Source organism: Lactuca serriola, chromosome 9, assembly GCF_051521515.1.
Source record: "Lactuca serriola cultivar US96UC23 chromosome 9, Lser_US96UC23_V15, whole genome shotgun sequence".
In the NCBI taxonomy this organism is placed as follows: domain Eukaryota; kingdom Viridiplantae; phylum Streptophyta; class Magnoliopsida; order Asterales; family Asteraceae; genus Lactuca; species Lactuca serriola.
The window spans coordinates 164,515,852-164,587,940 of record NC_136416.1 but is presented as its reverse complement, the minus strand read 5'-3'; the positions used below and the strand labels follow the sequence as shown (position 1 = coordinate 164,587,940).

The window sequence follows — 72,089 nt, the reverse complement described above, 5'->3', positions numbered from 1 at the left end:
TATGATTATATGTGTTAGTGGTAGGGGTGAAATAGACCCGATACCGATTGAAAGATATTGAATGGGTGAAATAGACCCGATACTTGTTGAAAGATACCGAAGGGGGTGAAATAGACCCAGTACCGACTGAAAGATACCGAAGGGGATGATATAGACCGAGTACCGATTGAAAGATATCGAAGGGGGTGAAATAGACCCAATATGTTTTTGATTGTTTATATGTATGGTATGGGGTATTTTGAGGGAACTCACTAAGATTTGTGCTTAAGGTTTTCAGTTTATGTTTCAGGTATTTCCAGTTCGAATGGGAAAGGCCCAACTTGATCACACTGCATCCACATATGATTTTCCGCATCACGTGATTTTGAGATTTTGTACTCTGATAATATGTTACTATAATATATTCTCGACTGTTTTGATATGATTATCATATGATTTAAATAAATTTAAAAATGAAATTTTTATCTGAATTTTTAGGACGTTACATGTTGGTATCAGAGCCTTAGTTTGAAGGATTTAGGCATACTCTCGGTTGTGCCTGAACTCAAATCAAGGAATTGATAGATTTTTCATAACAAGAAACATTTTAACTAAGGAAAATTTTATAAAGGAAAAATGGGTGTGATGCGTGCAGTCAACCGAGCTCAAATAAATCTTCCCAAAATATACATACATGTAATATATTATACGTTATGATATGAGAATTTCATCCTATATTAAGGATAAGAATCTGTTCAGGATTGCATGATAAAATGCTAGGAGAGATGCCTTTATGTGCCTATTGTATGAGCTTATAGATTCGCATGCTAGTATGAGATCAATTATTTGATAGGATGACATGTATAGGTTATGCTCTGACTTGAATTGCTTGATGCTCGAATTTTACGTGCTTTTTGCTTTTTAGGAAATTTTATTAGTACCAACTAACTAGTGGATGAATGTGTTGGGTTACATATTATTGAGATTAGATAATTTTAGAAGGATATCTCTAACTCTATTGTGCAACTCTTGTTTGAGTCCAATCGCTGTAGTGTGGGACCTTTCAGTAAGAGAATTATCTAGTACCGATAGTATGTAATTGTATTCATGTGGTAGTTAGATGGTATTAGTGGGGGTTCCTCCTGCAGCTGATAGTAGAAAGTGGTAAGGAAAGGAACCCCAAGAAGTCCCTAAGATATGTATGTTGGATTAGATATCTAAGCCCATAACTATTATTGGTATGTACTCGACCCGAGAGTAGCATGAATCATTTGGGTTGCATATCATCAGGACAATTTGTTAGGATGGATTCTTGAGAGAAGGTTATATATATGATTTATTAATATATTATAAGTTATACTACCTCCGTCCCAAATTGATAGTCCACTTTTGACTTTTGAAGTTTTTTTTCTTCAATTTTGACCTTAAATATTTTTGTTTTTGATAGATAATATTTGTTGCGAAATATATGAATGAATTATATTTTAAATGTTTTTTCATTGTTATAAGTTTTATCAAATAATATATAACACAAATAAAAATATTTAAGGTCAAAGTTGAAGAAAAAAGACTTCAAAAGTCAAAAGTGGACTATCAATTTGGGACAGATGGAGTAATATATTAATAGGAAATCATATGTTTTAATTAGTATTGATCAATAATTAATTTGGAATTAGAGTAAATTACACGAATGGTCCCTATTGTTTGGGGTAATTTGCGTGTTTGGTCCCTAACTTATTTTTTTAACTCGAAAAGTCCCTATTATTTGTTTTTGTTACACCATTGGTCCCTACTATTTGCTTTTGTTACGCTCTTGGTCCCTATCTTACCTAAAAATACTACTATTTAAATAGAGAAAAATGGTGGGGTAGGTAAGGTAAGGTGAGGGGATGAGGTTGGTAGTGTGTTTATTTAAATAAATTAAAAAATCAAGGGAAAATAGGGTTTTTAGGTAAAACAGGGACCAAGCGCGTAACAAAAACAAACAGTAGGGACCTTCCGAGTTAAAAAAATAAGTTAGGGACCAAACGCGCAAATTACCCTAAACCATAGGGACCATTCGTGTAATTTACTCTTGGAATTATTTTAGTGATCAAAAGAGTCTAATTACATCTATGGGGACTAATTATGGTAATTGGTTATATGTGTTGGGCTTATGATCCGTGTTGGACCAAGTTTATGTATGGATACATAAAGAGTTGAGCCACATGAACCATGGATCATAACACCCATGGATATGGATTTAGGGTATACCCATGACCCTTGGAATCCTACATATAAATATGTCCATTCATAGCCAAAACTCTTAGACTTGTACTTGGAGTTCATGAAGGTGTCTTTGGTGTGGAAGGAATTCTCTCTCAAGTTCCACCTTTGTTCATGATGTGTTGTGATTTCATTTGAGGCTTCCACACTATTGGGGATAAGCTCTTAAGGTTAAATACTTCAAGAATTCAAGCTACATAAAAGGTATGTTACCCTAACTAGTATCTTATATGGTTTATGTCAAATGCATGCTAGTTTTAGGTTTGATGCCTTGGAAACATCATTGCATGTATAATTTGTGAAAACATAAATCCAAGGTATCCAAGGTTGTATGTGCACCATATGATGCTGTAGTATACAAAACCCATCAATGTATCGGCACGTAGGACACCATATAGTATGATGAGAGTATTAGATGTGGATGAGTGACTTGTAGGGGTCGGGTAGTCCCTACGGAGGGTATAAATAAGTATGGAAGATAGTATTGAGCCCGTACTACTGGAAACACATGATTTATACCCGAGACCATGAAGAACACGATGAATCTAGAAGCTCAAGAGTGTGAACCTTCTCGTGTGTTTACTAATTGTTATGTGCTTATGTTTCAGTATGGTGGTGACATGAAATGGAGTGGGGGGGGGGGGGGTTAGGATCTAGATCTGGTTCGGGCATGGGCATCAAACCAATTGATGAGGGATTATGCGAGTTCATCACGTCAAATGTTACTAGAGGCATCCTTGATGCGACCCCGGTGATGTTTGGGTCGATCAAGGAGGGTATCATTGAGCTGATGGAGGATCGCCTTTGGACTTTCATGGCCAATATGGCTGTTAGCCAGTCTAGGGCCCACACTATCTCCTTCAAGGACTCCAATGGATGTGGGGCACCATAATTATTTCGGGTGAAGGGCCCCATTGACGCCAGGCGTTGGCTAGCAATCATTGAGTGTGCCCATATGACGAGCTTCTGCCTATCGGGGTCGAAGGTGAGGTTCGCTACAAGATGTCTGAAGGAGAGAGCTCGGATTGGTGGGAGGAGGTTGGTTATACTTTTGGGAGCCCCGACCATTGAGGCCATGACATGTCCAGATTTCGTGACCCGGTTCTAAGCGGAGTTTGCACCAGTTGTTGAGGTGCAACAGTTAGCTAGGGAGTTTCTGGATATGAGATAGACAACTGAGATCGTGGCGGAGATCACCACCATGTTCAGAGAGAGATTCTTATTGGTATCCTAGTATGCCACGGACAAGGAGATGCGGAAGACTAGGTACCATGACATGCTGAGACCTAATATCAGTGAGTTTGTTAGTTTTCCTGCCTACCCGGCTCTAGACGACATGGTATCTAGGGTCTGGGAATGAAACCGCTCGGGACCCATCCTCTAATGGGGCTCTTCTCTCAATTGTCGATCCTAACAGGGAGCTACATTTCTTTTTTTATTATTATTATTTAGCGTAAGTAGAATTAACATAAGTAGTTTAAGTAGTAGCGCGTTACCACCCTGAAAATAAAACCCTAGGGGGGAATCCTTTATTCTCAATCTAGATGCCTCAACTGGGGAAATTCACTTCGAAATTGATGTCGGAGGGTTTTTCCTCTTCTCTTAAGAATTTATCTAATAGGAACAGGCTAAACAAAAAGAAAAGGGGCTGTTTTTCGTCGGAATAGGGGGCTGTTGACATAATCCCATTTCTTTCTCCCTATTTTTCCCATGTATTTCTTGGAAAAACCAAGGCAATTGAATTGAATTAGAAAGTCTCCAGACTGATTTGTTGGAGTAGGAGAAGTCACATCACTGAATCCAGATGCCACTAACTTTATTCCTTATGCTTTTTCTGATGTTCGGGTCGGCTTTCTTTGTCGGACGTTTTATAGGAACGGACAGTTGCCCTATAATTTCCACTGTCATCGCTTTATTATTAATTTTGGTCACTTTAATACTGGTTTATATAATTTGAGTTTCCAAAGGGAAGAAGAGTTCTTTTCTTTTCTTCGTCGTTCTCATTCTAATTTACGTATTTTGTACTTTTGCTAGATATTTGTGTTTTTCTCTGCTGGCAGGAATGACAAGCGCTTGCATTTGGCAAGTAGCTACCAAAAGTGGAAATGAAAGTAGTCTTCCAACTTTGGAGTCTTCCTCGAGCAGTGAATCATTGGCTACGTTTAGAGCCGAAATAGCGGCCGATAACGAAGCTGAGATTTATGCTCGCATATAGAGTCTCCAGAGCCGTGATTACTACAACCTTCCTCCCCAAAATAATCCCGGGGAGTATGAGGAGCTTGTTCACTATAACTTCGAGCAAGCTATTGATGTGCAAGCAGACCTTCAAATGACTTCGGCTAACCTGTGAATGAAAGCGAGAGGCACAGGCAGAAGTCAAGACCTCGGTCTTTCGCAAACCTATCCTATTCGCATTCCCTTCCCAGTCCACTTCATTCAAGAAAGTGGATTTTTACCTAATACCTTCAATCCTGCCAAATTCGACACTTTCAAAAGTCAAAGTCCATTCTGTAAACACTTATAAGATAGGCATGAGACTTTAAGTCCAACTAGATTTTGGAAATCAATTTACTAATCGTAGTTTCAATTGACAAGATGCTTTTGCTCACTCTCAGTCAAACTGAATTCAGTCAATCTCACTACGAATCTACAGAATTCAGGCAGTTGGTTGCCTTCGACCATACCGATTGAATTCCCCACTTTCTAATGCAATAGAATTGAGAACTTAAAGTACATTCCTATCCCTTAAGTTCCCTATTGAGTACCGATACCGCAGGAAATCCTTATTTTGAAACCATCCCGCTATTCAATCCTGCCATATTGTATTTGTACAATACCATATACGATTGAATTCCTTATCTCACTACGGAATATAGTCAATTGAGTACCAAAGGAGAAAGCTAGCCTTAAAGGCATTCCTAAAGTGAAAGTTGGGAGATAGCCCGTTGCCTTGAAGCGGTTTGCGTTCATTCCCTACACAAATAATTAGAAATTGACTTTGACCATACCATATAGCAAATACCCCACATCGAAACCTATCCTCATTGATTAGGGTGCCCAACGAGTGGCCTATCCTTTTTCAATGAAAGTCTTGGCTATCCTTGGAAAGACTTCTTTACCGACAACAACTTTTTGTAACTCGGGGAGGACCTTGCAATTGAGAACTCATTGTAAACATGATTTCTTTCAATACTTGTACCTTCTAAAAACTATTTCATTAATATCCAAATAGCCCACTTCAACAATACGATTCCGCACTTTCAATACCAGGATTGAATTCCCTAACTCTCCAACTTGAAATACACTACTTCGAATGAAATACCATTAATGGCTTCACTGCCTTATCTCTCTAAAAGTCTCATTTTACACAATTCCTGCATCAAGATGGCCCTATATCCGCATCGACTTAAGAATTCTCACAGTCCTTTACTTCACTAGGATTCGAATAGTCCTCTTAGCCAAGATTGAAAGGATGTCAATCTCCCACTCTCAGTCTGGTATTCGAGAAGGAGCACTACCTGACTGAAGTATCTCACTACGAAACTTCAATATAGAACTTCTAAACCAACAGACCCCTGCTGCACATCCGGATGGAGAGGATGGCTATTATAGCCTTTCCTGTAAAGTTCTCCTTGCTTAGCAAAGTAGCGAAATGCCATTTTCTTTATTCCAACTACATATTTTGTTTCAGGAGGGAGGATTTTTTTATCATGAAAAGAAATACAATTAATATAGGGCTTTCTCCAGTCTTCATAATATAATGCTCTAAGGCACATTCTGCTGGACATGGGTAGAATTGACATTGGAAGCAAGTTTTCTTCAATTTGTTGGCTTCCTCCAATACTGCAGCTGAGAGTTCTGCTCTGATGGAGGTGCATATTCATATTCTCCACTCAGGAAGAAGCACTGAAGGCTCTAGTCAGGGGGTTTCTTCTTCTTCGATTCAAGCAAGTCGACCATAAGGTGAATCGATGACCTGAATGAAGCCATTCCTAGCCACCATTACTTTCGAAAGAGTTTGTCTTTACTTTACCAGATTCTCTAAGATATCAATCACTAAACTAAACAAAGTAGCAAAAATCATAAGAGAAGAAAAGTTCACAGAAAGTTGAGAAGTAGTACGCCCGCTTCACCAGGTTCTAGCAACCATTCTAGAAGTGATAGCTTCCCGCCTCCTTCATTCCTATTGCATCCTTTGGTGAGAAGTTCCCTTCCTTTTTAGAAAAAAATGTTTGATTAGTCTGCTCAGCAAACGTACAAAGTGGACCGCTGCTTGGCTGACCCCCTTCTTCCCAATTGGGTTGGGTTGACCCATAAGTACAGTAACAAGGAATGGAACCGCTTGAGATTCGTTGAATTGATCCGAGCCAAGTAGTGTGGCCAAGCCGGAAAGAAATAGTTAGATCCTCTTTGACATGAGATGCGGTAATGTCCTAATCAAACCATGCGCAAGGGCCATGTCACTCTTTTCAATGGCAAGGACAACTTTCGTCATTTTTTCATGGGCAGACGACTAGGGTTTCGGCGAAGAAACCTAAGGGCTTCGATTATAGATCGAAGGGCCAACAGGTTTGGATCCGTTGTGGCAAGTGTGGAAGGGCACATGATGGAGTCTGCTGTAACGCTCGTAGATCCGGGCTAGTCAATTTAGAGATAATAGGGGTCGAAAATGACTTTTCGACAAAATATTATTTAGAATAAATAATCTTAAACAAGATGTAGAATGCGTATCAAGGGTTCCGTACATATAAAGAACACCAAAATCCGAGTTATAACGAAGAAATTATGGCCCGTCGAAGTTTTACGGCAAAACCAGCACGACACCAGGAGACGTAAATAGTGAATTTTTGATAAAGTACTTTTTAGCGTTAGTGATATAAACAAAAGTTGTAGTGTACGTTAAACCGAGAACATACAAAAAAAGAACGCCCAAATCTGACTTCGTATGAGGAAATTATGAATTTTCTAAGATTTCGCCTAGCAGTGCACAACCCGAAACTCGAATTTTAGATCGAGCGGTTTTTGGCCTACACGACCTAAATGAGAATTGAAGATGTGAAAGTTACGGATTTTATAAGTCGGAAGTGTGCTGTGTGAAAATGGGTGACGTGACATAATCTTGGCCATTGCTTTCTCCCCAAGTCTTGCCACCAGATGGTGACATGTGGCTCCAAGTTCAGCCATATTTCACCCTATAAATAGAACCTCTCCCACCCTCATTTTTCTTCACACATTTCCCATTCTTTCTTCTCTTTACTCTCTCTCTAGAACCTCTCTCTAGCCCTGAAACCCCCCGAAAAGCCTAGGGAACCTCCCTATCACGATGCGGAAGCCCCAGGGTGCTCTACAGCTCCGATAAGAAGAGATTTTCGGCTCGGGAATGCTGCTCCAAGCAAAGCCCGGTTTTCTATGAAACCCGTTGTAAGTGAGCTACACCTACGCTATTTTTAATATAGCTTTTATTTAATTATAGTAATGTTATTAGGAACTTATAATTAGTACTTGGCTATTATTATGGGTTATATAAGTATTGTTTAACGCTTATATAATAGTAATAATAGCTAGACTATTAATTAGTCTCGGCGAATAATAGACTAAACTCTAGTGGTAATAATACTAGGTTTCATCGAAGGAAATTATTTTTAAAAAGCGAAGCGCTGTCTGAGTTCGGAATCACCACCTTTTCAAGTGAGTGCATGGTCCCTTTCATCTTCCACATAGATATGAAGTATTTTATATAAACTATGTGTTATGTGTGCATGTTATCTGTATACTTGCTATCCGTGCTGGATGAACAATTTTATACAAGTTTTATATGATATAAATTGTATATGTATTTATATTTACGTAATATGTTGGGTAAAACATGGGTAGATGAAATATGGGTTGGATGATGAGTTGAGAGGTGATATAGACCATGAGGTAAGGGTGAGAGGTGGACGATGTGAGAAGCCTTGTTCCCAAATGTTGGCCCCGTCATCTAGAAGAGTATGGATGACAACCACAGACTATTCTAGACAGTCCAGTGGAACACTAGCAGGCTCGCAACCTGTAGGTGTTGTGAACGATGTGTTCACCGGGGTACTCTAAAAACCCATTGACATGTATTGCGAGTGGACTCTCGAAAATGATATTTTCAATAAACGAGATAACCCTAGCAACTGTGCTTGAAGGACAATACTGGCAGCTGCGCCTCACATAGAATGTCAAAATTCTGGCAGCTGCGCCTAAGTGATAGAACTAGCAGCTGTGCTTGACAGCTGTGTCATTGACAACGATGGAATTCGTACCTATTCCTTAGGATAATCCTTAGGAATGAATGAATGAGAAATAGTTGATTCTTAGGGTAGATCCTTAAGAGTAAAGAAGGTAATGGGGATGGGTAATTGGGTTAACTGTTTGATGATTAAACATAATAATTATATTATTGTGGGTTGAAAACCCTATGTACTCACCAGGTTTCCCAACCTGACCCACTCGGTTTTTTTATATCACATGTGTTGATATGAAGTCACATTACACTGAGAGATTAAGGAGATATAAATCACTAGTGATAATGAATGTAAGTTTTGTTTATGTTTATGTTTATGTTTATGTTTCTGTAATGACGATGACATCCCACATGTTTTAAAATGATTAAAAATACTTTTCTTCGAAAATGCCTTGATAACTCATTTATTGTGTTTTACTGGGAACAAATTCCGCAACACTTTTATAAAAAATATTACACTGATTTTCAAACAAGCATAAACAAAATCGGTCTTTTCTGGCCGTGAAAATGGGGATGTCACATCTACAAATCGGGTGGTTCAGGTTGCTACAAGTGCAACAAGACAGGGCATTTCAGCAGGGACTGCATTGCTACTACCACCACCACCCTACATCAGATCTAATTTGCTTCCATTACAATCACAGGGGCCACAGAAGGCCAACTACCCGACTTTTAGCATTAGGAGGACCAGTAGCAACACTTGCTCCAGCGACTTTGAGGATCACTGATGGACGCTAGGGCAGGGCGGAGGCGCCAGTTGTTCGGATCAGGGCATTTCAGATGAAAGTCAAGGAGGCTCGTGTAGCACCTGATGTCGTCACTGGTATGTATCTTCTCCTTACCTTATTAATTATATTATTTGTTATTCTTATATGTTTGTATTGCTGTTTTGGATTGTTTCTTGTGAACGGTATTCCCACATTGGTATCATTTGATTCGGGGTCTACCCAATCTTTTGTATCTCTTACGCTTAGCAAGAGGTTTGGCGATGCTCCAGGAGAGTTGGATTATCCACTAGAGGTTGAGATTGCCGATGAACCGAAATTAATTGTCCATTTCCAATTGATACATTAATCATAATATATAACAAGTCATTTGTTACAATTTATTATTCATATAATGAACTAATATATATATATATATATATATATATATATACTCTCTCTCGCGTGCACGCTCTAAATGTCATTCTAACTAAGTTCTAGTTATGAGGGCAACCTAAAAAGGACTTTGCTTTTAACTACAAGAATATACCAATTTAGTTATTGGTTTGGACACCTTAATCTAAGCCCAAAAGATGTAAAGCCCAATAATGGCCCAAAAACCTAAGGCCCAACAATGACCCAAAAACCTAAGGCCTAATAGTGACCCAAAAGACTTAAAGCCTAAAAAGGGTCAGGTAAGTATGCTAAGCATACCACCTGAGTACACCTGATGTACAACTTCATTTCCAAATGGAAACGATGACTTAGACGCTTACGCTCAATGTACACTTGTGTACGCACGACGTACGCTCCAACTTGCCAAAAAGTCATTAAGCACTTAATGCTTTAAGCCCAAACATCCATTTTGCAGATCTAGCTCTTCGGTAATGTCTTAAACGACAAAGTCACCAACTTAATGCCTTTGCCTGGCTCAAAGAGACTCAAACCTTAGATTTAGCATTCTACTTCCATCAAATGATCATTAACTCATGCATGGTTGATCTACAACTATGAAGATGCAAACTTTATGAACAAGGAACCTTAGAAACATTAAAAAGAACACCTCAAAACTTTTGGAGTAAAGAACTCATTCATGGGATCAAAATATGCTCAAATCTCAAGTAGTTATAGATCTAAGCATATAATAACCAAGGTCAAGACTTTATACCTCTAGGAAGTTGAGAAAGATGAATAAACTCTGGATCTACAAGCTCCAAATTGATCAATGCGCCTTCACTAAGCTTCTTCTTCTTCAAGATGTACCAAACACACGCCAAAACACACACAACGATCAATTATATCTAAAAATCGGTTAGGGTTTGAGATAATACTTTTAGGGACAATGGAGGTTGGTAATGAGAGAACCTTAAGGTATAAGGTTCCTTAAATACGGTCCAAACCATAAATTTAGGGTTTGCATCAGGCTCGGGTACGCCCAACGTACAAGGGGGAAAACCTTGTGTCCAAATGAAACGACCCAAAATACGACCCAAAATTTTTTGTTTTAATATAACTAAAAACCCAATCCTTGAATATCATATATAATAAAATCATGGCATGAGTAATTCAAATGCCATAGTACTGTGTCAAAACAAAACTATATCAATCATAACAATGTCCGAAATAAACTCCCACGATAAACTGAAGTTGTGGTGTGTGCAATGCCATCAACCCGAGCTCTTCCCTTTGCTTGCGGAAGTACCTGAAACCAAAACTGAAACTGTAAGCACAAAGCTTAGTGAGCTCCCCCAAACTACCACGTACCAAACAATAAAATATAAAACACATACTGGGTCTTGCCCACTTCATCAGACCTAAGTACGGAAACTAACCAGGGCCTTGCCCTCTGCATCGGAACGAAGTCCGGAAACTGCATCAGACCGAAGTCCGAAAACTAACCAGGGCCTTGCCCTATGCATCGGACCGAAGTCCGGAAACTACATCGGACCGAAGTCCGAAACTAATTGGGACCTTGTCCCCTGCATCGGACCGAAGTCCGGAACTAACTCCATTGGACCGAACTCCGGAACTGACTGCACATATCATAACATATCAACTAGCATGAACACAAATACTACATACTACATCAGAATAGGGTCCGGAACACGTAACACAAACATGCTTGTATCACAAAGACATCAAGCACACTACCACTGCATCGGACTAAAGTCTGGAAATACTACTAACTAAATGGGTCGATATTTTGGCTGTAGACCTGTTCCTACTGGAAGGAAACTCACCTCGTAATGCTGGCTGCTGAGATGCTAGCTCTAAAAGTGGTTGGCTGCTGCTCCGTAACTGTCTGGCTACAAATCCCAAAAACACTAGATTAGTTACTCGCAAATACCCTCAGGGTAAGATGACTATTTTACCCCTGGTCAAGTCAACTTCCAGTTGACCGGACTCGCCGAGTCAGAGCGCAGACTCGGCGAGTCCCTTCTTTACTAACACTGACCTTAACTCACCGAGTCCCTTTCCCACTCACTGACTCACCCTGAACTCACAAGCCGAAGAAAAACGGGGACTCGCGACTCGACCCGTCGAGTCCGAAGAACAACTCGTCGAGTCCGAAGAACAACTCGCCGAGTCCTGTCGTGTAGATTCAATACAGTTGAATTCTAAACCATTTCAGGGCATCTAACTTGTAGATATGAGCCCCTGGAGCCATCTGAACACGTAAAGTTGCTAACTTAATGTGCAACAAGAAGGAATGAAGCTATTTCACTCAAACACCACCTTTCTCGGGAAAACTCATCCGACTCGCTGAGTTGTATGAACAACTCGTCGAGTCTAAGGCAATCTTCATCGGACTCGTCGAGTTGCTCATCCAACTCGTCGAGTCCACGACTATCTTCATATGACTTGCCGAGTCAAGCTTGCGACTCGCCGAGTCCATTCAGTCCCTTTTCCATACAGACCTGATTTGAGCCATGCAGCGGCACCAAATCACAGATCCAAGCTTCTAGGGCATGCTTATCACGTAAAGTTGCAAAATTTACATGCATGCATGGCTTTAAAGGCTTAAAATGTCAAAACTAAGCTCTTAATGGGGTTCTAAGCTTAAGAGGGACCTCAATCACTATCATGGCTGAAACTTTACACTTCTAGAATGCAATGAGGGTCCAGATCTGAAGTTTCCATCCAAGGAGAGTCCATGTCTCAAGTTTTGAATCATAAAAGGCTCCAAAGAAGGCATAACAAGCATAAAGGAGGTTGTAATGGAGGACTACACAAGGTCATAACTTCATTACCTGAATGAAAACAGATGCAGGCTAACTCCTGGATCTTCCTTCTCTTCTATGGACCTTCTCTCCTTCTCAAAGCTTCCAAGCTATCACAAGCACACTCGAGCTCAACAATGGGGCTAGGGTTTACAGGGGAAATGTTCTGAGAGTAATAGAGGCGAGGTTGGGGGCGTATAAGTGTGTTTAAATAGGGTGCAAACCCTTAAAATTAGGGCTTCATCCAGACATGCGGACTCGCCGAGTCCAGCGTATGGACTCGTCGAGTAGCCAGCTCAAAACGCGTGATCGTCCCATCTCTACTCGACGAGTCGGGCTACAGACTCGTCGAGTACCCCTTCAGAAATGAAAACACTTATTTAAATCTCATACCAGAAATGGGGCGTTACAACTCTCTCCCACTTATCTTAGACTTCGTCCTCGAAGTCTGCTGCTGCTACTGGATCTGAAAATAACTCTGGATAATTCTCCCTCATTTCCCCCTCAGATTTCCATGTCCACTCTGAACCCTTTCGGTGCTGCCACTGCACCTTCACTGAACCACCTTGTTCCTCAAGGTCTCCGTCTTCCGATCTAAGATCGCAACTGGTCTCTCGATATAATTCAGGTTGTTATCAACCTGAATATCCTCCAAGGGTACAACTGCTGACTCGTCCACTAAACACTTTCACAACTGAGAAACATGGAAAGTGTTGTGGATCTGGCTAAGCTCTGCCGGAAGATCCAACCGATAAGCAACCCGACCCACCCGGGCCAGAACCCTAAAAGGACCAATGAACCTGTGACCCAGCTTGCCCCTCTTCTGAAACCTAATAACACCCTTCCAGGGCGATACCTTCAGGAGGACCATATCGCCTACCTGAAACTCCAATTCCGAACGCCTCCTGTCGGCGTAACTCTTCTATCGACTCTGCGTAGTCTGCAACCTGCTACAGACCTGATGGATCAAATCTGTGGTCTTGAGCACCACCTCGGTGCTCCCGATGACTCGCTGACTGACCTCGCCCCAACAAATCGGGGTCTTACACTTCCTCCCGTAGAGCATCTCGAAAGGAGGGCGGTCAATACTAGCATGGTAACTGTTGTTATATGAAATTTCCGCTAGAGGAAGATACGTATCCCAACTACCACCAAAGTCTAGGACACATGCCCAATGCATGTCCTCGAGAGTCTGAATCGTCCTCTCGCTCTGCCCGTCCGTCTGAGGGTGGAAAGCGGTGCTAAAATGAAGACGAGTCCCCATCTCGTCATGAAACCGCTTCCAAAATCTGGAAGTAAAACGGACGTATCGGTCTGACACTACCGAAACAGGCACACCGTGCCGTGCTACTACCTCACGCACATAGATGTCGGCTAGCTTCTCAGCCGATATGCTCTCTTGGATCGGTATAAAATGTGCGCTCTTTGTCAGCTGATCCACTATGACCCAAATCGAATCCACTCCCCGTGCGGTCCTGGGAAGCTTATTGACAAAGTCCATGGTAATGTCCTCCCATTTCCATATGGGAATGTCTAACGGTTGAAACTTTTTGTGGGGTCTCTGGTGCTCTGCCTTGACCTTCCTGCAGGTCAGGCATCTCTCCACATACCAGGTGACATCCCGCTTCATGCAGGGCCACCAATAGTCGGGTCGAAGATCTTTGTACATCTTCGTCGCCCCTGGGTGGATGGAAAATCGAGACTTATGAGCCTCGTCCATCAGTACCTGTCGTACTCCGCCCCAGTATGGTACCCAAACCCTCCCATGAAGGGTCAATAATCCCCGACTGTCATAATCAAAGGAAGCTACTCGGCCCACGATCCTCTCACACTTCTGCCTCTCCTCCTTGAGGCCCGTGACCTGAGCCTCCCTAATCTGCTCCAACAATGGAGTAATCACTGTCATCCTTAGGCATATATCCCTAATCGGGGCCGTTGCCGCCTTGCGGCTCAGGGCGTCGGCCACTACGTTGGCCTTCCCTAGGTGATAAAGGATCTCACAATCGTAATCCTTCACCACATCTAACCACCGACGCTGACTCATGCTAAGATTCGGTTGGTCTATGAGGTACCTCAGACTCTTGTGATCCGTCTAGATGGTACAACGGACCCCATAGAGGTAGTGTCTCCAAATCTTGAGGGTGAACACCACTGCCCCCAACTCCAAATCATGTGTCGGATAGTTAGCCTCATGAGGCTTCAACTTTCTGGAGGCGTAAGCTATCACATGCCCCCGCTGCATCAACACTGCTCACAAACCTGTGATCGAGGCATCACAGTAGACTACAAAACCATCCATTCCCTCTGGCAGGGTCAGAATCGGTGCCTTGCACAATCGCTGTCGGAGAGTCTCGAAAGCCGCATGCTGCTCAGGCCCCCAACGGAACACCACCGACTTCTTGGTTAGTCGGGTGAGTGGAACTGCTATCTTGGAGAAATCTTGAATGAATCTCCTGTAGTACCCTGCCAAGCCTAGGAAGCTACGAATATCTGATGGAGACTTCGGGACCTCCCACCGCATCACGACCTCTATCTTGGCCGAATCAACCAATATACCCTTCTGGTTGACGAGGTTCCCAAGGAACTGCACCTCGCGCAACCAGAACTTGCACTTGGAGAACTTTGTGAAAAGTCTCTCCCTCCTCAAGACTTCTAGCACCTCCCTCAGGTTCTCCTCGTGCTGCTCTTGAGTCTTGGAATAAACCAAGATGTCATTGATGAATACAATCACAAATTGATCCAACATCGGCCTGCACATGCAGTTCATGAGGTCCATGAACGCAGATGGAGCGTTGGTGAGCCCAAACAGCATCACCAAAAACTCATAATGACCATAACGGGTCCTAAAAGCTGTCTTTTGAACATCCTCACCCTGACCTGCATCTGATGATAACCGGAGCGCAGATCAATCTTGGAAAACCAAGATGCTCCCTGAAGCTGATCGAACAAGTCATCTATCCTCGGGAGTGGGTAACGGTTCTTCACCGTTACCTTGTTCAACTCCTGGTAGTCTATGCACATACGGTGCGGCCCATCCTTCTTCTTCACAAACAAGATTGGGGCTCCCCATGGCGAACTACTCGGTCTGATGAAACCCTTGTCTAGCAACTCTTGCAGCTGCGTAGACAACTCCTGCATCTTTGGAGGAGCCAACCAATACGGTGCCTTGGCTATCGGAGCCGCACTAGGAACCAGGTCAATCCTGAACTCAACCTGTCTCTCCGGAGGTATCCCAGGCAATTCCTCTGGGAATACGTCCGGGTACTCTCGCACCACTGCTACATCATATACTGTCATCGTACCCTTATCCCGGGTATCCATCACATATGCGACATAACCTGCGCAACCCTGCTGGAAGTAGCGCCTTGCTCTCGCGGCTGAACAAAGAATCGGTCCGCGCTGTGGCCTCTCGCCCTGAATCACTAACTCTCCCCCACCAAGGGTGCGGACCCTCACTAACTGTAGCTCACAATAAATCACTGCCCTATTGGGGCTCAACCAATCCATACCCACTATAACCTTATTCCCTCATAGGGGAATAGGAACCAAATCCACTGAAAACTACTCATCAAATAACTGAAGTGAACACCCCTTATGCACTCTCGCGACCCTGACGGTCCTGTCATCAGCTATCTCAACCTCAAGTGGACAATCCAGCTCCCCCCGAAGCTCTACTAAACCTCTTGCTAAGCGCAAGTGAAACAAACGATCGGGTAGCCCCCGAATCAAACAAGATTGTAGCTAATATGTCGTTCACTAAGAACGGCCCTATACAAAAACATATAACTATAAGAAACAATCAACATTAATAAAGAGATGAAGGGAAAATACATACCCGTCACCACGTCAGGAGTCGCTCGCACCTCCTCTGTTGTCATCTGAAAAGCTCTACTCTTGGCCATTGGCGCCTCGGCTCGGCCCTGACGACCGTCTGTAATCCTCAATGTAGTAGGGGCCGGTGCCGACACCTTCCCTGCTGCTGCTAAGCTCGGGCACTGGGAGTTTTTATGTCCCATCTGATTGCAATGGAAGCAAATCAGATATGATGTTGCGGTGGCGGTGGTAGAAACTGTTCAATCTCTGCTCATATGCCCAGTCCGACCGCACTTGTAGCAGCCAGAACTCCCTGCCTTGCACGCCCCATCGTGCAATCTCCCACACTTGCCACACCGACTGTTCCTTTGCTAACCTCTGGACTATGATCCGAAACCTTGGGCTTCTTGCCCGAACTCCCTGTACCCGAAGCCGCCTCCGGCTTCCTCTTCTTCTCCATCTCAAGATCAATCTCTCTCTCTCGAGCCCTCGCAATCATATCATCCAACATCTTACAATTGGATCGGCTCACAAACTGGCGGATATCACTCCGCAACATCTCATGATAACGAGCCTTCTTCATTTCCTCGTCAGCTGCGTACTAAGGAACAAGAAGACCCCTCTCCCTAAACTTGGCGGTAATCTCCGCCACTGTCTCTATAGTCTGAGTAAGGTCCTGAAACTCTCTGGCTAACTGTTGCACCTCAATAACCGGTGCGAACTCGGCTTTGAACCTGGTGGTAAAATCAGCCCAAGTCATAGTATCAAGTGTTGTGTCATCCCCGATACCATGCCCAACCTCCTCCCACCAGTCCTGTGCCCTGTCCTTCAGAAGACAGGATGCTAATCTGACCTTGTTCCCCTCGGGACATCTGCTAGTGCGGAACGCGTTGGCAACATCTGCCAACCACCTAGTACTCGCAATGGGGTCCCGCGCCCCATGGTAGTCTGGAGCTCCACAAGCCCGAAACTCCCTGAAGATAAGTGTGCGCGACCCCATCATGGCCGCTATCTCAGCACGAAATGTGCTCAACTTCTCATCCATCAACTCCAAGATACCCTCCTTGATCGAACCGAATATCACAGGAGTCTGCTCAAGTATGATACGGGTAACCTCTGAAGTTAAAAACTCCCTAGTCTGCTCATCCAACTGCTCGGCCCCCAAGCCTGATCCTGATCCCTCCCGGCACCTGAGCTGCCGACTACTGGCCTAGGGCGTAAAACCACCATTCTGAAACACATAACGACAATGTTAGAAATACTGATATATCTCGAGGGATCACTATTACTACAAGTTCCCTGGTTTCTCCTTGGCCTTCATTGATTCAAGTACAATCCTCTGCTTTCAGTACTATGGGCCCCTACTACCTTCCACATCTATCTGTACCTTCCCCAAGAACTGCCTCGACTGCACCAAGTCCCTTCTACTACTACTGCTGATCTCATGCTAATCTCATCCTAGGCTAGCCCTAGGGTGGTCACCAACCCACTCTCCGCTATCAACTGCATAAGAAGTCCCCACTTTCTTTCCCTAACTAGCTCGCGAATACTATTACATATCACTCAGACTAGATAATTTTTCGAATGAGGGATTCTAACCTATAACGGTTGGACTCAAACAAGAGCTGCGAAATAGAGCTAGACCTAACCTTCTGAAATTATTTAGTCCTTGCAATATGTAACTTAACATATTCGTTTACTAGTTAGTGAAAGACAACTAGAACTCCTAAAAGCACAAAGCAAGCAGCATTCGGGCATTGAGTACATAATTTAGCATATACCACTCTGGCTATCATTCTTACTAATCTGTACTAGCATACAATGCCAATCTCATACTATCAGGCATAACCTAACCAGGCTATCCTACTGTTGTCTACTCAATACTAGCATGCAATTCTCATAAAGTTGAAACACATATAACAGGCACATAAGGCATCCTCCTATGTAACATCCCCCTCTGGCACGTATCACAATATTGTCCGCTTTAGGCCACTCGGCACGAGGACTTCCCAGGGGGTCACCCATCCTGGTACTACTCCCGCCCGAGCACGCTTAACTGCAGAGTTCTTATGGGATCTGCTGCCCTCACGGTTTTAAAACGCGTTGTGATAGGGAAGGTATCCACACCCCTTATAAGGAATGCTTAGTTCTCCTTCCCAGCCGATGTGGGATCAGATCTAACCGATGTCGTCGAACACATCAACCCGTGCCCTGGCTCTGATACCATTTGTAACATCCCCCTCTGGCACGTATCACAATATTGTCCGCTTTGGGCCACTCGACTCAACTTGCCGAGTCTCAAGAACAACTCGGCGAGTTCTAGCTCGACTCAGTCCACCTGTCAACCCTAGGAAACTCCTGATCTCGGAGGGTGACCTCGGCACCTCCCAACTCATCACCGCCTCAACCTTGGCCGGATCGACCAATATCCCTTCCTGGTTAACGAGATGTCCTAAGAACTGTACCTCCTGCAACCAGAAATCACACTTGGAGAATTTGGCATAAAGCCTCTCCGATCTCAGAACTCCGAGAACCTCTCTCAAGTGCTCCTCATGCTGCTATCTAGATCTCGAATATACCAGAATGTCGTCGATAAATACAATCACCGACCGATCCAGCATTGGCCTACACACTCGGTTCATGAGATCCATGAACACTGCTGGGGCATTGGTGAGCCCGAAAGGCATCACCACAAACTCATAATGCCCATAACGCGTCCTGAACGCTGTCTTCTGGACGTCCTCATCTCGCACCCTCACCTGATGATATCCAGACCTCAAGTCGATCTTGGAGAACCAAGATGCTCCCTGCAACTGATCAAACAAATCGTCGATCCTCGACAACGGGTAACGATTCTTGACCGTCAGCTTGTTCAACTCCTGGTAATCAATGCACATCCGGTGTGAACCATCCTTCTTCTTGACAAACAGGATCGGCGCTCCCCACGGCGAGCTGCTCGGCCGAATAAACTCCTTTCCCAGCAGCTCCTGAAGCTGCGAGGATAACTCTTGCATCTCTGGAGGTGCAAGACGATAGGGCACCTTAGCGATAAGCGCGGCCCCCGGAACCAAATCGATACTGAAATCCACTTGCCTCACAGGAGGCACACCCGGCAACTCCTTGGGAAATACATCCGGGAACTCACGCACCAACGGAACCTCCTCAACTGAACCCGGCCTCTCGGAATCCACCCGTGTATCCATCACATACGCCACAAAACCCTTACAGCCCTGCTGTAGACACTGCCTTGCCCTAGCGGCCGAACAAAACGCTGATCCTGAACATTTACCCTCGCCGTACACCGAAAGAACTCCCCCACTAGGGTCTCGTATGGTCACCAGCTGTCGCTCGCAGTCGATAACCGCACCGAATCGGCTCAACCAGTCCATGCCCACAATGACACAGACATCACCCATTGCAATAGGAACTAGATCAATCGGGAACTCAACACCGAAAATCTCGACTACGCACCCTCGGAGAACCTCCGTGGCATATATCACCCTCTCATCAGCTATGGACACTCTCAGAGGCCGACTCAACGCCTCATGACTAACACTGATATGCTGACTAAAGGCCAAAGATACAAAAGACCGACTCGCACCCGAGTCAAATAACACCAATGCAGGTACAGAATTCACAAGAAAAGTACCTACGCACAACATAATATAAGCATAATATCTCAACATCAAAATAAATATACGAAAGAATACATACCAGCCACGCCATCGGGTGCTGCGCGGACCTCCTCCGCGGTCAGCTGAAAAGCTCTCCCTCGTGCCCTCGGCGCCTCGGCCTTCACTGGCTGACTCTCTGTACTCGACCGCTCAGAGCCGACAGAAGAGTTACGCAGATAGACGCCGGTCCGAGCTTGAGTTCCAGGTCGGCGACCTTGTACTCCTGAAGGTCTCTCCTTGGAAAGGAGTGATTCGATTCAGGAAGAGGGGCAAGTTGGGGCCCCGATATATTGGTCCTTTCCGTGTGATCGCGAGGGTAGGCCAGGTAGCCTATCGTTTGGATTTGCCAGTAGAGTTGGGGCAGATTCACGACACATTTCATGTGTCGCAGCTGAGGAAGTGTATAGCCGACGAGTCGGCGATGGTTCCATTAGAGGATATTCAGGTGGATGCGAGCCTGAATTATGCTGAGAGACCAGTGGCCATCAGAGATCGGAAATTCAAGGTTCTGAGGAACAAGGAGGTACCCCTGGTGTTGGTTCAGTGGCAGCATCGGAAGGGGTCAGAGATGACCTGGGAGCCGGAGCATGAGATGCGTGAGCAGCGTCCGGAGCTATTTGCAGAGCGAGACTTCGAGGGCGAAGTCTGATTCTAGTGGGGGAGAATTGTAACAGCCCGAATTTCCAGGTATCTTTTATTCATATATTTTTGGTATTTTGTGAGGAGACTCGTCGAGTTGGAGCTCAGACTCGCCGAGTAGGATCACGGTTCTGGACGCAGGTTCGCGCCTGGACTCGACGAGTACAAGGAATGGACCCGGCGAGTCCGCGCTGTTTAATGAAACCCTAATTTCCCGGTCCTAAGCCCTATTTAAAGGACCTTATGGCCCTTCATTGCGGCTACCTTGTCCTTGAGAGCACCTAAACAGCTGAGAGTTCTTGTGAGTGAGATAAGAGGCCATTATTCACCAAATTTGTGTGTATTTGCAAGAAAGGAAGGGGGAAATCAAGCTAGGAGAGTTGGGGAGCTTGGATCTACTTCCATTTCATCAGAGGAAGCTTATTGAGGTATCATTCAGAGCTTATTCTCGTATTTTTGTTGATATGGTCAAATCTAGGGTTTCTTCATGCCTTGTTTGCCTTGTATTTGGAGTGTGAGAGGTCCCATGGGGATATAGTACCTAGATCTGGACCTTAGCAGGTCTAGAGAGTCCCAAATGCCATGCTTTATGTCCTCCTTTTGGGTTTGGAGACTAGGGTTGCCATCTTAGAGGTCATCTCTCCAAAAAGAGCCTTGTAGGTGTTGCATGGTAGCCAGACTGTGACTTTACATGATGAATGAGCTTAGGAGGGCCAGATCTATGGGTTGATGGAGCGGATCTGACCTCAGAAGCGAGATTGAGTTGATGCATGGCGTGGACTCGCCGAGTCCGAAGAACAGACTCGGCGAGTAGCATGAAGATTGTCCTTAACCACTCAGCGAGTGGTCTTGCCGAGTTAAGGGTTGACTCAGTGAGTCAGGGAGAGTTAGAGAGGGTTGACAGGTGGACTGAGTCGAGCTGGAACTCGCCGAGTTGAGTCGAGTGGCCCAAAGCGGACAATATTGTGATACGTGCCAGAGGGGGATGTTACAAATGGTATCAGAGCCAGGGCACGGGTTGATGTGTTCGACGGGGACGTCGAACCCTATAATGGGGGGGGGGGGGGTGAAAGTGGGTTAGATCTGATCCCACATCGGCTGGGAAGGAGAACTAAGCATTCCTTATAAGGGGTGTGGATACCTTCCCTATCACAACGCGTTTTAAATCCGTGAGGGCAGCAGATCCCATAAGAACTCTACAGTTAAGCGTGATCGGGCGAGAGTAGTACCAGGATGGGTGACCCCCTGGGAAGTACTCGTGCCGAGTGGCCCAAAGCGGACAATATTGTGATATGTGCCAGAGGGGGATGTTACAAATGGTATCAGAGCTAGGGCACGGGTCGATGTGTTCGACGGGGACATCGAACCCTATAATGGGGGGTGAAAGTGGGTTAGATCTGATCCCACATCGGCTGGGAAGGAGAACTAAGCATTCCTTATAAGGGGTGTGGATACCTTCCCTATCATAACGCGTTTTAAAACCGTGAAGGCAGCAGATCCCATAAGAACTCTGCAGTTAAGCGTGCTCGGGCGGGAGTAGTACCAGGATGGGTGAGCTCGGGCGGGAGTAGTACCAGGATGGGTGACCCCCTGGGAAGTCCTCGTGCCGAGTGGCCTAAAGCGGACAATATTGTGATACGTGCCAGAGGGGGATGTTACAAATGATATCAAAGCCAGGGCACGGGTCGATGTGTTCGACGGGGACGTCGAACCCTATAATGGGGGGTGAAAGTGGGTTAGATTTGATCCCACATCGGTTGGGAAGGAGAACTAAGCATTCCTTATAAGGGGTGTGGATACCTTCCTATCAAAACGCGTTTTAAAACCGTGAGGGTAGCAGATCTCATAAGAACTCTGCAGTTAAGCGTGCTCGGGCAGGAGTAGTACCAGGATGGGTGACCCCCTGGGAAGTCCTCGTGCCGAGTGGCCTAAAGCGGACAATATTGTGATACGTGCCAGAGGGGGATGTTATATCCTAGATCCTCAGTCCTATTCTAGCATGCTGTTCTAATGAAACTGAAATTGATATCATAACATAAGCTTGTATGGGTAGTTTGGGAGTACTTACTTGAGCTCGGCTGATCGCATGCACCACACCCCTCTTTAAGAAAACTCTTTTTCTTTCTAAGTTCCTTTCAAATTTTCCTTTCGAAAATGTTTCTCTTTTAAAAATCTTTCACCATTTCCTTAGTTTGAGTTCAGACGCACTCGGAAGTATGCCTGAATCCCTCAAACCAAGGCTCTGATACCAACTTGAAACGACCCAAAATACAACCCAAAATTTTTTGTTTTAATATAACTAAAAACCCAATCCTCGAATATCATATATAATAAAATCATGGCATGAGTAACTCAAATGTCATAGTACCGTGTCAAAACAAAACTATATCAATCATAACAATGTCCGAAATAAACTCCCAGGATAAACTGAAGCTATGGTGTGTGCAATTCCATTAACCCGAGCTCTTCCCTTTTCTTGCGGAAGTACCTGAAACCAAAATTGAAACTGTAAGCACAAAGCTTAGTGATCTCCCCAAACTACAACATACCAACCAATAACATATAAAACACATACTGGGCCTTGCCCACTGCATCAAACCTAAGTCCGGAAACTAACCAGGGCCTTGCCCTCTGCATCGGACCGAAGTCCGGAAACTAACCAGGGCCTTGCCCTCTGCATCGGACCGAAGTCCAGAAACTGCATCGGACCAAAGTTCGGAACTAACTGGCACCTTGTCCCTTGCATCGGACCGAAGTCCGAAACTAAATGCATCAGACCGAATTCCGGAACTGACTGCACATATCATAACATATCAACTAGCATGAACACAAATACTACATACTACATCGGAACAGGGTCCGGAACACGTAACATAAACATGCTTGTATCACAAAGACATCAAGCACACTACCACTGCATCGGACTAAAGTCCGGAACTACTACTAACTAAACGGGTCGGCATTGTGGCCGTAGACCCGTTCCTACTGGAAGGAAACTCACCTCGTAATACTGGCTGCTGAGATGCAAGCTCTAAACGTGGCTGGCTGCAGCTCCGGAACTGTCCGGCTACAAATCCCAAAAACACTAGATTAGTTACTCGCAAATACCCTCAGGGTAAGATGACTATTTTACCTCTGGTCAAGTTAACTTCCAGTTGACCGGACTCGCCGAGTCAGAGCGCAGACTCGTCGAGTCCCTTCTTTACTAACACTGACTTTAACTCACCGAGTCCCTTTCCCATTCACTGACTCACCCTGAACTCACAAGCCGAAGAAAAACGGGGACTCGCGACTCGACTCGTCGAGTCCGAAGAACAACTCGTCGAGTCCGAAGAACAACTTGCCGAGTCCTGTTGTGCAGATTCCATACAGTTGAATTCTAAACCATTTCAGGGCATCTAACTTGTAGATCTGAGCCCCTGGAACCATATGAACACGTAAAGTTGCTAACTTAACGTGCAACAAGAAGGAATGAAGCTATTTCACTCAAACACTACTTTTATCGGGAAAACTCATCTGACTCGCCGAGTTGTATGAACAACTCGTCGAGTCTAAGGCAATCTTCATCGGACTCGTCGAGTTACTCATCCAACTCGTCGAGTCCACGGCTATCTTCATATGAATCGCCGAGTCAAGCTTGCGACTCACCGAGTCCATTCATTCCCTTTTCCATACAGACCTGATTTGAGCCATGCAGCGGCTCCAAATCATAGATCCAAGCTTCTAGGGCATGCTTATCACGTAAAGTTGCAAACTTTACGTGCATGCATGGCTTTAAAGGCTTCAAATGTCAAAACTAAGCTCTTAATGGGGTTCTAAGCTCAAGAGGGACCTCAATCACTAACATGACTGAAACTTTACACTTCTAGAATGCAATGAGGGTCCAGATCTGAAGTTTCCATCCAAGGAGAGTCCATATCTCAAGTTTTGAATCATAAAAGGCTCCAAAGAAGGCATAACAAGCATAAAGGAGGTTGTAATGGAGGACTACACAAGGTCATAACTTCATTACTTGAATGAAAACAGATGCAAGCTAACTCCTGGATCTTTCTTCTCTTCTATGGACCTTCTCTCCTTCTCAAAGCTTCCAAGCTGTCACAAGCACACTCAAGCTCAACAATGGGGCTAGTGTTTACAGGGGAAATGTTCTGAGAGTAATAGAGGCGAGGTTGGGGGCGTATAAGTGTGTTTAAATTGGGTGCAAACCCTTAAAATTAGGGCTTCATCCAGACAGGCGGACTCGCCGAGTCCAGCGTATGGACTCGTCGAGTAGCCAGCTCAAAACGCGTGATCTTCCCGTCTTTACTCGACGAGTCGGGCTACAGACTCGTCGAGTACCCCTTCATGAATGAAAACACTTATTTAAATCTTATACCAGAAATGGGGCGTTACACCAAAGCTCGCCATGGTACACCAAACATACCATGATTACGCCCAACGTACTAGGCCAACTCACAAACTCAACAATACTTATATCTTTATAATTTTACCTGGGGATCGGGCGTTACATATCACATGTAGATTTGGAATGTAAAGTTTCACATACTATAATCCAGATTAGAATGTTATAGAAAATTTGATGATTTGGTGATCACTTCTACATTCTTGTCACGATTGAGGTCTTAATTCGCTATTCACTCTTTTGGAATTAGAAGTTGAGTTATCCATTCCAATATTTAAGGGGGAGAATGTTGTGGTTCAAAGCTCTCCTGTGGTGATGACTTGAAGGCTTCACCCCTTTTATGACATGTGTGGGAATTCAAGCCTTGTGACTTATAGGTTGAGCTTCCCTATATATAGTAGTTCAATATTTTTGTAGGTTTAGAGAGCTCCCATTTTATATAGATTAGTAGACTAGTTTGAGAGAGTATTGTAGGAGCAAGCACATGTTACTACAAATTTTGCTCTATTCCATTTTATCTATACAATTATGCTTAAACGTTAATTCGTTTCTTTCGATTATGCACTTCTACATTTTGCAACGTCAAATCAAGTTTCATGTCCTAACAGTCTTGTAATTAGTTAAATTGAGGGACAATATGACATCTAAATAATATGTGTTATATATCTACACAAATTTAGGAGAATAATATATCACATGGTAAAATTTCAGGTCGTGGAGCATATTTGTTCGCCGCCACGGTAAAGGGTAGTCTAATGGACTTTTGTCAGTCAACTTTGGTCAAAGCCTTCATGCGGCTTGTGTGAATTTGGGCTTGAATCTTGTGCAAACCGTTTGATGTCTGTACTTGGCATTTGCTCAGTCCTATAGTCTAAGCCACATTAGCAACACGATCTACATGGCCTTTTTCCACACTTAAACGATTTTACCCATTTCCCTTATTTCTTTATAACCCCCCATCTCGTAATAGCCATAACTTCTTCATACGATATAGGATTTTAATGAATCTTAAATCCTTGGAAAGATAGTAATAAGTAATACCATTTCTATATAGACGTATTTGAATAAATGTATGTAACACCCAAAATCAGAAAGGTTTAGAAAGGGAAAGAAAACCCTAAGTCAAAAGAGTTGACTCGTCGAGTCCAGGGAGGAACTCGACGAGTTGGAGCGGGATCTGTGGGATCGAGTAAGTGACCAACTCGGCGAGTCGGCTCATGGACTCAGCGAGTTGGGTCTGAAGAGGAAAACCCTAAATCCGGGACTTTGGACTCTATTTAAGCACCTTATTCTCTCCATTAGGGTTCCTTAGAGTCTCTCTCATCCATAACATAAAACCCTAAGCCTCCATTGTTGCTCATTCAAGCTTTCTTGCCATTTTGGGTGATTTGAAGGAAGAAGGAAGAAGGGAATCATTGGGACTTCAAGGATTGGCTTTAGATCCAGAGTTTGTGGAGATTTCCAGAGCATTTGAAGGTAATGAATCGTTACCTTCCGTCTTTCGCATATAGATCAACCTTGGTTACGAGACTTGGGGCTTTTATGCCATGTTTATGAACCAATTCGAGTTAGAAGCCCAGATCTGAAGTTGCTACTTCAGATCTAAGCATATCTTGGCCTAGAGAAGCATAAAGTAACTGTCCTTGGGTTTATTGTAGAGCCTCTTGATATGGGCATATTTAGTTATAAAATTCATGCATTATCTTAATACTTTGTGTTGGTTTTATCTCATTTAATGAACAAAATAAGCTTAATTATCTTAAATATTTCATTTTCAGCAATAAAGACATGCTCAGAAGGAAAAGGAAGCGAAATTGGCGATTGGAAGCTTGGATCTTGGATTTTGAAGAAAGAAGGATGTTGCTAGACAGCTTGACCCCTCGTCAGTGTTTTGGCCATATCTCATGAACCGTAACTCCGATTGAAGAGATTCAAAATGTTCTGAAAACTAGACACAATTCCGGACGACTTTCGTGTTTTGAGAAAATGTTGATTCCAAAACAACTCAACGAGTTGGGACTAAACTCGACGAGTTGTTTAGAATGTTCCCGGTTCGAGGATGCCTTGCCGTACACGATGGCCACGCGAATTACTAAAGAAACTCGTCGAGTTATTCTAAAAAACTCGACGAGTTGGGCCGATTTTTGGAAACTATAAATAGATAACTTATAGGCCCGAAAACCTAACTTTTACTGGAGGCTAGCTATGACTTTTGAAGATCAGAAGGGTTCTTGGAGCTGCTATTTTTGAGATTTCAACATAAGAGACAATTTCAAAGAGAATCAAAGGCAAATAATCATTATTCTTTTCTTAATCTTTGTTTTGAACCATGTTTGAATCATTAGATTTTGATTTTAGGTTATTACTTGCTTTAGATATGAGCTAAAAGCTTTTTACTTCTGTTTGGATGAGATAATCTTATGAACATGGTTTGATTGAGTTGTTGAATTGATATTAATTTGGTTATTCATTTTGTTAAGATTATTAAAGATCCTTATGTATTGATGATAAATATTTTTAGTTAACAAATAAGCAATTGAGTTGCATGAATATCTTCTTGATTACTTGATTCATATAGTTTTATGAATATAAGATTGTATGCCTAGAAATAGTGAATATGAAACTAGGGTTAACTATAAAATGTGTAAATCAATGTGTGAGCATGTGTGATGAACAACCATACATGAGTTGATTGAATTGAACAAATTTAATTAATTATTGTTATAAGTCTTGCTTGATATGAACTGAACACTAGGAAACTTGTTAATTTAATCACTTGATCGCTGTTTGAATTAACTTGTCTACTAAAGGATTGGTAATAATGAACATGAACCCAATCACATTAGGAATCGGTAACCATTGACATATTAATTCATTGCACTTGCCACGAAATCAACCATAGGAATAAGTGAATCGAATCTAAACATAATTCTCTTTTATCATTGAATCTAGTTGTCCTTTCTTATTCTTCTTAGTTGTTAATTGTCGTTGTTTGAGTTTTAAAGTGCTTGATTAAGTTTCTAGTCTTGAAAAACTAGAGAAAACCCCCCTTTTTATTTAATTGTTTTTAATTAGATAATACTAGTACTTAATTTGATTGTTACCGTTCCCTGTGTTCGATACCCTACCTGCTTAAACTAAACTACTATCGATAGGTACACTGCCTGCGTGTGTTTGTTTTCATTTGAGTTTGTTAGGATTAAAACTAGTTTGTTTTAAACACATCACCTCTTTGTCTTAAACCCTAGTTTATAGTAATTTAAGCCTAGATCTCCTTATCTACACGTAAAGTTTACCACTTGACGTAAGGAATAGGTCTTTGAAGAGTGGATCTACAGTTTGGAGTCCAAGCATGACTCAAATAGCCTCTGCATGTATGAAGGACTGAATAGACTCGGCGAGTTGTATGGAGATGGGTAGGAACTCGACGAGTTGGATGAACAACTCGATGAGTCTGTTGAAGATTGCTTAGGACTCGGCGAGTCTGGTCGCAGAACCCCAAACCCTTCTAGTTAAGACTCGGACCAGTGAGTTGAGTGGAGACTCAGTGAGTTGGACAAGACATAACTCGGAAATCAGTAGACTCGGCGAGTCATGGGCTGACTCGGCGAGTCGAGTCGCGAAGGAGAGGGTTTTTGAGCTTATGAACTCGGCGAGTCAGTAGGCTGACTCGGCGAGTAGGGTCAACCTGGAAGGTTGACTTTGACAGGACTTTGACTTTGACCAGAGTTGACTTAGTTTGACTGTTGAAGGACAGTTTGGGACTAAGTGTTATATTTGGTATTAGTAGATCGGGGAGTCTTTAGAGTAGCAGTGCGGGAGTTGTCAGATAGCAGTCAGCAGGGTATCAGCAAGAACTCCAGCAGTGCAGGTGAGTTTCTTTCCAGTAGGAACGAGTCTAAGGCCACAATGCCGACCCGTTTAGTTAGCAATAGTTTCTGGACTTCGGTCCGATGCAGTAGTTAGTATGTTTGATGCCTTCGTGGCTCAGACAGGATTTATGTGTTATGTGATCCGGGCTACGGCCCGATGCAGTATGCAGTATGTGTGTTCATGCTAGTTGATATGTTTATGCTATGCTATGTTCAGTCAGTTTCCGGATTTTGGTCCGATGCAGGGGGCAATGCCCCAGTTAGTCCGGACTTCGGTCCGATGCAGGGGACAAGGTCCGAGTCAGTTTCCGGACTTCGGTCCGATGCAGGGGGCAAGGCCCCAGTTAGTCCGGACTTCGGTCCGATGCAGGGGACAAGGTCTTAGTCAATTTCCGGACTTCGGTCCGATGCAGGGGGAAATGCCCCAGTTAGGCCGGACCTCGGTTCGATGCAATGGGCAAGGCCCAGTATGTGCTTTATATGTTTGTATGGTATGTGGTAGTTTGGGGGAGCTCACTAAGTTTCGTGCTTACGGTTTCAGTTTTTTTTGGTTTCAGGTACTCAGTTTTCAAAAGAGGAGCTCAGAGCGGTTGCATTGCACACACCATAGTCAGTTAGCCTGGGATGTTTTACTCTGAAAATCAGTTATGTTTCGAATTAATACTATGAAAGTATGTTAGGACTTATGATACGGTTGTTATAAATATGGTTTTAGTAATGTTTTAAAAGAAATTTTTAGTCGTGATTTTTGGGTCGCTACAATGTATATAGATCTAGAGTTATTAACTCGTAAACATAGGTTTGTACTCATTTTTCACTTTCAACCCTTTTTAGAAGTCATTTTCTAATGACCACAACTGCTTCATTCCAAACCCAAATGGTGTGAATTTTGGTGATGGTCTGTTAAACCCAACCATCACCGAGAGCCTTTGTCATTCCATATCGACGTTGTTTCTTTCATTCTTTCTCTATCTCTATCCCTTTTTTTGTCAACTCGAACATACCATATCTTTCTAACCTTAGACCTATATCCATCATCTAATTCTAACACTATATTATCAACCCCGCTTTCCTTATTGAGTCTAAATGCAACCATCTTCAACTCCGACACCATCAAGAAAACCATTTTCAACCCCGACATCAAAAGTGGTCAGATCAACAATGAACAACACCAACCACAATTGAAAAAGATTTCTAGATTTATGGGTTTGATTTAGAGTTTTCAAGACCGATTTCAAGTTTGTTTAAGGTTCAAATTAGGATTTCAGGAAAATTTTCAAGTTTGTTTCAGGTTTGATGCTAGGATCTCAAGACTGATTTTTATTTCAGATTACTTTCACGTTTTACTTTTCGTTTTGGTTTGATCAAGTTTGACTTTGACTTCATGAATGATTTTGATTTCGAATTTGTTTAAGGTTTTGCTTTTTGTTGTTCGTTTGATCATGTTTGATTTTGTATTGTTTGATTATCAGTTTAAATTTGGTTTGATTACCGGTGACATGATTGATCTTGACTTGTGGTGGTTGTCGTAGGTGACTGGTTGTAGTGGTCGGAGGAGAATTGATTGGTGATGGTCATTAGATCTAATAATATGGAAGAAAGAATAATAAAATTAAAAATAATAATCAACAAGAACAACATATTTATTTCATATCTAACAATGATGAAACATGCAATGTTAAAACTTATTAGAGAGACCCGAAAAAAAATGAAACTAATAGATTGGGCCAAACCACATGGACAATTCGAATAATCAACGCTATATCTTTTATATCAAACAAAACATTTTTGTTCTGTTTTTTATCCTTTTAACAATAGATAGTCAATATTTATGCATTTTAAAGCTAGGAATATAATTATGATAATTTCTTTTAAGAATATATATTTAATATTAATCTTATTTTGATTCTATCGCAGAGATCATGATAGATCGTGATGTAATTTATTTTATTTATTAGTATTCATTTCTAAAAGTTTTAGTTAAGATATGTAGTTTGAGACTTTGAGCAGTGCAAAAACTAAAAAATATAATGCAAGAAAAGAGTGAAATGAAAATATCTGTAAAAAAAGTGACTGCCTTCTCAAACATATTTAAATGCATACAAGCTTTTATACTTTTCCTATTGGATGCAGCTCAATCGGTAAATCATGCACGAGACTTGTTTTGAAAATAGATAAGGCTATCCGGTATGGGGGCTGCGTCTTGGGCTGAGGTGACACCCTCTCCCACGCGTGAACACCGCCCCCAAGTCCGGTGGGCTGCGTGTGGCGTGAAGCGGAAGACGGATGAAGACGGACTATTTGATTGACCAATAAAATTCCGAACGTTACAGTCGACCGTTATATCCATTAACAAAAAAAAAACTTTTTTTTTTCAAATTTTCTATATATACATCCACTTTATTCACAATTTCTACTAAACCACACCCACATTTTTTCAAAACAAAAACACACATCAAACCAAAAAATGGATAATTTTCCACCTCCAATTATTTCGTCTTCCGATGATAACGATTCCAATGACGATTTTATTTTGTATACGGTGTTATCCGCGGCACGAGACGTGGTACGTGAAAGGGGCGAAAGTTCAAACGTCGACAAGAAGCATAGAAAATGGATCAACCGGGATCGAGAGGCGGCACATGAACTTTTGGTACGTGATTATTTTGTCGTTGATAGTTTATATATGATTTATCTAAATTCGAAGAACGTTTTCGTATTAGTAGAACTTTATTTTCACGTATAGCTAGAGATTTGGCATGTAATTATGAATTTTTTCAATTACGATGGGATGCTAGAGGTAAATGCGGTTTTACTACAATACAAACATGTACGACCACTTTTAGACAGTTGGGATATGATATAACCGCAGACGTATCAGATGAGTATCTGAAAATGTCTGAGAGGACGGGTGGAGAGTGTACATATTTATTTTGTGAGTATGTCATAGAGTTTTACCATGACATATACTTGCGACATCCGACTAAAAGCGATGTTGAACAGTTGTATGCCGCACATCAAGCGAAACATGGTTTTCCAGGGATGCTTGGTAGCATTGATTGTACACATTGGGAGTGGGAAAATTGTCCCAACGCGTGGCGTGGCCAGTTCACGCGAGGTGATCATGGGGTGTCGGTTGTTATTTTGGAGGCGGTGGTTTCAAATGACCTATGGTTTTGGCATGCATTATTTGGTATGGCCGGGTCAAACAATGACTTGAATGTGCTCCAATCGTCTTCGATATTTAACGATATTTTACAGGGCAAAGCACCCGAAATGCCATATGTTGTCAATGGAAATGAATACAAATATGAGTATTACCTAGGTGATGGGATATATCCAGTATACGCTACATTTGTCAAGTCATATACATTTCCGGCCGACGATAAACGGAAAATGTTCAAGTTAGCACAAGAATCTGTAAGGAAGAATGTAGAACGAGCGTTTGGAGTCCTCAAACAAAAGTGACACATAATCAAACATCTGGCACGAACATGGGACAGAGAAAAATTGAGGACGGTGTTGACTGCTTGTGTTATTTTACATAACATGATAATAGAAGAAGATGGTAGAGCTATTTGCTCATATACCACAAACGATATACTTAACCCACCCGCAGTAATACAAGTTCGCAGTCCGACATACTTCTCAAGGGTTTTGGAAATACAAAACCGTGAAACACATCACAATCTACGACATGATTTGACCGAATACATATGGGAACGACAATTTCAAGGGCAAAATGATTGTGAAGACGACGATGATGACGATGGTGACGATGGTGGCGATGAGGAGGATAACGATGGTGGCGACGAGGCGGATGATATCGGTGACGACAACGACGACGATTAGAATTTTTCTATGTTTTTTATGTTTTTTAATTTTTATTTTATTTAGACAATGTAATGTTATTTCTCTATGTTTTTTTTTATGTTTTTTAATTTTTATTTTATTTAGACAATGTAGTGTTTAATTTTACTAATTTAAGTTTTAAATTTCTATGTTTTAATTAATGAAATGTGCTCTTATTTTTTTATGCTTTAAAAAATTAATGTATATTATAAATTATGCTTTTTAATTAATATAATATTCAAAAAAATAAATAAAAATAAAAAATAAAAAAAAGAATTTGTGGAGTTGTAACCATTTCCAGTCTTTAGTGGGTTGGGTGTGAAACTAACATGGCGCATATGTAACAACATTTTTCTGGTGGGATGGGTGTAACTATTCCCCATAGTCTAAATCGTGACTCGTGAGTGATCTCGTCATCAAGTACTTTTAGAGGCGAGGGTGGTTCCATGGAGTGGTTAGGGTTGTCTTGAATCAAGCTTTTGCCTTGATAAACTTTATATTTTTTTTTCTTGAATGGCTAAGTTTTATATTATTAGTTATCCATAACCAAAATGTTTACAAATATAACAACAACAACAAAAAAAAAAAAGTTGAAAATTATATGTACAGTTTAATTTAATTTAGAAAAACTAAAAAAAAAAAAAAGAAAAAAAAAACCTCACGTAATTGGGTAAACCCACTACGGGGTATACGTCGACAGTTTACTCCGGAATGCTCTGTAGAGCAGGCCTCCACGGCCGTTGATTCGATTCAAATCCATCACTGACGTTCATCAACTTAGCAAGAATCTGCTCCACCGTTAGCCCCTGCACATCCGTCCTACCCAATAACTCCTCCAGTTGCTTCTTCGATATCTTAATCTTCACCTCCGTCGTCGCCGTTTTATCACCAAAGCTACCGCCGGAATAACTCTCTCCCTTCCGACTGTCACCACGGTCGCTGCCGGATAAATACATTGTTCCCGGTGCCGCCGCCGCGGTTGATCCCCAGACGCCGCCGTCGCGTTGAATGGCTGTCTGCTTTTTTATACAATTTCCCATTTAATTGGATATAGCAAAACAGGAGTTGTGTGCTGAATTTATAGGAGTGCGCAGAATGGCAAGTGGGATGAACGGTTGTCCTACGTGGCATACGAAGCTGCATGGATGGCAAGTGAGATAAAGACGTTGTTTCCACGTCAGCTCCACAGTGCTCCAGTTCCGTACCGGTTTAAGCGATTCGGCAGCCGGTTTGAGTTTCATCCGGTCGAAATCATACAGAACCCGAGTTTTTGGGTTATAAGTTCAACCGGTCCAGTCTTTTTCAAGAATGTGATGGCGGTTCAACGCCAGCGGAATTTGACTAGCATGCTGAGTACGAACCGTTGGAACTTGGAAAGTAAGAGCATATGGGACCGGTTTATTTTGTTTAAAAGTTTAGGCGGCTGAAAAGTGTTCACAGTATATGTGGATAACAATGATAACAATATGATAACATATAGAAAATAATACACATGGGTAAAACTTGTGAAAGATGTCAAAACGTCAAAAAAAGTGTAAAATTTCAGTGTTCAGAAATTATAAGAAACAAAACTTTGTGAAAAGAGATAAAAAAAATGTCACATCAAAAATAAGAGTTGTTTGATAACCTCTAAATAATATCATTTAGGATTTTTTTATAAATCGGTCAGTTCAACGGGTTTGATACAACAACTGAACGAATCAAAACTCTTTGAACTACCTTCCAAATGGTTAATGAACCTCTCATTATCTTAACCATTAAGAGGTTAGAATCATTAAAAACATTATACAGTTCAGTTTTATTCATATGTTATGTGTTAATAAACTTGTCCTTAATTTGGTTGCATTTATTTAACTTGAATACGTCGAATAATATATAAAATTACACTATGCATGATTTCTATTGGAAATTACCTTTTTCCTGTTTGGCCGTTTTATTTACGTGAGCAAAATAGTAACCAAATTTAACGAAAAGTAAAGTCAAAGTTTTACAATCATATTTTATTATACCTTTTCCACGATTCAATATTTCTCAGGCTAATGTGGTGCATGGAAACTAAAATATGTTATATGACGCATGCCATATTCATATTTCAATTATTATACTCTATAGTCTATATATAAATCATTTTTTATAATAGATTATAGTTTTTTAAGATACTTTGCACGACGTGTGTGTGAACGAGAATTGTGTATATACATTGATTGATTGTAGTTTTGAAGGTCTTGATCAAAATATTCCTGCCCAATAATTAACATATAATGAGATTTGTTTCCCTTTATCACTTTAAACATGGTGAAATTAATAATCATAGTTATGTTATAATACATCCATAATTTGGCATGGGATTATGGGAATATACGTTGGCATTTGTTTATCTATTTATGAGCATGCATAAATTGACTCAAGTATACAAAATCCGTTATCCATAGAACAATGATAGTGAAGTGTGAACAAAAGACGTATAAGACGTTTATAGATAGAAAACCGGCTTAGGACAATTGGGAATAATTTACAACATCAAGATGTGAGGCCTAAAAAAAAAATGAAATCAACAATTAATATTCCAAAACCTTCTTCAATCTCTAATGTATTTTTTTTCTTAATGGAGCATCAACATATTTAATCTCCAAGAGTGCACGGGATCATATATAAAATGGGCATAGATGGGGCGTCATATGCTTCATACATTGTACATTAAGAGTGGGTGTGATAGATCATTATTTATGTTGTGTTCTCTTTCTCCTATTTGTACCATATGCTTCATACATTGTACATTAAGAGTGGGTGGAATAGATAATTATTTATGTTGTGGACTATAAAGGATGGAAATGAAAGGAAATAAAAAAAATTGATATGACGCATAAGTGACAAGAGGGTTGGAAGATTTGAGGAAGATGGACCCCTTCCACCTCAATGTTTAGTTAATATTTATTATGTTCAAATCTCATAACATGACACCATAAGAGTATCTTTGTGTTATTGGGTTTGGTTTTAGGTAGGGGTGTTCAAAAATATCCGTATCCGAAATTCCGATCCGAAATTCTGAAATTCCGAATCCGAATTATCCGAAAAATCGGATATCCGAAATTTCGGATATCCAATTTTTCGGAATCGGAATTGGATAATGCTTTTAAGATTTTTCGGATAATTCGGATATCCGATATCCGAAAATTTTGGTTTTATTTTATACATTATTTGTTATTTTAGTCGCATATGTCTTATGATATGAATTTTAGTAACTAAAACATATTGATAACACCCTTAATTAAATACCTATATTACTTCATATGCCTTTCTAATTTAAAAATATGTATTTTTAACTTAAAAACTTCATATGTTTTTCAAATTTTAACAAAATTTCAATTTTTCGGATATCCGATTTGGTATCCGATTCCGTATCCGAAATTTCGGATATCCGAAATTTCGGATACGGAATCGGATACCAAAAATCAACTATCCGAAATTTCGGATATCGGAATTTTCGGATATCCGGTTATGAACACCCCTAGTTTTAGGTGGGGAAATGTAAGCCACATTTTATTGTTTTAACCTTATATCCTCTCATGACTAACTTTTAATTGAAACCATTATGACTCAAGCACTTGATCTCCCGTATGAAGAGGCTAATGTATTACCTAGTAGGCCACTAGGTACTTGGTTAATAAATAGCTTACAATGAGATTGTTTAACTTTGAATATCCGAATACTAAAAATTACAAATCAAAACAATGTGACAATGTCAAATGCCTAAAATTTATACACATGCATTTTCACACAAGCATAAATATTTGTATTAATTTTCTTGTGAGTATTTTTTTTATGGAGTAAATATGTAAAAATGTATTAGTTTTATAATTATTGCATTAAACTATAAATTAATGAATTAATAAATTTATTAAACTGTGAATATAATATTTCAGCTGACAATGCATGATTTTATATACATATTTGGTTTGAAATAAACGATGGTCCCAATGTTGACATAAATAATTGGTACTGACGTGTGGTAGTTGGTGCTGGTGGTAGAGTTTGGGTTTGACTCCCCTAAGTTAGTGAATTAGTGATATTATGATTGTATTAAATTGTGAATTTATGTACTAAACTATGAATTGTCTGTATTAAATTTTGTATTGTATAATTTTTATGTTAAAATATGAATCAATATATGAATGAAAATATTAGACTGTAAAAATTACAATTTTACCAACAAAAATCAGAATTTTAACATGTTTAACCCACTTTTGGGATAGTCCCAATATTTTGGTACCAACGTTCGTACCAAGATATGAAAGAATTGCTTGGCTGAAAATTATCGGTGTTCCATTTGAGTTTTGGGATGAAGAGAATTTCTCACTTATTGCAAGCAGGTTCGGCAAGGTTATAAATCCATTTGATTCAATCTCAAGTAGAAGGGACTATTCCATGGGGAAGGTTGGGATCCTTACAACAAGAAAAACATGGATCAATGAAGATGTTACGATCGAAGTCAGTAACACGAAATACAAAGTAGGTGTGGTTGAATACACGGATGATTGGTCACCATTCAAACCCGTCCCTTTTGATAAGGTAGAGGAATCAAATGATGAGGAAGAAGATTACGATGAGATTTCATAAACATCCATAGATGAAGAAGAAAACGAACGGGAAGAAGGTGAATTCCAACCTGAACAAACTCAGGCGTTCATGTCAAAGGAACCAACGATGGAAGCTCAGACCAATTTCGGCAAATCGGAACCGGCGCCGGTAAGCGACTGTCACGCTGATGAACCATCGGGCGCTACTATCGATCCTACAGTTAAAGTCGACGGTTCTCCCAAAGCATCGGAGTCGGTTGAAATCCCCGAGTTCATAGCCCCTGCATCACAGTCAACTACAGCTCCCATCGTTTCCTTCATGGAACCTAATTTATCTTTTGGGCCTGAGAAAAATCCTTTCTTTGGGTCAATTGAAAACTTGGTCCCTCTTGGATGTTTTGGGCCATTCCCAACAAATAACGACACTCCTACATACTCGTTTACGTCTCAATAGGCTAATAAGGATGAATTCACATTTGATTGTGATCCAATTGGTGGTAGTCCTAAGTCTAAAAAACGTAAGTGGGATAATGTGTGCATATGCACAAATCAAACCCCCTCGTTCCATTTTAATATGGGTTGCACACAAACAAACGTTGAACCCACTTTTGGGTCTCGGTTAAATCTAGACAATCTCACATCAGCTAGCATTGACTTGAATTTGAACATGAATTCAACCAATTTGAAACTAATGGACGTGCCTGAAACTAGTACATCGGGCTCCCACTCAAATGAAATCGAGCAAACAGTAGAGATTGGGGCCGCAAATCGGATTCCAAATTGATGTGAGCAATAGTATTCTTGCTGAGACGCTTGGAGTTACCGGTGAGCAACAAGGTATCCAATGAATTGCTTGTCCCTGAATGTAAAAGGCATTGGGGTGGATGTGAAAGTAAACTGGGTGAGGAAGCTAAGAAATTTTCACAAATCTAACTTCATAGGGCTTCAAGAAACACAATTGACTCATCATGAAAACTTAGACATAGCTGCTTTGTTGGGGAGATCAAGATTTTGATTATGAAGGTGTTGACTCAGACGAGAGATCTGGTGGGTTAGTCTTAATATGGAACATTAACTGCTTTCAGAAAAAAGAAGTAATAAAATCTAATCAGTTTATCATTATTGTTGGAACTTGGATTGGTATCCATGGTGATAGAATCCTTGCTAGTATTTATGGGCCACATGACATTGGTGATCAAAAAATCTTATGGAGGAAGCTGATCTCTATTAAAAGATCAAAACCAGGCAATTGGGTTTTATTTGGTGACTTCAATGCAGTTAGGAGGATGGATGAAAGATTCAACTCTATATTTTGCCCGGCGAGCGCATCCGCCTTTAACAAATTCATTCTAGACGCGGAGCTTAGAGACTTTAGCATGGGTGGTGAGAAATTCACATTTATGGCTCGAGTAGGTGCTAAACTTAGTAAACTGGACAGGTTCCTCGCGTGTGCAGACTTTCTTAATGCCTTTCCATCAACTGCCCGTGAACTGTTAGACCACAGCCCGATAACCTTGATATCCCATCACATAGACTTTGGACCACCTCCGTTTAAACTATTCAACTCGTGGATACTGAAGACTGGATTTGATAACACAGTTCATATGGCATGGGAAAGCTGCCAAACTCAGGTATCTAAAATGGGAGATAAAAAAATGGAAGAAGCAATCAGATAAGGCAGAAAATCAAGAAATACTACGAATCAAAGATCATGTTACACAACTCGAAATGTTGGCGGAATCTAGACAACTATCTGAGACTGAGCCGGCGTCACGTAGTCAAGGACTTCAAAGAATCCTAGAATTAGAAAAATTAGCGATACTTGACCTGAAACAGAAATCTCGAGTCAAATGGGCTGTGGAGGGAGACGAAAACACTAAGTTCTTTCATGGCTACATAAATGGAAAAAGCAGAAGGAACAAGATCAATGGGTTGATGGTAAATGGAAGATGGGCTACTTTTGTGGCCGAAGTCAAGGGTGAAGCTCTACGATTCTTCAAATATAAATTCACTGAGACTCACGTTTCAAGACCCAAGTTCACTAGTTCGTTCCTGAAATCAATCTCCATGATGGATGCTATTAAGTTAGAAGCACCATTTAGTCTTGATGAAGTAAAAGCTGAAGTATGGGTAGGGGTGGCAAATCGGGCAGTCGTTCCGTGTTTTTATCTAACACGACACGACATGAATTATTTTCCCTCAACCCGAACACGACATGAAACGATGTCGTGTTTGTTTTCGTTAACACGAACACGAAAAAAAAAATAAAAAAACACGAAAAAACCGATAACACGAAATAATTTACCAAAAAAAAATTCCATAATGTCATTCATAGTTCCTGCAAAAATTTTAAATTAAACATAATAAATACGCATTTAGTGACAGAAAATAACATAAAACGTCATAAAATATTGCTAAATGTCTTCAAGCTTGTGACTCCATTTCTTCATGTGTACCATTGGCATGGCTATCCAACTTCATAACATCTTTTGTAAGATATTGTAAACATAATTCTTCATCACCTACAAACAATATTAAAAACATTTTAAAAAATATTAAACACTTTATACAAATGTTTCAAGAAGAATACAAATTACCTTTAATCCCAAACAACCAATCTTTTGCACAAATTAGAGCTTCAACATTTTCATGTTTCAACGAACTCCGATATTGATCAAGAACACGACCACCATTACTAAATGCTGATTCAGATGCAACCGTGGAGACGGGGATGCTCAAAATATCTCGAGCCATGGAAGCAAGTTCCGGATAACGATATTGATGAGCTTTCCAAAAAGAAAGTACATTTATATCTTCAGTTACTTCACTTCTTGGTTCATCTAGATACATCTCTAATTGTGATTTTTGAGACAAAGCAAACTCCTTAGTTTCATACACTGTGAACTCCTATAAAAACAGAAAATTAATTAGTATAAATTAAAAAACTTATGAAATAAACTAATTAGAAAAAACAATTAATTACTAAAAGCAACTTCTTACTTGTAGCATTTCTCTCGTGCTTTTACTAAGTGTCTTGTCATCTTTCTTTTTGTAAACACTATTACTTGAATCACTTGTTGAAACGGTTGATGCTCTATAAGACATGGGTAATTCAATAACGTATTCACCAAATAGATCATGTAACTTCTCCCGAATACAATCATTATGCTCACGAAAACTGCTTCCATAGAGTTTTTTGTAAGTAAACTCAACATATTGCATTTTATAACGTTGATCCAAAACTGCAGCCATGGCCAAAATTGGACTATACTCGGACCAATATTTAGAGAACTTCTCATACATTTTGCAAGCCATTATCTTCATAAACGTATCCGAACTTTCTATTTCTTCTTTTAAAGTTCTTTCAACTGTGGATACCAAAGGAAAATATAAGTTTGTTGTGCAATACTTATTTCCAGAAAAAATGCATGTAACTTCATAAAATACTTCCAAAAATTTGAAAATCTTTTCTAATTTACCCCATTCTTCATTACTTGGACAATCTAAGTAATTAGAATCACTTAGTGCTAAACGGAAAAAAGCACGACGATAAAAAAGAGCACTTTCAATCATAAGAAAATTAGCATTCCATCTAGTTGGAACATCTTGTCGCAAGCCTTTTTTGGATTCAAATTAACCTGTTTCACACAATTCAGAAAGTTTCTTTTCCTTATTGAGGATCCCTTCACGTACTTGATAGATTCTCTAATTTTGACAATCCCTTCATCAATAGCCTTCAAGCCATCTTGCACAACTAAATTCAACACATGAGCACAACATTGAACATGAAAATAATCCCCATTACTACGAAGTGCACCTTCATTACATAATTGACCTTTTAGGAGATTGACAAAAGTATCATTACTTGCAGCATTATCTAATGTGATTGTAAACAACTTTTTATCAATCCCCCAATTTGTCAATAAAGTAGATATTGTTTCAGTTAAAGTGTTAAACACTAGCCGTTTATCCGCGCAAAGCGGCGGACGACAAATAGTTTGTTTTGACAATTAATTTATTTTCGATGCAGAATGATTATTTTCAATTTATTCATTAGTTTGTTTTAGTAAACATGTCATATTAAAAATAAAGAAAATTCATGAAATGACCAAATTATAGGGTGTTGAGTATTTATTTGGATGAAAAAAGATCTAGTTAAAATCTTGGAATAGAAGATTTATAGGAGTTTGTTTAAATTTTAATATTATTTTATTAGTGATTAGTTGTACAATTAGCTTAATGATTTGGACGTCTTAAAAAATATTATTATTTTATTCAATCTATTTTTAGAAATAGTGGGATTTGTTTTATAAGATAGTAAAGATACGCCATTATGTGGAGGTGGCATATATTGAAAGTTCAAAATTCTTTTTTGCAACTTCCACTCCTCATCAATAAAGTGAGAAGTAACACACAAGAAACCGTCTGTGTTAATAGAAGACCACAAATCAACAGTTAATGAAATCCGACGAGGAAGTAACTCAAACAATTTCTTGAATTTTCCTTTTTCTCTTTTAAACAAATTCAACACATCTTCTTTAGCAGTGTTTCTAGTAATTCTGGTAACTTTTTCATTTAAGTAACTAAAGATTTCTCTAATTCCCGTGTACTCTACAAACTTAAAGGGAAGGTCGTGCTTGACAATAGCTTCACTAATAAGTTCACGAAATCTTTCGGGTTTAAAAACTGTGGAATTTATTGAAATGGAACCACCTGATTTTGCAAAAATGAATTGTGTTATGTCACTGTTGTCCCTTCTTGGACACTTTGGAATGTGATTTCTTAAGCTACCTGTCCCATTTTTTGTTTCATAAATGTATCTTTTTTTGCACCTATCGCATTCAGCCCTTTCCCTACCATCTGTACCAATTGGAAGTCTGGTATAATACTTCCATACCTCGGACCACCTTTCCCTTTCCATTTTTACATGATCTTCTTCACCCTCTACTTTAACATCTACCTCCATAACATCAATGTGACAACCGTCAAATTCTGGTCAAGTCAAAGTCAAATAAAGTCAACAAGTCAAACCGGTCACCTCAGTTAACCCTTGTATACTAGGGTTTACGTTATGTAATTACTAAACAACTCGCTATTCTAATGAGAGATCATAGATGGAAAAAGTTCGTACATCTAGATTTCCTTAACCAAAAACTGCGGTAAGTAACGAACCAAACCGATAAAACAATGTTGCATACTCATTGGGAGTGTGTAAGATCCTTAAACATGGCTTAATGGGGCTTACAGACCTTGCATTGCGAAGCCGGACACTCATAAATGTCACACACGAAACCTCTCTCAATCGTTTTCACTCTATCTCTCTTTATCGAGAATCTCTCCCAAATCTCTCCAAGAATGAGGAATCTCTCCCAAATCTCTCCAAGAATGAGGAATCTCTCCCAAATCTCTCTTTGTATGAGAAATCTCTCCAAGAATGTGAAATCTCTCCCAAATCTCTCTTTGTATGAGAAATCTCTCCAAGAATGTGAAATCTCTCCCAAATCTCTCTTTGTATGAGAAATCTCTCCAAGAATGTGAAATCTCTCCTAAATCTCTCTTTGTATGAGATATCTCTCCAAGAATGTGAAATCTCTCCCAAATCTCTCTTTGTATGAGAAATCTCTCCAAGAATGTGAAATCTCTCCCAAATCTCTCTCTGTATGAGAAATCTCTCCAAGATTGTAAAATCTCTCCTAAAAATCTCTCTCAAAACCCCCTTTCGATTTATTTTGATCATTTGAGGGCATCCCGGTACTTGGCTTGATAAGGAATCACTCAAGGAAGGGAAAAACCTTGGAAAATAACCCTTTAGGACCGAAGCCTCCTCATAAGAGTCAAGTCCTCTTGGATCCGAGGCCACTTGAGCTGAGTCCGGACCCTCTTGGGTAGCCGCAACCATCCAGCCGCAGCCACCGAGCCGAAGCCCAGAGTCGCAGCCGTCAAGACCGCAGCCACGAAGCCGGAGCCACCGGACCCGGAACCAACCCCCCGCAGCGAGTTTGACTTCGGACCGCAGTTTCCTCACTTCGGATCCTCCTCAGCAACCGAGCCGCTCCGGTTCCAAGGCTGCTGATGACCGCAAACCCCCTCCTGACTTCGGATTTGCCAATTTTCTACCCGGGTTTCAACATTTTTAACGTTTTAAGCCCGTTTTTAATTATTTTAACGTGGAATTTTCTCAAAAAATCATATTTGAACATATAAGACCCTAAATATTCATAATTTAAACATATTTTTATAGAAATATTTATTTAAGAATAAAATCTAGTGGGTGAATAATTGAGGTGGAGTGTTGACTTTAGCTTAGTGTTAGACACAAGCAACCACCCCCATACCCACTCCATGGCTAACCCACACCTCTCCCCACCATACCTGGTCATTCAAGGGTACTTTCCCTATCAATTGACCAGCCATACTCTTAGTCAAAGGCTGAAAACCCACCCTCTCTCCTCACTCTCACTCATTTCTTTCATTTCCATCAAAGATCAAACACATCTTTTCTCTCAAATTCCCTCATACAATTTCGAGATTTCCATGTCATTTTTCAAGCTTTCCATTTTCATTTAGTAAGTATCATCACTCTCTTTATGGTTATTACATTCATTTTATTCAAATCATTGATTCCTTACACAAACTCTATCATTATTGTGTTAGATTTTTGGATCTTCAAAGCAATTCTTCAAGTGTTCTTGAGTTGAACACTTCACTTCTTCAACATTCACTCACTGAAATCATATAAGGTGAGTTCATACCTCTACATTTTCATGTTCTCTTAAGTTTTTAGGGGGGGGGGGGGGGGAATACAAGTTAAAACACCAAGAACATAACTAAACTTTTCTAACAGCTTTCATCAGAAAAGTTGGACTCCATTCACGCACTGTTTTGGACTACTTAAGCATTTTAGTTTTCAAAACTGTTTTAGTTGCAAGTAGTTCCAGTTCTTAGCTTTAAAATGACTACTTGCATCTCCATATGATTTTTCTACAATTTATGGTGATTTTTACAAAACTGACTATCATTTCAAACATCAATCCGGACCAGTCTGTAATTATGGACTTTTTCACACAAGGTGGAGGTCATTAAAATTTATAATAAAAATTATGAACAAAGTAGACTCATTTTCCAAACTCTCAGAATTTACGGATTCTGATTTGCACCTTTAATTATTTTTCTATGAATTTTCTAAAAACAGAATAGAAATGGTAATACTAGAAAAATGTTTTCAATTTCATTTACACCTTGTAACTTGTTGAGCAAGGTGTGTACCTTCATGTGATGATATGTTATTACCTTATATGTCATTTTGTCTTGTTATATAGACATACATCAGAAAACAAATGGATTCTTACCTTCATAAGTATGGTAAATATATAATTGGTATTGCAAGGCTATATCCATTGAAATACAAACATTGGTAAACTATGACAAGTATAGTTTATGCTCACTACCCCAACAAATATTTAATAAACTATAATAGGTATAGTTTAGGATTCATTTACATAACAAACACATTACTAAAGGTATTATACATACAAAAGGGTTACATACAAAACTATAATAAGTATAGTTAAGTCCATTATACCCCCCCCCCCCCCCCCAAACGAATACGCTAGTTATAATCGGTATAGTTATGACGTATATTCATTACAAACAAAGTGATAAACTATAATAGGTATAGTTTATGTTTCATCTACACCACGAACTTAATTACAAGAAGGGATCACCACCACTTTTGATAAGCTATAATATGCATAGTTCATGTTCACTGCCACTATCGCTATTTGATGAACTATGATATGTATAGTTTATATTCACCATCACCACCACTTTTGGTAAACTATAATATGCATAGTTCATGTTCACTAGTCACTATCACTATCCGATGAGCTATGATATGTATAGTTTATGTTCATAGCCACTATTACTATTTCGTACACTACACTAGGGTTTGGTTTCAGTTTTTGGATTTAAGACTACATTCAATCTAGCATTATTAGTTTTCAGCTATAATTTCTAAGTGTATATGCTAGAGTTATATAGAACCTAGTCGTGATTGGCTTAGAATTGGTTGTTCCGCCTTATTTCTTGTTCCTCGTTTGGTTGTGGGCCTAGGGCAGACCCATTACATTCGACGTTTTATCTAACTTTAATTTTATATAACTTATATACACAAGGAAATTATAGAAGGAATCTATAGGGAATTCTAGGATGCACTATTTCATAACATAGAAACTTACATTTCACATTTTGAGGAAAATATCGGATTTTCTGGAACAACTTAATTGCTTTTACAGGGAAAAAACAGTTTATTTCTCAATTAAAACTTTTATGAACTCACCAACCTTTGTGTTGACACTTTTTCAAACAACTTGTATTCTCAGGAAATTGCTAAACAGATAAATCAACTGCTTTCGAGGACGGGACTCTAAAGCGATACATTCAAACTTATTTTGTCATCATGATGTAATTGATTTTGAAACATGTAAACTTACTCTATGATGTAACTTTTTCAATTATATTGATGATGGTTGTGTTTGCTTTCTTCACTATTATGTTCGTTGTTATGATACTATACATGAAGTCATCCACCCCCGAACGTTTCCGCCGTTCTGGTTTGGGGGTGTGACACAATGTCATCAGCTTCTTCTTCAAGTTCAACATCTTGAAATAAAAAAGGAGGGTCTGTTTTCAGAAATTATATAATTTAGATGGGGAAAAGTTAAAAAAATAATGAAATACCTGAGGAGCTATAGCAGCAGAATGTGTATATGTTTTATCAAGCTTTGCCTTTTTCTTATTATGTGTTTTATCAAGCTTTGTCCTCTTCATGTCAATTTCTTATCAAGAAGACTAGAAGTATAAGTAAAATCAGGTATCTTAGAAGCAAATATAGTGTAATATAAGAAGCAAATATGGAGTAATATAAGAAGTAATCAAGAGAAAAGATGTATACAGTTTCTCCTTATCGCAAAATCAATCAAGAATTATCAATCCAACAATCAAGAAATTAACGCCACATGAAAAAAATTACCTTTCTTGCGTCGATTGTGGTTTAGATTTGAGAACCAATAAAGCAAGTATATGAGTCGATTGCGATTGTCTAAGCGACTGAACCAGAAGCGAAATGTGTTTAGTAAGCGGTTATGTTTGAGAAGCAAGAACAGGAAACGGCTAGAGCATTTGGGTTTTGCGATTGCCGATTGTCGACTTGTGGTTGAGAGATGGTAGTTTAAAAACCAATAATGAACTGGAGAATCCTTTAATCGAATCGATTGAGTATGGTTTGCAAATAACACCGCCATCAATGGTTTATGGTTCATTGGTTCTACTGAGTATTGAGAATGGGGAAATGGAAAACGCCGATTAGAATTTCTAAGAGTTTGTTGGGTTTTCAAAGAAGCCAATGGAAAGGCCTAGCCTAGGTCTTGAATCCTTTATTGTTTAATTAGTTTAATGCATAAATTTAAATACCTATTATTATTTTTTATTAAATACCTATTATTCAATAGTGTAAAATGAAATTATCGTTTTATTATCGTTTTATAGTCGTGTTTCATTTCGTTTTAATACCGTGTTATAGTCGTGTTGTTATCGTTTCTAATTTCAAACACGAACACGACACGACACGACGTCGTTTTTTTAAACAACACGAACACGAATTCGAATTTCGATTTTGTCCCAATTTCGTTTCGTGTCGTGTCGTGTCGACTTTTGCCACCCCTAAGTATGGGCATGTGGTGGTGAGAAAGCACCTGGACCTGATGGATTTGCATTTAAATTCATCAAAACGTACTGGGATACTCTGAAGTGTGATGTGATGAACTTTGTTTTTCACTTCGACAAATTTGGAACCATTGCCAGGGGGTGCAATTTGTCATTCATATCACTTGTAACCAAGGTAAAAGACCCTTCCTCTCTATCCGACTTCCGACCTATTAGCCTCATTGGTTGCATGTACAAAATTATTTCGAAGTTCTTAGCTACACGACTCAAAACGTTCATAGGCATGGTCATTGTCGATGTCCAGTTTGCATATGTTGAAGGTAGGAACATTCTTGATGGTCCGTTGGTGATCAATGAGCTATATTCATGGGCTAAGAGAGTGAAAAAGAAAATTCTGCTTTTCAAGGTGGACTTTGAAAAAGCATTTGACTCAATAAACTAAGGTTATCTTGATTCTATTCTCGAACAAATGGGTTTTGGAAATAAATGGAGGATTTGGATTCGTGGATGTTTACAATCTTCTCGTGCCTCGGTTATCATCAACGGTTCTCCGACTGATGAGTTTGAGATCTCAAAAGGTGTTCGTCAATGTGATCCTCTTTCCCCATTCCTATTCATCATTACAATGGAAGGACTCAATGTGGCTTTAATGGAGGCTAGAGACAAAGGGATATTTAATGGCGTTCAATTACCCAATAATGGGCCCATTCTCACCCATATGTTTTACATTGATGATGCATTGGTTGCGGGTGAGTGGTCTAGATCCAATCTCAAAAACTTGGCTCGGATCTTAAGGTGTTTTCATGCTGCTTCCGGATTAATGGTAAATTTTCACAAATCAAGAGTATTTGGAATTGGTGCTTCTGCAAATGAAACCTTGAATTGGGCCAGCATCCTCGGTTGTGAAGTGGGTCCCTTTCCCTTTACGTATCTCGGAGTACACGTGGGAGGAAATATGAATCTTATAAAAAATTGGAAACCGATCATCGATAAATTTTTAGCCAAACTGTCCTCTTGGAAGTCTAGAACTTTGCAATTGGTGGGAGATTGACACTGATCACTTCGGTGCTAGGAAATTTACCCACTTATTGCTTTTCCTTATTCAGGGCACCCATCGCTATCACAGAGACATTGGAACGAATACGAAGAAAGTTTTTGTGGGGGGGAATAGAAGACAAAAAGAAGATCCATTGGGTTTCATGGGATAAAGTCATTACTCCAAAATTAGATGGTGGATTGGGTGTAGGGTCAATTAGAGCATTAAACATTGACTTAATGGTTAAGTGGTGGTGGTGTTTGAAAGTTGATGGAGACGCACTATGGGGTAGGGTCATAAAAAGCATCCATAATCTAAATGATAAACCTCATAATTACATGGCTAATAGAAAGATCAATGGGGTATGGAACAACATTGTGGGGACAAAAAAGGACCTACAAAAAAATGGGGTTGAAATCGATGACATATTCAAACTAAAAGTTAAATCTGGTGTCAATACCTTATTCTGGATAGACAAATGGATTGGTTCGACGGCGTTAAAAATCAAATATCCTTTTTTCTATGCTCTTGATACTAGGAAAAAATATACAGTAGCTGACAGATTTTTTGAGGGCTTTTTTGCAGGTAATTGGTGGTCATGTCCTCACAACGCGGGTCTAACTTCAGAGCTCGATAACCTCCAGAACCATCTATCTTCAGTACAACTGGTCAATGGAGCTGACACTTGGGAATCCTCCTTGGATAAAGATGGAGCTTTCAAAGTATGTGATCTAAGGTGGAAAGTTGATGGTCAATCTGGAATAACTCAAAATATTCCCATAATCAAATGGAGTAAGGAAGCCCTAATCAAGGTTAACTGCTTCTTGTGGCGAGCAATTCAACATAGGATTGCTTCAATGATGGGTCTCAGAGCTAGAGGCATTGAGACTCAAACTACTATGTGCGGTGCATGCATAAACGAAGAAGAAGATGCTGATCATATTTTGGTAAGGTGTCCGTTTGCAAAATATGTGAGGGATAAATCTTCAATTGGTGCGGAATACAAAATCATTCATTCAATAGCATTAGCGAACTGCTCAGATTTGCTGCAAATTGGGGGAGGAGTCCTAAAATGAATGCTCGATTTCATACCATTTGCTATGGTCTAGTTTGGAATCTATGGAAATATCGTAACGATCGGATGTTCAATCAGATGTTCATTAGTCTTTCGTATGGTGCTGAGCAAATCAAATCAATTCTATATATGTGGGTTAAATATAGGGGTAAAGGTGGTATTTGTTCATGGGCAGAATGGTCATCATCGACTTTTTGTATTTGATAACTTTTATACTATGTTTTTGTTGTTTGTCTTCTTCCCCTTGATAGTTACTTACTAGTCGGGGGTTTTTAATTTTTAATAATATTTGCCGTTTCCAATATATATATATATATATATATATATATATATATATATATATATATATATATATATAAATTACCACTAACTTTATTTAATAAAATGATAATTTTTTCCATATTTTGTATTTAATGTTCAATTAAATGTTTAGTTGGTTAAGTAATAATGAGTGAGTATTTTGGTAAAAATATTATTCATTTTTAGAGGTGGATTATTATTTTAGGATAAAACAAAAAGGAAAAATGGACTATAATTTTGGGACGAAATGAGTATAATATTTAGCGATATAGTTACTTAATTTAGTTCTTTAATTTACAAATTCATAAAAAACATTTTTTTCTGGAATAAATAATTATGTCCACAAGTTTTTTTATATGATTTTATTAATAAGTCCACAAACCAATCAAAATAAATCTGAATTCAAACTCTATCAGTTGTCCTTGATTTAAGAAATATTAACTAGCCTGGATAAGTCGAACATGTCTATTAAAATTATGTTTAAGAAAAGCTTAAACAATTCGAAAATAGACAAACATATTCAATAATCAAGTTTTATTTGAAATTAACGATATAACATTCACACACATTCACACACAAATATATTAACGCTCAGTAAGAATAAACTCAAGCCTTTGTACGTCTTGTACTTATTTTTGTATTCGAATTCGAACTTAATAAAATTATACTCTAAGAAGCTTGAATTATTTAACAATATTCTAATAAATATCTTGTTATTAGTGAAATCTGGTGTTGTACGACAACTGATAAGTAAAAAAGTACAAAAAAAAAAAAACTGGCAAAAAGGGGCGTTCCGAGAATCGAACTCGGGACCTCTCGCACCCAAAGCGAGAATCATACCACTAGACCAAACGCCCTTAATGATTTTTATCTCTGAACTTTATTTAAGTATACAAATTCCTTCATTCATTTCTATACACATTAACTATTTAACACCAACAAAAATAATTGTTTAAATAGAAACCAAATTCTCCGTGTTTAAAGATTCATAAAGATTAAAACCCAAACTTAATTAAACTCAGAATCTTGAAAACATTCTTTCATACATTTTAATACATAAATTTCCTTATTAAAATTACATAAAATGTTAAAAATACTAAAGTGCAGCTATGCATTCGATTTCAATCCTGGCATCAAGTGGTAATGCCGCAACCTGATATGTTGATCTAGCTGGAGCTGGAGCAGGAAAATCTGCAATTCAAAAAAATAAAAATTATAAATTAATTATATCCATATAAATCGATAATATATAGTATCTTAAAACCAAATATCATTACTCACATTTAGCATAAATTTCATTAACTTTCTTGAAGTCCTTCAGATCAGCCAACCTGAAAATTAACCAGAAATTTTTCATTTTTTTTTTTTTGTATAAAATTCAATATCCTAACATAACTTTAACATACAAAAATATAAATCCGATTTACATGATTGTGGTTTTAACCACTGAGGAATAACTAGCTCCACTAGCTTTCAAAATCTCCCCCATATTCTTGAGAATCTGACAAATATAACAAAAGATTACACTAAAGACTAAATATAAGATAAATTCTACTTCCTTTAATCAATTTCTGATTTTTTTTTGTGTGTAAAAGAAATAACATAATCACCTGCTCTGTTTGTTCTTCTACACTGTCTGAAACAAACTTCCCTGTCTGCAAAAAGCAACAATAACATATGTAACAAACAAAAATTAATTATAGTTGCATAACTGAATTAGATATTTAAAGGTATTATAGAGCAAATGAATAAAGAAAATATATGTTTGTTATAAAACCTCGGGAATAAGACCAAGAACACCAGAAACAAAAAGTGTATTATTGGCTTTAATGGCTTGAGAATAAGGACCAAGTGCTGCTGGAGCCTTGTCTGTTTTAACAGCTTCCTTAATACCTATAATACACAATATAAACAAGAAATAACCAATAAAATCCTCTTTTTCACATTCTAGATTTCCTTAGGTTTTTTTTTTTTTTTTTTTTTTTTTTTTTTTTTTTTTTTTTTTTTGTAACAATCTGATGAGGTTGTTAACAAAATTAATCAATTAGCATCTGAAAAATCTAATGTTCTCAACAATTATGTTCTTCAAAGATACAAATAGCGTCTCAATTTATTGAAAATGTGGAGGTGACTATTTCTGTTGATTCTCCCAAATTGAGAGAGGAACACTTTGTAAACAATGACAATTCAACATTTTCGCAAAATTCGAAATCAATTCAAGGAGCACATGAACATCAATTGAATTATAGAAATACTTGAGATTTTAAACGGTTAAAGAAGAGAGATAACTCACTAGTGGCAGTAGAAATGCCGAGGCAAGCGAATGGAGTTGACCGGTTGGAGAAGGAAGTTAGAGAAGAACGCCAGAAGCTAGTGCCGGCAGCGGAGGCGCAACCTATACCTGCGATGATCGGAGCACGGTGGCGGAGTACACCGATGTCTATCGCCGGCATGTTAAACGACCTTGCTAGACCAGAAGCCATCCACGCCATTGTCTTTCTCTTTCTGCAAAATATTCTCGGAAGGTCCGAAAATGGATGTTATTTAGGAAAAGCAAAACGTTATTGGGCTTCTATTGGGTCGATTGTAACCATAAAGGAAAGGTTATACATATTTGTAACAATTTTCAAGTTCACAAAAGTTATTAAATGCTCATAAAAAATTCAATTTTTACAATATATTTGTTTTGTCTTAAATTAAACATCATGTTATCAATTTGTTATAATTCTTACTATTTAAACAGTCAATCCAATTGTGAGCTCAGCTAACATGATATTATATGATATCATATTCTGAATATCAAAATTATAAAAAATATAAAATATAATGCCTTTTTTGATAACAACATATAATTATTTTTGTGATATTTTTCAAATTATAGTAAAATTTTTAAAACGATTAAGATAATAAATGAATCTTAAATGATTTTGGTGTGATAGTTAAATTATAGTGATTTTTGTGAAATTTCGATGGATGGTCATGCTAATAAGTTAATTATGTTTTAAAGTAATCGAACTTTATTTGACAACTTAAAAATCAATAATGTGATTCTGGTTACGAAAGAGGATACTCAGCGGATAGCGGTTCAAAAAAAAGAACCGAAAACAAAATTGATAAGCGGTTCCAAAATTTTAGAAACATCGAATTAGATCCGCTTAAGGCAATTCCAGTTTCTAAAACGGGTATTATATTCTGTTGCTCACCACCTGCTACCAATATATAATTAAAATATTTATCATTGTTTTCATTACCCTTTCCTCTCTAATAAATGAAGGTTTTTTTTTTGCCACTTGTCAAATTCTAAAGAGTTTTGCTACATGTAATTTTGTGAGAGTTTTAGAATTATTATTTTCCACTTGTCATTTTTTGAGAATTTTCATTTTTTAAAATAAAATTTCATATAAGAAAAGAGAATCATTCTATTAATTTGATAATAAAGTCTCATAAATGCTCTAAAAAAGATTTGATTTTTTTTTCTATAAATGCTTGAAAAGATTACATTATGATATGTAAAAATATTATTTTATAAAATATTTAATATTTAAATATTAATATTAAATTTTTATTTTTAATAAACCCGTATAATACACGGGTCTTTAGCATGTAATGAAATGTATGTACAAGAGAAGGATATGTTTAAGTAAAAGATTTCGTCATTTCATGCTCTCATTGGTTAACCTTTTCTCTATATATTTACACTTTCCAACGGTCATGTATACCCACACGATGACCTTTTTTCCTTGGACCAAATTAATTATATCCAACTTCCTAAATTATATGACGAATCTATAGTTTCTATGCTAGTTTAACATAAAACATAAAATAATAATACATTTGATAAAGTTATAACATGTTTACTCATAGTTTTTAAATTGTGATTATTCTTTTTTATTAAAGTTATAACATCTCTACGTGTCATCCCACTTCATAATAATAATAAGAATAATAGAAATAAATAAAATTGAGGACTTATTTTCTCCATCTACACCATTTTATCCGACATGAAATAAAGAAATTCATTTACAATTCCAAAACATGACAAACCATCCCCTTTGGTTTCTACATTTTACAAAATCAGTCCCTAAACATCTCTTCTGCAAATAGGGCAAGAACCACTCCTAATTAGCCACTCATCAATGCATTCTAAATGAAATACATGTCTACAAATTGGCAGCTGTCTTCCCTCTTCTCTGTTCTTGAAGCCCCACAAACAAATCGCACAGCTGCTCTCATGGCTTCCATTTCTTTCAATCTCCTCGCAAGAGTTCTTGAAAATGCATCTGGGTAATTTGTTTATTGAATCTTTGCATAACCCTTTTGAAACATTGTTCTCAAACCCATCGAAAATATCCACAAAAGTTGCTTCAACTCCATTAATCTGTACAATTCCATTAACAGATCTTTTAGAAATCGAGAAAAGTAACCTGCAAAAATCTTGATATGATTATGAGAAAAAGCTTGACTCACTTGCCACATGTAGGCTTTGAGCAAAGCAGGACCTACCCATTCGGTAAAGATTTGTCCATTTACAAGACTACGCAACAATGATACCTGAAACCACGGCGCATGTTAGATGTTAGGTTTTAGAAGATTGAAGAATTAAGGTGGGTTGAATGAGGGATTTGAATTGAATAACCTTGGAGAATGGTTCGCCATCAACAATCATATCCATGAGCTGCAACGCTGTAATGGCGCCTGTGATTGAACCCACACAAGCTCCACGGGCTAACCCTGTTTCTGTAGTCGACCCTTTGATTGCTCCCGTTATTGTTCCCACTATTGCTCCTCCTGAAATCCATGGAATTACGTTTCATATACATTCATCATGTAACACCTACCAAGTGTTCGACGTAATGTCAAGTGCAAATTCCGAGTTTCCCTTTCGAACCCATTTCTTATTTTATCACCAAACAACAAACACGAAAGATACCGGTGAAGAAGAAGAAAAAAGAAGAAGAAGAAGAAACATACCGAGAGCAACGATGCAAGTGATGGCAGCCATTAAAACTCTGTTGAGAGCTTTGAAGAAAAACCAAAATGCAGAATCAGCCATTGATACAATGGTTAATTTGTATGCACCCAAATGGATATAGGAGGTTGGAGAGACGTAAGGAATAGCTAAAGTGATTGAATTAGGGTTTGAAGAACACAATTGACTGCATTTATAGAAGATAAAACAGAGGAGAATGCATTTATGGATGGATTCAGAAAGCTACGTAGCTCTCCACTTGCCTTACATGCAGGATGTATCTACAGTTTCGTTTAATTAAAAGAATTTCTGTTATTGTTTATTTGTTGAAGATTTTTTTCAATGGGCCGAAATGGCAACAAATCAAACTTTTCCTATTTTTAATAATACGTTTAAACTAATTTATTGTTACTTATTTATACATGATACATGCATCTCGAATATATAAGCGGGTTTTTAAATATATATTTTTGAAGCTATTAATTGCAAACTAAAAGTCAGAATCATAATTCAGATATTTACATTAGTTAATAATAAGAAGTCAGATATTTATATATATAAGTTTAAATACTTGTGTGTGTATTAAATAAGTTGATTAAAAGAATAAAACGGAGAGAGTAAACATTAAAGAACTTTAAAATGATATTTTTTTAATTGGCTTTAATTGAAATAGGAAATAAGTAGATAGGAATATTGTATAAAACGACAAAAAGATAGTCATAAGTCATCAAATTCCAAAGACCATTTTGTATACAGTATTTAGATGTTATAAAAATGCTAATTAAATTAAGAGTTTTAGTGTCAATGGATCTTTAGTTGGGAGAAAGAATTCAAAATTTTCTATTGTAAAAGAGAAATTAAATATCTTGTTACTACACATCTTAAATATTGATACGCTGTAACAAAAATATATTAAAATACTAATATTTTCATTACATACCACATATGTCATAATATAGGTAAGAAAATATATAGAAAAAATTATAGAAAGATATTTAATTTATCATTGTAAAACGTTACAAAAGAATGCTTTATATAGGGCTAAATTTTGAAACTTGTTTAGCTGTTAAAGATGATTTTGGAAATTTTAAACATATATATAATTAGAACAATATGGGTATTTCGAAATTTTTACAGTTGCTAAATGAAACAACATATATTTAAAATGAGATAGCGTTTTAGTTTCCCTAAATAAGAGATTTAAAGATGAGTGAAAATATTAGATAGGGGCCGTTTGTTTCACATCTTAATGATCCCGTTAAGAGGTTGGATCTGGATCACTCAGATTCATAGTATTTCGTTTGAAATTTTTTTACACTCTTAATCAGTCAGATGTGGCAAAAAAGAGTTGGATCAATAAGACTTTCGCCTGCTATCCTTGCGGTAATAACAAAATATAGATGAAAGTGGGTCCAAACCCGAACCTGGGAAACCTGAAAACTGGAATTGATAATTTATAAGAACCGAAAACCGGACCGGTATATTGGAATCGGTTCCGGGCATCAAACCAGTTAAAGTGGGTATGGAACCGGATTCGTGTATTAGACCCAAAAATAACCAAAAATCCGGAAATGAAACCGAAAACCCAAAAATAGAACTAAAAATCCATTTTGGAACAAAAGGAAAAAGCAATACGATGGAAAAAAAATGAATCAAAGTGTACATTTGCTTAACATTATTAATTTACATTTTGGAACTAAAGAAAAAAGCAATATGTTAACATTAATGTACTTGTTATTAACGTGACATTCTTTACAGGGGATCGAATTTGAGTTTTTGACAAACCTTCCAAACTAGAGAAATTGGAATTTTGGGGATATGATTAAATGAAGATAATTAATCTAATTGAAATAAAATGAATCAAAGAATGAGACTTGGTAAAGGATACGTAGCAATTGCACTGGACCTTTTTTTTAGTAGTCGATATCGGTTCTGGTTTATCTCAGTAGGCGTATGTTATTGTGTAACCCTTCAAATTTGGTTCAAGACCCACTAAACCAATTTCGTTTTTTTTCCCTACAAATCTGATTCTAAAACCTGGAATACCTGGACCCATTTGACCCGGTCTCATATTACCTGAAACCCGGATAAGGCTAATTTTTAAATCCAATACTCAGACCATTTAAACATTTTCTGGTTATCCCGATTCCAATTCTAGTCTAATTTTCTAGTTTTATAACTCATCCCTACAACGAAACATGTCCGCCTCTTTTTTTTCTTCCTCTTCCTACTCATTAAACACTCTCCTCCCTTATTCTCCCTCTTCTTAGGCGACTACACCTTCTCCCTGCCCGCCTCCGACAACGTCGCTCTTCCTCCGCCTTCGCTTCCTCACTCTTCATCGGTAATTTTTTGTTCTTTTTTCTTTTTGGTCAACTTTTCCAGCCCTAAGAGCCTATCCTGCTCGATTTGTATGACACTAGTGTTCTATCTGTGTTATTGTTCCTTGATTTTTTAGGTTTATGTGAAATCAAAGTTTTTGCTTTGTTCTTGTTGCTATATATGTGTTTGAAAATTTGAAAATAACAAATGTGTTTGCGTTTGCTTGAAAATCTGGAATTATGTGTTTATATTGAAAATATGGCATTGTTCTTGATGTTTAATTCTATTGACTATTGCAGATGATTATTTATGTTTATGAAATATGAAAATAGCATTGAAATTGATTGGGTATTTATTGGGAGTGTGAGAAATCACTTTGTCCAGGCCATCAAGTGTCCGGTCTTGATAATCAAGAAACCTAAAACCTCTTGTGCAACCTCTTGAAGTTGTAGTTTATGCATCAACGTTTTTATGATGTTTATGGTTTTTGTTTTATGTTCATAGTGTTTGTTACTTTTAAGGCATTGAGCTCATGTACATAGTGAAATATTTGTGGTCTCAAAGTTTGAATTGTTTCAATTACACGGCACAAAAGAGGCCTAAAATTAATTGGAAACATTAAAAGGTTAAAATAGTCATTTTCATCATTAAGAGCCAGATATTCAGATGTCTAACCGAATATCAATTTATCATTCATGTAGAGATTCATATAGAACCTTTATATTATTCAAATACGAATCATTCATATGCTACCAAACAACCATATAGTTGGGAACACACGAATGTGAGAAGTGTCATTAAAGTTATTTATTTGTTATATATAGAAGATATAAATTAACAAAAATGATTAAATATAGTAAGAAATAAAAATATAATATATACTATGCCAATGTTATGATGGAAAAAAGGGAACGTTGACAGCTTTGAGCTAAGGTGAAGAGGGGGGGGGGGTGTTAAACAAATTGAAAAACCAAGGAAGCAACTTTGGGCCAAAACTATGCTGCTTAATTCCAACAATAGACCGTGGCCCACCCACCATCACCTGCAAAAAACACACACGATAGAGATACATAAATCGTATGAGGTGACATGCGTTGTTCCATCCCCCAACTTTATATATACCCCATCGATATGAGGTACCCACAAATAACACAACAATATCTCATTCTCTCTAAGGCTCTCATACATTCTCTTGTATACACTCATAGCTCGAGTGTCGAAGTGTAATAGAACACCCAAAAATTAAATCTGACCAATGTTTCAATTTGTGATCAACATGTCGTGGAGCACCTCTCATAAAGAAGATCCCAACTCTCAATCTATCCTTCCTTAGACCTTCCCTCCAGGACTTGTTGTTGGGACATATGTGAAATTAGGAGTAGTGAAAGTTTAATATGGGACATATGTGGAATTATGAGTAGCTCTGTTGTATCAAGTGTTGTTCTTCCTTCTTTAGGCCGAGAATTCAAGTCTTATCTGATACATATGTGAAATCATAAGTAGTTATGAGTAGATTAGATTTGTTGCTTCAAAAAAAAAAAAATTACAAAACTCCATCATTTCAGCAATGTATTTGTAATGTTGACTTTGATCTAACTTTTTACTAGTTTTTATAAAATTCCGATTGTTCATAAAAAGTTATAAATATAGCGTTATAGTTGCACGTGTTACTTTGCCCTTGCTCTTTCATTGTATCTAGTCATATTCTACTTAGACTAAAACAATCAACATTATATTCTGACTACAACTCGTATTATTAATCGTATCCAAAACAGAGTTTCAACACGAAATAATATATCTAGGCCTAATTTATTAAATTCGAATTGGATTGATCACTTATTTGTGGTCTCAATGTTTAATGGTTTGTGGTTGGTCGTATTCCAAATCCTAATGTTTGAGCCGAGCAACTTTCACATGTTATTTGTCACCAAAGTAATCATTTATCAATCACGTGCTATACACGTATGTAAATACACTAAACATGCCATAAACGGTACTATAAATCTACCAATACCTAACTATAAATCTATAATAAATACAAAATAATCTTGATATTTCCACTAGTTTGATCGATCCACATAAGGTGCAATATATTTGAAGCTATCATAGTACAAGTTAATAAAACATATATTTTAAGTGGATATATTTCAGGTGGATGAATCAATTTGTTAAATGAAAATATTACTTATGCTTAAAGCTTAAGATAATTGTGTAACGAGAAATTAAATATCCTCCTATATTTTATTTCTACTTATCTTCCTACCATATCAAATGTTGATATGTGTCATATTTATTGACATATTTAATGAAATTGATTTAAATTGTGTCAACTTGAATAAAATGTAGGATGATTTTTAATTTCTCTTGTGTATATGTTTGCTATGAATTAAAACGAGGAAACACTTAAAACGTTTGTTCAAAACATAACTTTTATAATCATATTACTAAACTACTAACGAAATTACCAATGTTCAACTCTTTTTGTTTTCAAAATTGCAAATTATTTACTTTAATAGCCTTTTGTAACATGATAAAAAGTACAATCAAAATAAATATGTTCACTGCCGTTCTAAAAAACAATCAAAATAAATACGTGTTGTAGAAGTTATTTTATCCTAAAACAGTGTGCAAAACAGGGGCTAACGAAGGTTGTAGGGTACAAAAGAGATGAAAATTCTGTGGGCTTGACATGGGCCTACAATTAATGCCTTTAATTCTACATTAATGTTATGACACCTACACTATATCTTATTATGTTGTAACAAAGATTTTGGTCAGTATGGTTTATTATTTTCATCATTGTCCTATTACTCTATTAGTAGTCTTTTTTGTAGTTAAAAAAATAATAGCTGAACTCTATCGACGATGAGTTTCGATATGTCGACCAAATATATTTTAAAAAATAATAGCTCAAATCGAGTGGAATTCCAATCACTCGATCAAGGCTCGATTTCTTCAAAGCGTTGTTAAACTATCAAATATATGTAGTTTATGTAAGACAAATGATTAATGTGATAAACATTTCTTTTTTCATAAACATCATTATTCAAAAAATAAAATAAAATATTTAAACAGTCCTACTTTTTTTTAAGATATTTTTTTTCAAGATTAATAACACTTCATTATAAACGTATAATGAATGAGAAGTCAAATGAGTAAGTAGTTGTGTCGCTAAGTCTTTTTGAAATGTAATTTTTTTGAAAACTACATCCATAGAACTCTATCAAAAGAAATGTTATTTTGCGAACAAAAACATACGTATTTATTTATAGTATTTATTTAGAATGATGATCTTTTCCTAAAATATAAATAATTTATTTTTCACTTTAGAAATTAACCTTCAAATTTTGTAAAAGTATAGTTGGTCTACCGTCTATGTACAAAATAATAATAATAATAATAATAATAATAATAATAATAATAATAATAATAAATAAAAAATAATAATAACTTGAATATTTATTTTTATATAATTTTACAACTCAACATTTAGATTCCATCATTAATCTAATTCATTTCATTTTATACATTGAATGATAGAATTATAGATGAGTTGTTATTTCTTTGAAAATAAAATAAATCAAGAGTGAATTTTTTTCAATCCGGTAATTGGTTGGCTAAAATGGAAGGAAAATCACAGACTTGATTTTAAAAAATTGCCTAAAACATGAAAGAGAAATTCTATGAAGGCACTACATTTTTTATTTTATTTTTTAATCCGAAAAACATTATTTTATTTTTCTTTTATAAAAGTCATTGTCATTTATAAATGTTTAAAAAAAAGTTTTTTTTGACAAGCTTTAGCGCCGTAGTAAGTTAAGTTTTATATTTTTAAAAGTCAATGATTTATTATTATTATTATTATTATTAATTTTTTCTAGTTTCATTTTGTAATGTTTTTATAACGTTTTAATTTTATATTGATATTTTTTGTTTTTTTAAATCGTGTTTATTTTTAATGGCATGATACATAGTATGTTTATATTTCTTGTTATATAATTAGATAAAGGTTATGTTTTGCGTACTAGCTGAATAGCTAACTGTTAAATAAAAGCTAGCTGATAACTGAAATGCTGACTGATAAAAAATGACGTTTGCTAAAATTAGCTGAAAGATATAAAATTACAGAAAGTAACATTTAAAAGAATGTGTTTCTAAAATTAGTTAATGGGTATATTTGGAATTTTTTTAAAAAGCTCCTAAAAAGCTAGTCTAAGTAGCTTTTTAAAAAGCTAGCTTAAAAGTTACTTTTTAACTTACCAAAATGACAACATAAAAAAGCTCGAAAAAAAGCTAGTTTATCAGCTAGCTGTGGCGCGCCAAATACAGCCAAAATCCGTATTTGTTCTTGCTTCCCTCTTCCCTACCTAGTTTCATGCTTTAGGGGTGGGGGTTCCTCTGTAACATCCCAAAATAGCAGAAGTAGAGTTGAAAGGCTAAAAGTGTAAGTGTGAGAGGGAAACTCGGCGAGTCCATGAGTGGACTCGGCGAGTAGGGTCGCAACTCAGATCGCGTGTTAAGTGACCAACTCGGCGAGTAGCATGGGTGGACTCGGCGAGTTGGTGCTGAGTGGAGAAAACCCTAATTTCGGAGGTTGAGCCCTATATAAAGAACATAACACTTCTTCCCCAGCCTCTTTACCTTCCCTTTGAGTTCCAAAAACCCTAAATTCGTGTGAGCCTTCCTTGGTGAGAGATTAAAGCCTTGGAGGAGGTAATCTTGGAAGGAAATTGAAGAGCAAGAAGAGTGGAGCAAGGGGCTTTGCTGAGAATTGGTTCATTCATCAGTGGAAGCCTTCATTTGAGGTAATAATCTTCTGTTTGAGCTTTTGTGCATCTAGATCTATCTTTTGTGGGGGTTTTGGGGCAAAAATGAGGTCCATCTCAAGTTTGGTGTAAGATCTGAGGTTGCTACCTCAGATCTAGGTTGTTAATGATCCAGAAAGCCATAAAGTCTATGCTCAAGAGTTGTTGGTGAAGTTCTTTTGTCCTAAACCCTAGCCCTAGAGTGTAAAATGCCTAGATCTCTTTGGATTCACGTAAAGTTTGCCACTTTACGTGATGGATGGCTTGTAGAAGGTTAGATCTATGGTTTAGAGCTTCTACATGGCTTGGAAACCCTCTGTATGGTTTCGGATCTAGAGGTACTCGGCGAGTCACAAGGGTGTACTCGGCGAGTTGCTTTAAGATAGGCTGGAACTCGACGAGTTGGATGAACAACTCGGAGAGTTGGATGAAGATGGGCAGGAACTCGGCGAGTTGGTTGCAGATAGCCTTGGACTCGACGAGTCTGTTCTTGGACTCGGTGAGTCTGGTCGTGAGGTCCTAGCCTTTCTTCTGGTTGAGCTGTGAATTAGTGAGTCAAGGGATGATTCGGTGAATCGAGTGTGAAAGGACTCAGGGTTGTGGAACTCGGCGAGTCTCGGGGTGACTCGGCGAGTTGAGTCGCAGATTGGGGAAGTTTTGTACATGGGGACTCGGTGAGTCATCGGGTTGACTTGGCGTGTAGAGTCAGTCAGGGGTTGACTTTGACTTTGACTTTGACCAAGGGTTGACCAATTGATTTCCAGGGGCATTTTGGTAATTGTTGGCTTTTGTTTTGAGTTCGGTGTTTTGGTGTTGGCCAGTGTTGGAGATCGTATCAGTGGTCGGAGCAGCTTGGGTTTATCTGTTCAGTCGGCAGTTGCGAGGTGAGTTATCCTCACTATATCGACAGGGTCTACGGCACCAAGGCCGGCCTCTTATCGGATTGGGATCCGAGTATCGCTGTTATGATATTGCTTGTTGTGTTGCATCCTGGTAGTTAGGATGGTATATGTTAGAGACCTGGTTAAGGTCGGTATCCTGGTTAGGATGATGCTATGCTATGCGATCTGCTAGATCGTTTGATTAGATGTGAATTGCTTTATGATTGAATGTTTATGTGCACATGGTTGTTGGACTGGGGTTGGGTTGAGGCGGGTCCTGCTTTGTGTTGTAGGCGAACATACCCAGGGCGGACCGATTATCCCGAAGGCCCAGCGAGCGGTCCGGATAGGCTGTAGGCCCCAAGAGGGCCGACCAGACATGCCGAGGCTCGGAGAGTGGACCAGGCTGACTGAAGGCCCAGTGCGGGCAGACCAGTCATACTGTAGACTCAGGGAGTGGACCAGGTGGATTGAAGGCCCGATGCGGGCGGACCAATCACATTGTAGACTCGGTGGATGTGGTTAGACTCGGAGGGTGGACCAGGTGGACTGAAGGCCGGTGCGGCCGACCAGCCACCCAGTAGACCCGAAGTGCATGGCTGTTTTGTGTTCTGTTATGTTATGGCATGTTATGCGTGTATGGTATATGTGGTTGGTATTTTGGGGATATCTCACTAAGCTTTCGGGCTTACAATTTTGGTTTAATGTTTTCAGGTTCTTCAGGAGATCGTGGTAAGGAAAAGGTGTGATCGTACCGCTCCTCATGATTATGTTTTATGATGTGGTTCTGGGAAAACTCTGATAATAATTGTATTGAAAACCTTTTTGTAATAACTAAATGAAACCAGGTTGTTTTTGAAAAGTTCAAATTGGTTGGGATTTTATGGTCGTTACATCCTCTTTCTCCTTCTTAATAAAATTTGCATGATACTTAGTATTTCTATATTTCTTTTTATATAGTTGGATTAAATGACTCAATTAGTTAGAAGAAAACAATAAAATAAATATGACATTTACTTGTTATTTTATACTAATCATGTGCATTTTAATAAGATACCAAAGATATACATTTGACCATAATAAATATTATATAATTTTAATAAGAATTTCCTAACATATTTCGAAGGGCGTGTGTATATATATACTAGAATTTATATTATATGTACTTCATATTATGCTAGTTAGAACAATACCTTGGAAAAGTGATATTTGCATGTATAATAGAGTATAATAGAGAAAACATATGTCCAAGGTATTTAGGGTTGCATGTACACCTTAGGAGTGTTAGAATGCTTAAAACCCTTCAGTGCCATCATGTCTGAAGTTGCTCCAAAGTGATGTTGAGCCATGAAGGCGATGTTGCTCCATCATGAAGGGAAGTTGCGCCATGGAGGAAATGTTGCGCCATCATGGACCATCTTGGTACACGATGCACCATCTTGATTCTTTTTCGTGCCATATTGATCCATGTATGCTTAGAAGATGATGATGATGCTCAAGAAATACACCATGTTGTGCCACCATGATGGATGTTGGGCCATTAGTGATCATGATGCTCCACCTGTGCATCATGTTGCTCTAATATGGTAAAGGTGGTCCATCATGTGTGTTGCTGATGATCATGGGTTTTATGGCATGAAAGAATGTTCTAGAAGATAATGCATGGCAGAATGTGATAGGTTCTCACCTTTCATAGGACTATGGGCCAATGGGCTTGGCCCATTAGGGTTTTAGGTATGATCCTTCAACTATAAATAGGGATGCGTACTTGGTCATTTTGTGTCATGTATCTCGTATCCTTAGTGAGTAGGACAAATCTCATGTGATTTGTATTTGTAACCTATTGTTAAGAACTCTAAAATAAAGAATACTCTCTCCGTCCTGTGGACATAGGTCACCTTGACCAAACCACGTAAATATTGTGTCTTTGTGTGCTTTTAGTTTTTCTTGTTATCCGCATTACTTCCTAACAAGGGTCATGAGAACTTGGCAAGTGACATCAGATTTGTTATGAGTCTTGACAAGTATCGTCTGATATCCTAACAGTAGTGGACGTGGATCTGGTTGTAGTAACGCATTCATATAATATTGGTTCATCACAACGATGAAGATAGTGTCATCGTCATCATCGTTGCGTGGTTGGGAACGAATCGAACTGATCTATTTTTTTGAAGATATTGAAAGTTTATGAAATATAGAGAAAGAAAAGAAAGATATAATTAAAAACAAGGTAATAGTATATAGTTATAAATATATATATATATATATATATATATATATATATATATATATATATATATATATATATAAAAGAAATTTGATCGTTCAAACGGTTAAGTTTAGAAGAGTAAAGAAAAAACACAGAAATCGCTACTATCATCACAGGACACCACATGACGGCAAGGGGAGGGGGGAGGGGGGGGGTTGCTCACCTTGTTACAGTGTCGTTAAGGCATGATCACAACACTGATGGGTGGCAATGGACCCGTACTCAGCTGCCTAAGCTATGTAAAGGATAGCCGCTGCCACACAAAATTAATGGAAATGTCCACATGTTCTTCCTTCATCTAAAGATTAATAAATACAAGACTCATTCAGATATACCACACAAACTACAACAATTAAGGAACCTATTATTATTCACCCCAACATACTCGCGGCGTAACTACACTATGTGAAGTTGTGTCTTAGAACTTAGATTTTTTTTAATTGTAATAGATGGTATATGTGAAAAAAATAGGAACTATTTTATTATTTATAAAAAGACTACGTAATAATCTTTGAAAAAAAAATATGAATGAGCCTATATTTTTTAAACACACTAATCATTTATGATAATCCAATATCTCAATATATTCTAATCCATTTAAAGTTAAACAAAAGAAAAATAAAAATGCTACATACGAATTACGATTCATCGACATTTCTGACCGCGTTGGGTTCAATTGTAAGAGCTTTGTTATAATTATCAAATTGATGTTTAAATATTTTGAAGGCATACAATCCCACCTGCCACCGCTATTATATTTTACTCCCATATTTTTTCATTTTAAAAAACATAAAAAACCATATGACTTTTTATTCTAGATTTATCCTGATAACGTATCCAACACAATTAAAAAGAGATGACGTGGCCATGATAGAAGAAAACCAAATGTTTTCTTTTATATATATATATATATATATATATATATATATATATATATATATATATATATATATATAAGGAATAGTTATACGGAAAAATAAAAAACCTTAAAAAGACCCTAAAAATCATAAAAATGCATAAAAAAAATACTTGGAGATCACAAATATTTTTTTTTGACTTTATAGAGAGAGAGAGAGAGAGAGAGAGAGAGAGAGTTAGGTTCAAATGTTTTCACTATCTATTGTGTGCATGTATGATTGATTATGGAGCAATCATTTTAGTTATTTTAATAAAGTAATTAATGCATATTAAATGCTAAAGATGTAATTAATATCCATTATATCTTCAACATGTAATATGCATTAATTAATTTCTTAAAATAACTAAAATGATTGGTCCAGAATCAATCATAAATGCACACAATAGATAGTGAAAACAAAATAACCTAACCCTATATATATATATATATATATATATATATATATATATATATATATATATATATATATGGCTGGGTTATTTTGTTTTTTGCATTTATTGTATACTAGAATGCACCAATAGGAATTTAGTTAATTAAATAATTATTTAATTAAATAAATATAGATATTAAATGATTTCCATAATTATATGTATATTAAATGATATCCATAATTATAATTTTCTTTTTATGGAAACTAATTAAATCTGTCATTAATCTCAGCAATAACATTTTCAGAATGAATTCGCATCTAGGTGTTTATATATGAGTTCGTATTTTGTTTCAGGACTCACTCGCTTAAAATACAATAAAGTTGCATGGAATATGAAGAACGAGAGTCTATTCTACTAGAATATACTCTCATTCTGCTGGAATACACTCTCATTCTTCTAGATATGAACTCATTCTGAAAGAATATTATTGTTGACATTAATGACGAATTTAATTAGTTTCCATAAAAATGAGTTGTAAGTAAGGATATCATTTAATATACATATAATTAATACTAAATTCCTATTGGTGCATTCTAGCACACAATAGATGTGAAAAACATTTGAACCTACCTCAATATATATATATATATATATATATATATATATATATATATATATATATGAAAGAGAGAGAGAGAGAGAGGGGGAGAGTTAGGTTCAAATATTTCCAATAAGTATTGTGTGTATATAATGACAAATCAAAATTTAAGAATAATTTAATAGTTAATAAATAGTAAAAGGGTATGATAGTAATCTAACACTATTTAATTATAGTAGACATTTTAAATAATTTAATATCTCCTAAAAATAGGGAAATCAGTTTAAAAATTCTTTTACACGTCTTTTTCATCTCAGTAAGCCTAACCCCTCATCTTTTTCTTTCTTCGATTTGTAGACGACCTTCCTCCTCTCTATCATGCTGCTAATTACTTTGCCAGATACCAACGACGCCTACGTGTGATATCTTCATCCACCAATGTCGCCCACCTCCAGTCCATATCTCAACTATCACGGATGCCATCTTTCATCTTCATTCAGGTCGTTTATTATCACCGATGCCGATTCGGGTGACTTTCTCAATTATCTTTTGTTTTTAGTTTAGTATTTGAAGGTTATTAATTTGCGTATTTAAGGTTTGCATTGTTATTTGATTACGTATGATGTATTTTTGATCAATTTCTTATGCAAATTTACTTTAGCAATTCTTGTTTGATAAATCATTATTTTTTTTTCGATTGTGCAAATTTTGTATATCGGATTCAATTGACAATTGTTTATTATTATAAAGCCCCACTAATTTGGAATTGACGAAATTTTTGTTTTGATGGTTTGTTTTTATGGGTGTAAGTTATCTGTGTCATATGTGTTTTCAACATGTGTTGCATACAATTGTTATTACCGATTCTAATTGCCGAACATTTGATTATATAAATTAAAAACGATGTAACGCCCCAAAAATACCGGCTAAAAATTTCATTTTTAAAACAAGTACATGACAAAACATTAAAAATAAAAGGCTCGACGATGATATCATTTCACAAAAGATACTGCGTGTCTAGAAACATTTTTATAAAACATTAAAGTGTCAGAGTACAAATTCCCAGGAGGAATCTCATGATGCGGAAAGGAAGGTGTGTGTGTGATGTACCGCTACCGCGTTGGCTCCTTCCCCTTCGAAGAAGAGGTACCTGAAACCAAAACTGAAAACTGTAAGCACGAAGCTTAGTGAGTTTCCCCCCACTATACCACATAGCATATAATCACATAACATACATATATTGTCAGACATATCTGGGTGCCCGACCTACCCCTTCGGTCCTCTTGACCGGATACTGCCTAGCATACCTGGGTGCTGGCCTCCCCTTCGGTCCTCTCGACCGGATACTGCCTAGTATATCTGAGTGTTGGCCTCCCCTTCGGTCCTCTCGACCGGATACTGGGGAACTATTTATCCCCTCTACTACTACCACATAACATGTATCACAATATCAGAATCTATCTAGCATGGTTGGGTATGACTACCCCTTCGGCCCTACCGACCGGATATCTTGGGGACTGCTCCCCCTACTGTCACTAGCACATAAACATAACACAGGTAGTAGTAATCCCTAGATGAATATCACAGAGACAATCATCTACATACAACTCCTACTGGTGGGCCGACATTGTGGCCGTAGACCCACCGCTACTGGAAGGTAACTCACCTCGACGTAGCTGCTGATCTGTGTGGGAATTAACTGCCTGCTGCTGCTGCTGCTCCGGAAATCCTCCGGCTATAATTCCCACAAAACACTCAATCAATCACTGCTAACTGTCCCTTGGGGTAAAATGACCATTTTACCCCTGACCAAGTCATAAGCCAAGGTCAGAGTCAACTTTCAGTTGACCCGACTCACCGAGTTGGCTCTCCAACTCGCCGAGTCCCTATTCAATCGGTTGACATGTATCCCGTCTCTACTCGTCGAGTTAGGCGTTGACTCGATGAATTCTCCTTCTAAACTGATGTCCAAGTCCTTCATCCTACTCGCCGAGTTGTATGAACAACTCGCCGAGTTCATCTTCATTCGATGAACACTTTATGTTGTGACTCGCCGAGTTGTATGAACAACTCTTCGAGTCTGTTCTTGATCTAAGAAGATTGCCTTGAACTCGCCGATTCAGGGCATTGACTCACCGAGTTCCTTCATGGGTGAGTTCGGCTTCCAACTCACCGAGTCCACTCAGGACTCACTACTCTACTCGACACAACGAAAAGGGGACAAACTTGGAGACTCGCGAACCGACTCGCCGAGTCTGATGAACGACTCGCCGAGTCGTTACCATGCAATTACTATATGGTCGATTCTGCTTGAATCCAGCTCATGCCATACATAGATCCGTGATCCTGGGGCTTGATTAACACGTAAAGTTTACAACTTTACGTGTATATAGACAACCATGAGGCTTTTAAGGTCCAAAATGCACCAAAAAGGGTAGATCTAGGGCTTTCATGCAATATGGTTCCAAAAAGACAGTAGATCTGAGCTCCTGGAGCTCAACCATGCCTAGATCTAAAGGTCAATCAGCTTATTACAAACCCTCAAACATACACAAGCTTGGAAATGGTTCAAAGAGGACTTTAATGGAGCTATAAGGGACAATAACCATGAAAACAAGGGGGAAAACGAGTTATACCTTAGGAAACACACTGAGATAGCTCAAAGATGCCTGACCTCCTCTTCTTCTTCTTGATATACTCTTCTTCCCACTCCAAAACTTCAAGAGGACACACCAAAAGCTTCAAACTCACAAGGAAACAAAGCTTGAACGAGATATAGGGCTCTGAGGGTGAATGGGGGCGAGATTGGGGCGGAATGAGGGTTTAAATAGGGTGCAAACCCCTGAAACTTAGGGTTTCATCCAACAGCGGTAACTCGCCGAGTCCAGAATACGGACTCGTCGAGTCGCCGACTTAAAACGTGTCCCGGGTCCCGACTCTACTCGGCGAGTCGGGCCTACAACTCGCCGAGCACAAGGCTAAGAATGCAAACACTTATACAAATTTCCACATACCAGGAATCAGGTGCTACAAACGAAGTGGGTGAAATATAGCAAAAACTTAAGGGTTATACAATCTGATGACGAATGTTTGAGAGGTTAATTAGCAATGCTTATTATTATTATTATTATTATTATTATTATTATTATTATTATTATTATTCAAGTTATTTTTTGCTGTTATATGTGTTCTTTTTTTATTGATGTAATTATAGTGTATTTTTTCATATAACTCCAAAAAGAAAGGATACAAAGTGAGTTCACCCGTTGCTAACATATATGCAAAACGACATATTTTTCATAGTTTATTATTATTTTGTAGTCATGAATGTTTTATAGGTTAGCAATATTTATTAATATCATATATGTTTTTTCACATAATGCTCTTATTATTTTTGCAGGTCATGAACAAAATATAAAAGCTTCTTATTCTCATGACAGTCATTCTGACAGAATTTGATTTCATGATAATTGTTCTGTCAGAATGTATAAAATGATTCTTAGCAATAATATTCTTATAGAATGGGTTAGTATTTTTGTTAGATTTTGTTGTTGTTTTCCTTTTTTTTTTTTACCGTTCTTAGTTTTGATATTTAAGAGTTTATTCTATGTATTCTGCAAGAATGTATTCTATGTATTATGCAAGATTGTATTCTATATATTCTATCAGAATGTATTATAGATATTCTGCCAGAATGTATTCTATGTATTCTGGCATGATGTATAAATTGATAAGAATGGTAAGTAACATGATTTTAACCATTCTTAGTTTTTGTTGCATTTGTGACAGGAATGGTCGGAAGAGTGGCTTGAAGACCTGAGGAATAAATCAAAGATTGATCACACTCACAGTTTAAGAATGTTGTTATTTTTTAAGAATTACACTTTTATTTGTTCATTAATTGTATATTTAAGAATGCTGATTTTTTATGATATTCTCTTAGAATATGTATAAATATATTAAAATGTATAAGGCTATTAGTATGTAAGAATATGTATAAATCTGTATTTAAGTTCAAATGTATATGAAATATTAAAATGTTGTTATTCTTCAACTGGGAGTTCTTACAAAAAAAAAACATTTTGACGAAATAAAATCCGTTATGTATACAAACTACGTTAAAATTAAAATTAAATTAATTAAAAAATTCAGATTTTTTAAATTAGGAGAATTAATTGTCCCTAAAAATCCTAAAATTTCTTTATATAAATGTAGTTAATTGTCCAAAATACCCTTTTGCTAATAATTGTGTGATTATATAGTACATGTTATCCCATTGTAACATCATACAATCTCAAATGATGTTCATTAATTAATTTCATCCGTTGGTCCAGATCTGTGCATTATGGCACACAATAGTTAGTAAAAACAAAATAACATAAGTCTCTCTCTCTCTCTCTCTATATATATATATATATATATATATATATATATATATATATATATATATATATATATATATATATATATATATATATATATATATATATATATAGGTTTAGGTTCTATTAAAAACAAAAAAAAACCCTAAAAATCATAAAAATGCTTAAAAAAATATTTAGAGATCACAATTTTTTTATTCTATATTATTTAAAACCTATGTAAATTCATTGAAATTTTATTTGAAAAAAAAACCCCAAAAAAGTAAATAAAATAATAAATAATAAATCGAATTTTTAATTTTTTTTCCAGAGAATTTATAAAAAAAATTGTGATATCCAATAATATAAAGTCAAAAAAATATTTGTGATCTCCAAGTATTATTTTTATGCATTTTAGGTTCTTTTTAGGGTTTTTTTTTTTTTCTTCTTCCGTATAACCCTTCCCTATATATATATATATATATATATATATATATATATATATATATATATATATATATATATATATATATATATATATATATATATATATATATATATATATATATATATAATTAAAAGAAACATTAATATAAAAATATTACTATAATTAAATGTGAAATACATTAATTGTAAGAATATTTCTTATTGAAAAATATTAAATGCATTAATTATGAAAATATTTTCTACGATTAATACATTTTGTATTTATACATGATAGGGGTGGCAAATCGTGTCATCATGTCGTGCTTTTGTCTGACACGACACGACACGACGAAGTTTTAAGTAACACGAATACGATACGATACGATGTTATGTTTTTTTTTTAATTAACATGAAAACGAACCAATTAAAAAACGAAAAACACGACACGACAAAAATAAATTAAAATAAAAATTAGTTTATTTAATTAATACTTAATCATATATAACACGACACGACAAACACGAAAAACACGACATACAAATGATAAATCGTGTCAATTTCGTGTCGAATTTTGAACACGAACACGATACGGCACGACATTATGTTTTTTACACTTGACACGAACACGAATTCTAATTTCAATTCCGTCTCAATTCCGTTTCGTATCATGTATTTTTGTCGTGTCGTGTCATCAATTACCACCATTAAATTATGATAATATTTCTTATAATTAATGTATCTTATATATATACTCTTAGGAAACAT

At 37.8% G+C, this 72,089-nt stretch overlaps 4 protein-coding genes and 1 non-coding gene across 6 annotated transcripts; 1 reads left to right on the top strand and 4 right to left on the bottom strand.

Moving 5' to 3' along the window:
- Positions 1-31,307: 31,307 nt before the first annotated feature.
- On the top strand, positions 31,308-32,308 carry LOC145076247 (uncharacterized). The gene is made up of 2 exons (XM_079022193.1): positions 31,308-31,493; positions 31,691-32,308. The coding sequence occupies exons 1-2, from the start codon at positions 31,308-31,310 to the stop codon at positions 32,306-32,308; spliced, it is 804 nt and encodes a 267-aa protein (XP_078878319.1).
- A 7,385-nt stretch (positions 32,309-39,693) lies between these two features.
- LOC145076246 (zinc finger BED domain-containing protein RICESLEEPER 2-like) lies at positions 39,694-42,235 on the bottom strand. The gene is made up of 6 exons (XM_079022192.1): positions 41,597-42,235; positions 40,963-41,165; positions 40,749-40,861; positions 40,270-40,637; positions 39,867-40,176; positions 39,694-39,791 (listed from the first exon to the last, which is right to left on the bottom strand). Exons 1-6 carry the CDS (start codon positions 42,233-42,235, stop codon positions 39,694-39,696), a joined length of 1,731 nt encoding a protein of 576 aa, XP_078878318.1.
- Positions 42,236-50,188: 7,953 nt separating this feature from the next.
- On the bottom strand, positions 50,189-50,260 carry TRNAP-UGG (transfer RNA proline (anticodon UGG)). The gene has a single exon. It is a non-coding gene; the product is annotated as a tRNA-Pro (tRNA).
- A 134-nt stretch (positions 50,261-50,394) lies between these two features.
- On the bottom strand, positions 50,395-51,944 carry LOC145076894 (endoribonuclease L-PSP family protein). Its single transcript, XM_079022693.1, has 6 exons — positions 51,697-51,944; positions 51,181-51,296; positions 51,014-51,058; positions 50,831-50,904; positions 50,685-50,734; positions 50,395-50,594 (listed from the first exon to the last, which is right to left on the bottom strand). Exons 1-6 carry the CDS (start codon positions 51,893-51,895, stop codon positions 50,500-50,502), a joined length of 579 nt encoding a protein of 192 aa, XP_078878819.1. The 5' UTR covers positions 51,896-51,944; the 3' UTR covers positions 50,395-50,499.
- A 1,411-nt stretch (positions 51,945-53,355) lies between these two features.
- Positions 53,356-54,652, bottom strand: LOC145077037 (NEP1-interacting protein-like 1). Of its 2 annotated transcripts, none has more exons than XM_079022819.1 (4): positions 54,375-54,652; positions 54,040-54,191; positions 53,907-53,954; positions 53,356-53,781 (listed from the first exon to the last, which is right to left on the bottom strand). In XM_079022819.1, exons 1-4 carry the CDS (start codon positions 54,454-54,456, stop codon positions 53,485-53,487), a joined length of 579 nt encoding a protein of 192 aa, XP_078878945.1. In that variant the 5' UTR covers positions 54,457-54,652; the 3' UTR covers positions 53,356-53,484. The 2 variants fall into 2 exon arrangements, with proteins under 2 accessions (XP_078878945.1, XP_078878944.1); XM_079022818.1 differs by having other exon boundaries at positions 53,871-53,954; positions 54,375-54,639.
- Between the last annotated feature and the right edge of the window lie 17,437 nt (positions 54,653-72,089).

Coding starts and splice junctions, on each gene's coding strand:
- LOC145076247 (XM_079022193.1), top strand. CDS start 31,308: ATGGATAATTTTCCACCTCCAATTATTTCGTCTTCCGATGATAACGAT. Junction 31,494..31,690: donor AGGCGGCACATGAACTTTTG/GTACGTGATTAT, acceptor ACTTTTAGACAG/TTGGGATATGATATAACCGC.
- LOC145076894 (XM_079022693.1), bottom strand. CDS start 51,895: ATGGCGTGGATGGCTTCTGGTCTAGCAAGGTCGTTTAACATGCCGGCG. Junction 51,297..51,696: donor CGGCATTTCTACTGCCACTA/GTGAGTTATCTC, acceptor TGTGTATTATAG/GTATTAAGGAAGCTGTTAAA. Junction 50,595..50,684: donor TAATGAAATTTATGCTAAAT/GTGAGTAATGAT, acceptor TTTGAATTGCAG/ATTTTCCTGCTCCAGCTCCA.
- LOC145077037 (XM_079022818.1), bottom strand. CDS start 54,456: ATGGCTGATTCTGCATTTTGGTTTTTCTTCAAAGCTCTCAACAGAGTT. Junction 54,192..54,374: donor CACTTGCATCGTTGCTCTCG/GTATGTTTCTTC, acceptor CATGGATTTCAG/GAGGAGCAATAGTGGGAACA. Junction 53,782..53,870: donor TCAAAGCCTACATGTGGCAA/GTGAGTCAAGCT, acceptor GGAATTGTACAG/ATTAATGGAGTTGAAGCAAC.
- LOC145076246 (XM_079022192.1), bottom strand. CDS start 42,235: ATGGAGGTAGATGTTAAAGTAGAGGGTGAAGAAGATCATGTAAAAATG. Junction 40,862..40,962: donor AAAATTAGAGAATCTATCAA/GTACGTGAAGGG, acceptor TGTTCCAACTAG/ATGGAATGCTAATTTTCTTA. Junction 39,792..39,866: donor TTGGTTGTTTGGGATTAAAG/GTAATTTGTATT, acceptor TATTGTTTGTAG/GTGATGAAGAATTATGTTTA.